Source organism: Populus trichocarpa, chromosome 5 (genome assembly GCF_000002775.5).
Source record: "Populus trichocarpa isolate Nisqually-1 chromosome 5, P.trichocarpa_v4.1, whole genome shotgun sequence".
Classification (NCBI taxonomy): Eukaryota; Viridiplantae; Streptophyta; class Magnoliopsida; order Malpighiales; family Salicaceae; genus Populus; species Populus trichocarpa.
The window spans coordinates 6,729,516-6,801,604 of NC_037289.2; the positions used below are offsets into that span (position 1 = coordinate 6,729,516).

At 32.6% G+C, this 72,089-nt stretch overlaps 6 protein-coding genes across 6 annotated transcripts; 4 read left to right on the plus strand and 2 right to left on the minus strand.

Annotated features, from left to right (window-relative positions):
* Positions 1–895: 895 nt before the first annotated feature.
* On the plus strand, positions 896–4,008 carry LOC7480434 (probable terpene synthase 3). The gene is made up of 7 exons (XM_002306363.4): positions 896–1,081; positions 1,392–1,662; positions 1,890–2,262; positions 2,346–2,564; positions 2,648–2,783; positions 2,893–3,141; positions 3,450–4,008. The coding sequence occupies exons 1-7, from the start codon at positions 977–979 to the stop codon at positions 3,747–3,749; spliced, it is 1,653 nt and encodes a 550-aa protein (XP_002306399.3). The 5' UTR covers positions 896–976; the 3' UTR covers positions 3,750–4,008.
* Positions 4,009–9,989: 5,981 nt separating this feature from the next.
* On the plus strand, positions 9,990–11,542 carry LOC18099089 (probable aspartic proteinase GIP1). The gene has a single exon (XM_006382904.3). The coding sequence runs from the start codon at positions 10,036–10,038 to the stop codon at positions 11,425–11,427; it is 1,392 nt and encodes a 463-aa protein (XP_006382966.2). The 5' UTR covers positions 9,990–10,035; the 3' UTR covers positions 11,428–11,542.
* A 3,627-nt stretch (positions 11,543–15,169) lies between these two features.
* On the minus strand, positions 15,170–17,840 carry LOC7492096 (style cell-cycle inhibitor 1-A-like). The gene is made up of 4 exons (XM_052452754.1): positions 17,673–17,840; positions 17,074–17,199; positions 16,910–16,965; positions 15,170–15,625 (listed from the first exon to the last, which is right to left on the minus strand). The coding sequence occupies exons 1-4, from the start codon at positions 17,737–17,739 to the stop codon at positions 15,395–15,397; spliced, it is 480 nt and encodes a 159-aa protein (XP_052308714.1). The 5' UTR covers positions 17,740–17,840; the 3' UTR covers positions 15,170–15,394.
* Positions 17,841–24,525: 6,685 nt separating this feature from the next.
* On the minus strand, positions 24,526–27,885 carry LOC7480435 (acetylornithine aminotransferase, mitochondrial). The gene is made up of 3 exons (XM_002307153.4): positions 27,308–27,885; positions 25,895–26,329; positions 24,526–25,258 (listed from the first exon to the last, which is right to left on the minus strand). Exons 1-3 carry the CDS (start codon positions 27,737–27,739, stop codon positions 24,719–24,721), a joined length of 1,407 nt encoding a protein of 468 aa, XP_002307189.2. The 5' UTR covers positions 27,740–27,885; the 3' UTR covers positions 24,526–24,718.
* A 13,640-nt stretch (positions 27,886–41,525) lies between these two features.
* Positions 41,526–50,141, plus strand: LOC7480436 (probable potassium transporter 13; the record flags this gene model as incomplete). The annotated part of the gene is made up of 9 exons (XM_052452652.1): positions 41,526–41,778; positions 41,874–42,120; positions 47,678–47,730; positions 47,811–48,071; positions 48,161–48,213; positions 48,298–48,412; positions 48,497–48,751; positions 48,844–49,366; positions 49,499–50,141. Coding segments are annotated over 9 exons (2,154 nt in total), but the record flags the coding sequence as incomplete, so codon positions are not given.
* A 15,843-nt stretch (positions 50,142–65,984) lies between these two features.
* On the plus strand, positions 65,985–66,859 carry LOC7492098 (uncharacterized). The gene has a single exon (XM_002306366.4). The coding sequence runs from the start codon at positions 66,080–66,082 to the stop codon at positions 66,701–66,703; it is 624 nt and encodes a 207-aa protein (XP_002306402.3). The 5' UTR covers positions 65,985–66,079; the 3' UTR covers positions 66,704–66,859.
* The last annotated feature ends 5,230 nt before the right edge of the window (positions 66,860–72,089 follow it).

Sequence of the window (72,089 nt, forward strand, 5' to 3'; positions counted from 1 at the left end):
ATCACAACCACACTTCTAAAAAAAAACCTCTATAACCACCAATATTTTCAAAGAATTTACCGTGGCTGCTTTTACATTTGTGTACAATTCACAAAATTCAACATTTTGATATGCATTGAAAAAATCGAACAATATTCCTTGTTTCACTTATCCTGTTTCATGATATTTGTGCACTGGAGGGAGTAAAATATCGTGAGCGAGCACTTTAGAATGGTCATTCATTTTCAGAAACGTTGGGAAGTCCAAAAGGTTGTCGATAGGAACAGGGGCGGAACTAGGGAAGGCAAGCAGGAGTCCGGACCTGTAAAATATATAGAATAGTATAATATTTTTTATTTTAAATAAATAAGTTTTTTAATAATATATTTTATTATATTATTTTTAATCTCCCCTATCAAATACTACCAGCGCTCTGCCGCGAAAGATTTGACCAGGTAAAGCACCAAAAGGTATTCATCAAAGAGAGTTTAAGATTACACCCTACTTTTCCACAGATACTTGCAAAAGATACTGGAGAGTACGTAAGGCAACATTTAAGAAGCGTGAACTGAAGTGATTTTCTGGAAATTATGACATGGTATTGCACCCTCAAAGACAAAGACAAAGACAAAGACAAAGATGGCTGTTTGCCGACGTGACTTGTTTGATAGAAGGGTTATTGGCGGGATGAAATTAATATATAGTAAAGGAATATATATATATATATTTTTTGCTGTCTTATTCTTAGGCATGTACTCCCTCTTAGTTATGATTTTGACTCGAACTTTTTTCTTAATTGAGGATGAATATTCTACATCACTATTTGAAACCATTGTAAGCATATAATATAAGATATTCATCGAGGAAAAGTTGTGAAGAACTGCGACGCTGGATTGTTCCTATAAATACACTACCTCAACCCATGCTATTTGATCATATCTAGCCTTAAACACCGGACTCAGTTTCTTAAATCTTGTTGCATAGTTTCACCTAAGAGATGGCCCTTCAAGAATCAACCCCAAAAGCTCAATTTCGCCGAACAGCAGAGTTTCATCCTTCTGTATGGGGTGATTACTTCATCAACAAGACTCCTTGTGATGAGGTAAAGCAATTACTTATGCAAGTATAAATTCATATTTATTATGTTTTAATTTGTAGAAATTGTGGATTGGAAGAAATTAAGTGAAATGCTAGACATCCACCTTCCAAAGGTTTCACGAACCATCTTTTTTTATTCTTCTCCTTTTCAATGCATTTTATCCCACCAAACGTTACCATAGCAGTTCAGCTTCTATTAAAATTTTCCATGAAAAATATATATATGCTGCTCAATGTAGATGTAATTAATAGAATACATGCAGGCATTGAGTTATATGCACTCTAATAAGTATTTATTAATTTCATTTCCTCAGATGCTATTCAGCGCTTGGATTAAGGAAGTTGAGGTGCTGAAAGAAGAAGTGAGGACCATGGTTACAAGCGCCACTCTAAAACCATCAGAAAAGCTGAAGTTGATGGACATTGTCCTTCGGCTAGGCATTGGTTACCATTTTGAAGGAGAAATTAATGACATAATAGAGCACGCATACAATACTTATCATGGCAACAACTTCGACGATGACCTCTTTACAGTTGCTCTTCGATTTCGATTACTTAGACAGTATGGATACAATGTTTCAAGTGGTAAGCTGTCCTTCTTTCTTATTAGACGAAAACAGAAATTTTATTACGAGGGGCAACACACAAGAAAACTCATAGAAACAAATAAATCTTATTGATGATGTGGAAGGCTTCCTAAGTTTATATGAAGCTTATTGATGATGTGGAAAAAAATAAGCTTATCGATTTCGATTTATTGTGTGTTCTTATCATCCTGTTCTTGACATTATGTGTTCTTGTTTGTGAAACAGATATTTTCAACGAGTTCAAGGACGGAAAAGGCAACTTCAAGGACAATCTTATTGATGATGTGGAAGGCTTGCTAAGTTTATATGAAGCTTCTTTCCTCGGTGGTCATGGAGAAGATACGCTAGATAAAGCTCTTTCCTTTTGCAAAACTCACCTCGAGTCCGCGGTTGCTCATCTGGTCTCTCCTCTTGCTGACAAAGTAAGTCATGCTTTGAAGCGGCCTCTCCTCAAAGGCGTACCAAAGCATGAGCAATGGCACCACATCCTTATCTACCAGCAAGACGAAGCTTGCACTGGAGCTGTTCTAAAGCTAGCAAAGTTGGATTTCAATGTAGTGCAAAAGTGCTACCAGGACGAGCTGAGGATTATCTCTAGGTAAGTTATTAATTTAAGTAGAATTCCTACGCAGAAATAAGAGTTCAACGAGAGTACTGGACATGTTGGTGCATGTATTGTAGGTGGTGGATAGACTTGGACTTTGCTACAAAGCTACCCTTTGCTCGAGACAGGGTGATTGAGTGCTTTTTTTGGGGACTGGGAGCATTTCTTGAGCCACAATTTGTACTTGCAAGGAGGTTCATAACAAAAGTACTTATATTTTTGTCCATATTGGATGACATATATGATGTGCACGGAACGATTGAAGAACTTGAGCTTTTCACCGAAAAGATTGAAAGGTTTAGTTGTTGGATATACTTGTATGAATTTCTTTGACTGCGAACGCATATTATGAAGTTAGAATAATATTATCGATTTTCAGGTGGGATACTAGCATGGAAGATCTGCCAGATTACATGAAATTGTTTTTTGAGGCATTAATTGGTTTCTTCGATGAAATTGAGCAAGAGACAGGGAAGGAAGGAAGACCATACTGCGTGCACTACTCTAGAGAAATGGTATACATATTTTCTAATTCATTCTATGTTTCGTGAACTGGCATTAGTTCGCATATCTGACAAAGAAAACCAAATTAACTTACTTGGTATATAATGATTTATGCCACAGTTGAAGAATCAAGCAAGGGCCTACCTTATTGAAGCCAGATGGTTCAACCAAGACTGTGTTCCACAACTGGAGGAATACAGGCGTGGTGGTGTGTATACTTCTTGTTATCCTATGGCCGCAGTGGCATGGTTATGTGGGATGGCAGAAACAGGTTCAAAGGAGGTATTTGAGTGGATGTTAAAAAATCCTAAAATCGTGGTTGCCTCATCTGATATCGGTAGGCTCATGGATGACATTACATCCCATGAGGTACGAAAATAGTCATTGACAAGCAACTAAATCTCAAGACATTTCCTTCTTTCTCAGCACAGGAACACTGTTAAAAGTGTTTATTGACAACAATTATCGATCGAACTCGTCGCTGCTTTGATTAGAATAGTTTACTTCTTGCAATATATATGCTTATAGACCCACACTTAGAATTTAATTGTAATTTACACCAGCTTAATTAAATTTGACAAAAGGTGCATGCAACAACACGCATGCTTTAATACTTAAGAATAAGTTAACATAAAAAAAAAAAAACATTGCTAACAGTTGTCTGGTTTGAAATGCAGTTTGAGCAAGAAAGAGGACATGTTGCGTCAGCTGTTGAGTGCTGCATGAAGCAATATGGTGTTTCAAAGAAAGAAGCATATGACATGTTGAACAAGATGGTTGAAAGTGATTGGAAAGACATAAATGAGGAGCTTCTCAAGCCATCTACTGTTCCTAGGCAAGTCTTGATACTTATGCTTAATCTAGCTCGTATCATAGACGTTGTATACAAGGATTATGATGGCTATACAGAGGCCAAGAACGCGACGAAGGAAATGCTGACTGCTTTCCTCGTAGATCCCCTTCCAGTTGTAGCATGATGGTGTTGCCTTATGATAATAAATATACAAATTGGTATAAATAATTGTCCGGTTTGTTTCAAACAAACCTTTAGAAGAAAAATCACGCAGGTGTTAACTCCATTGGAGCTACCAGTTAGATCCCCATGTCGCATGCAGCTGGGAACCTGCGGTGATTGTTTCATTAATTAATTTACGTATTTTCTAATATTGTACTTCCTTTTCCTTGCTTTTGGGTAAATTATAATAAAGTCCCATGATCCATTGGATTTTTCGAAAATGCAATCTACTATTATATGGTGCAAGGACAACTTATTTTGATCAATAAATTACGAGTTAATAAATTGAGTTATATGTAAATAAGAGTACAATGACATGCATATGGAGATCTAAAGAGAATGATTTTAAGAGAAAAAAAACTAGAGAGAAAGCAAAGCCTAAAACAACAACAACAATAACCCAGTTCAACCAAAAAAAAATCACCATAAAAAAAATCTAAGACTATGTATTATTTTCTAAAACTACAAGGACAAAACATGTGGCAACTTATTTGCCCAGTTGCCTTAAATGGTACATAAGCCATGTATAAACTTTTTAAGGGTACGGCGGCATTGTAAAGCAACAGGATTGTAGAGTTTTCCCTTGTTTAAATCTTTGAATTCAGACTTTCTTGAGACTATGTAATTGGGTTTTATAAAAAAAATAATTATTTTTATTTAAAATTAATTTTTTATATTTTTGAATCATTATAATATATTAATGTAAAAAATAATTTTTTTTAAAAAATACACTTTCAAACACCCTTTATCTACAATTGGAACTCTACTAAAGAAACTAATGATTATCATGCAAGCTCAGCCTCCCAAGACTCATAGTTTAGAAGGGAGGCTCGTCACTGCGTCGAATATGATTTCTTAGCAAATTAAATAGTTTTTATTTTTATTTTTTTAATAAATGGAATGATTCCTTAGTGTAATTGGCATGTGCAGTAATTATGTAAGAGAATATAAATTATTTTTTAAAAATATATTAAAATAATATTTTTTTTATTTTTAAAAATTAATTTTAATGATATCAACATATTAAAATAATTTTAAAATATAAAAAAAATTTAATAAAAACATGTTTGGATCGCACCCCAAAATAAACACTGATTTCTTTAAGAGAGCCAGACTTGGAACTTTAAGGTCAACTTTTGGAAAGAAGAGAAATGGATTAATTAGATGGAGTAAAACAGTAGATATATAAGGTGAAAAATCCAGATACATGAACCTATAATTGTCGGTCGTGAAGAATCAATAGGAATCGATGGAATTTATGACCCTCATCCATTTTTCTACTGGTTACTAAATAAATACAGGTAAATTTCAATTTTTTTTATTATCATAATGTTTGTATGAAAGACAATAATTTAAATTTTAAATGAAAAATACATTTTATTATTTTTTTATTCATGTATTTTTTGGTTTGAATAAAATATTTTTTTTATTATCATAATGTTTTTTAAATAAAAGGCAATGTGAATTAAAATAAAGGTTCATAAAAATTTCAATTATTTGAAATAATTAGAGAAAATGTATCTCTTCAATTTAAACTACATTTCCTTACTAGTGCATTTCTTTATTATTTCAACAAAAATATATTTTTTAATCACAAGTGTTATTTATTAAATAAAAAATATTTATCATGATCTCAAAAGCAAGTTTTAATAAAATATATTAAAATAATTTTTTATATGTGATTAAAGGAGGGAATTATTAAAGTGATAAAATCATATAAAAATATATAAAAATAACAAAAAGGAAAATTTTATTTTCATTGAATGTTGATGACAAAATTTTTAATTTTCTTCGTATAAGGTATACAGTACTTAAAAGAATATTTGTTAATATTACTATAAAAACTATAATATTATTTATTAGCAATAGCAAAATTGAATAATAATCTAAATATTATTTATTTATAGTACAATGAATAAAAATATAAGGAAAAAAAACTATTTTTTAAAGAAAAAGGTCAAAAGGCTATAGAAAAAATGAGGTGTCCAGGCTATGATGTTGGACTGCATGTTTGGCTCAAATAGAAAAAAAGTCAAGCATGCATACTGAGCTTTCTTCTTCTTCTTCTTCTTCTTCTTATTATTATTATTATTATTATTATTATTATTATGATGTTGATGGGCGAATAACACATTGTCTACTAAAAAAAACAGATAATGTGTTTTTCATCAACCATTTTTCTCACCTAAGATCATAAAAAACATCAACTTAAACACCTTAATTATCAAACATATTCCTAACATTAAAACACTTTTTAATTAGTCAAAGAAGCCCAAAATTAAATAGAATAAAAATCATTTTGTGTCACAATCTATTTGTTTTAGCAAAATAAAAAGCTAAAATATAAATCAATGGCATTCCTCTTACCAAAATGAAACTAAACCAAATATTTTATACATGTTTTTTGCTACACATAAATATTAATCATAATTTTTATCAAATACGTATCTTATCCAACTAACCACACTTAACCACATTTTTTTAAAACTTACATTTTTTAAACCACAACTACAAAAACTATCTAAAAAACAAACACACTCAAACACAACCGAAATAAATAAAGTTTAGGACCTATACATGAATGAATAAAATTAAAGGGACCAAAAAATGTGTAACTGAAATTTTTGGATGAAAATAAAGTTTTTTGCACAAAAAAATAAAAAAACCTCATTATTATTATTATTATTATTATTTTGGTCCTTCTTCTTTTAATTGTTTTTATAATTAAAATCTAAATCATATTTCATCAAATTAGCCTCTAATTCAATTTTTCAATTCTATCAAAGTCCTTGTATTCCAAGAATATGCAAAGAAAAGAAAATCTCAACACAAAGTATCACCAACATTACTATTCATTGAATAATGATGCCTACGGTGCATTATGAGAGGGAGCACATAATGCACTATAAAAATACATTTTCTTTTAGTTTGTTTGTATAATATTCAAAAAGTGTTGATAATTACCATTTCAACCTTCCAATCATCTAGTTTATATTCAAAAGTTGTGTTTATTCCTAAGGTTGTCGTAAAAATATTAGTAGTAATGGATATGGGTGCTTACCCTATCTTTTAATTATGTCTTCCGTATATTACAAGTATATTTCCATTATTACCACAACCTTGAGATCATATTGCAGACTTTCATGCTCATTTCATCATAAAACAAGTTCATTAAATAAATATATATTTGTATATAGCTTGTAAAATAATATAAACTCTACTTATGTATAGTTATGCTGAATAAATGTAATCAATAAAATAAGTTTAGGTGGGATGCCTAAGGCTACATTGTTGGCAAAACCTAACCCCGCATCTGCATTAATAACCCCGCATTGATGCCTAAATGGAATGGTCCTCCACATTGATGCCGAAATGGATGCCGAAATGGAATGGTCCTCCACATTGATGGCAAAACCTAACCCCGCATCTGCATTAATAATCAAAACGAATCAGAACTATACATATTGTTAAATTGAAAGATTACATTGACATACAATCTGCCTACGCAGAGCTAGTTCTTTAAACTCGTTTTGAATGGAAGAAACCTTCAACCCCACATTTTGAATTCGGCTATACTTGTGATAAGGACTAGATAGAACTTTGAGACTCAAGTGTACAAGTTCTCAAATAAGTGTGCTAACGTTCGACATGAATCCAGTTTAACCTAATTAACCTATCAAATCATTAGTTTTTCATATACATATAAAGAACTTATATGTTTTCAGCTATTATAACTACATCTTCTGATGAGCTTTAAATGATATAATGTTGCTTTGTATTGGTTGCATGGCCGAATGTAGTTTGAGTTGTTATTTTTGCAAGTATTAAAACGGGTTAAAATTTTAGGTAGGATTTTTGTGTTGGGGAAACTTTGCTAATTTGTTCAATTGGATAAATTCATTATTTTTAAATGGAAGATTCCTTATATGTTAGATATGCTTATGTAGTGTACTACGGGTGTTATAAGATGTGTCAAAATCATTCTAAATAAAATATGAAGATAAGGAAATGTTAGCTTAAAAAAATCACCTCATTTTACATGTATAAGATTATTGGAAAAGATGAAGTTGCATTAAAAGTTACAGGGTGTTATAATGTCTTTTATTTTTAATATTGAGAAAGTGTTCAACTCAAGTTTTATAACTTAACTTGTCAAATCTGCAATCCGAATTATATCCCCACTAGGTTTAACAACTTTGTTTTTTTAAAATAATTTTTTTACATAATGATATGATAACAAAAATAAACACATAAAATTCAACACTGATTAGATATTAGAATGTTTGTTTGAGATTGTAATAACCTTATAAAAAACAGACCGAAACAAATTATAAAGACAGTTTCAAAATCAATCAAATATTAAAGGATGAAATTAAAAGAAAAAAAAGGTTAAAAGGATTCAATCAAAAGAAAAAATAAAAGTATTTAATTATTGTGGAATTATTTTTCTTAAACCCTAATTGTGAATTAAAATTATTGTGGAGGGTTGCAAAAGAAAAATGTTGGCTATTAATGCTAAAAATAATAATGTCATCAAATTTCATGAAATAATGCAAAAGGCCGAATGGTATTTAATCAAATAAAAGATGTAGCAATAAAAAAATATATAAAAACAATAATAAAAAAGAGTTGTACAGAAAGAGTGCTTGCTAATATAAAAGAAAGGCTATGATTTCATTGGGGAAAAAAAATGGAATTTCATTGGTATTTCATAAATATTATTTTTTAGTCAATCTATTTGAATGAACTAAAGAGTAAAATAAAAAAAAATAAAAAAAATAGTAAAAAAAACAAAAACAAAACAGGTCAGACGTGCACATAATCCATCCAAAAAAGGCATGGTCTAAGCTAGGCCTTTTTTTTAAAATTGCACAGATGATGCATCATCTGCTAGCCTAGTTTTTGGCAACCTAATGGTTGTCCAGAAGTTGAGACAACTATTGTTTTGCTAAAAAAAATTTATTTATCAATCCATTAATGACTTTAAATAACCCTAAAATCAGTTCAAAAACTCAAAATCAACTCAATTTTAAAATACTTATCGAGATCAAATCTATCATTTTAGGTGATGGAAAGGAAAAGGAACACCTAGGTGAGCATCTCTCACATCAAATGGAACTCATTGACACCAAGTTCGACCTTTCTCGTGGTAAAAATACATGTCAACCAAAACTTTTGCCCCCTTCAATCAAAATCTTGTGACTATCTCTATTGTCTTTTAAACTATGAACTAAAAAAAATAAGAAAAATAAAGTATTGAACAAAAATTGAATTTTCAAAAAACCAAAGAAACTGAAAAGTTGGAAATTGCAAATTATAAGGACCAATTCAAACTTTTGCGCAAATTTCAATGTCACCACCAATTTTCCCCCTTTGTTTCATTTTGACCCTCATTCTTTCAATGTTGTTGTTTATTAAGAAATCAGAAACAATTGGCCATCAATTTGGTCATGAAAGGATTAATTCTCCAAAGAAAAAGTTTAATGACCATAATGAAAAAACAAAATTACTAGTATATCTATAGTAAAAGAGTGGTTATAGTGGCGTGGTGTATAGTATAAACACCACACCTATAATATTTTCTATAATATCTTAGGTTTGTTTGTTTGTCAAAAAATGAATTACATGAGAAATGAATTCCTGAAAAGAAGATAATTTTTCGATGTTTGTTAGTATTATCATGAAAATAAGTTGAAAAACGGTTTTAAATATGTGGTTATGTCTTGAAAAATAAATTGAAAAATAACTTTTTAATACTTTAATTTTGTTTTCAAGTTTATTAAAAGAATAAAAATCAAATTTGATAGATGAAAAAGTTGAAAAATAATGAAATAAAATAAAAAATTCTTTTCAAAGCTAATTTTTTCTTGATAAAAAATGCCTTTTCTCTTGATTAAATTTTTTTAAGAATGCCAAACATTGAAAAGCAGGGAAAGTGGATTAAAAAAAAGTTTTTTTTTTTTAAAAAAACAAACAAGCTTAAAAAGTTACCAGATGTATTCATAGAAAAAAAAAATTAATTGGTGTATCCTAGGAGAATCTTTCCTTGTGTATGCTTGGACAAAGACAAGCCATTAATCCACCGCACATGAATTTATCTCTTTTACCTTTTATAAACAAGAACTCACGTGGACCTGCCACCCATGCATGTGTTTTCGAGGAATCGTAGCCCCAAGGCCAGCAATATAAACAAGCATTTCCCGCATCACTTCTTCATCAGGTTCGTCGACAACCACGCACCAGTCAAGATGGCAATGGCAAAACTAGTTTTAGTTTTAGCCTTCTTCTTTATCCAATCTCTTACAACCTCCCTAACTCTTCCTCTCCAAGCAACAGCAACAAAATCCTTTGTGTCGCCTATTCAAAAGGACCGTTCTACGCTCCAATACATCATCACTGCGTACCTGCAAACCCCTCTCAGGCAAGCCAAATTACTCGTCGACCTCGGCGCTAGTTTTACTTGGGTCAACTGTGACGACAAGTACTTCCATTCCACCACATACAAACACATACCTTGTGATTATCCACTTGCTGATTTGCTAGGTCAACCTGCTTGCCTTGTCAACTGTGTGGATCCGCCAGGTCCAAATTGTGCCAACAATTCTTGCTTGCTCTCTCCTGTAAACCCCATCAAGCCTATCGACTTTACAAGAAGTGACCCCATTGCGACCGCCCTCCTTGACTATTTAGCCTTGCCTGAATTAATAAATGGTTCTTCTCAAGTTGGACCATTGGAAAAAATCCGCAACTTTATCTTCTCCTGTGGTCATACTAGTTATCTCAAAGGCCTGGCTAGAGGTGTTGTTGGCTTAGCAGGTTTTGGCAGATCAAACATCTCCATCCCAGTGCAGATCACTCCGCATTTTTTTGCGATTTGCTTGTCAGGTTCAAAATCTCAGCCTGGTGTGGCCTTCTTTGGTTCTAAAGGCCCTTATTACTTCTCGCCGGGCATTGACCTGTCAAGTTCTCTTACTTATACTCCACTCATTGTGAACCCTGTCGGAAAAGACTCCGGACCTGACAATAAGATCGCTTCACCTGAATATTACATAGAGTTGACTTCTGTAAAAGTAAACAACAAGGTGGTGCAATTCAATCAATCCCTCTTAGCCATTACCAGTGAGAATGGTTTTGGAGGGACCACGATCAGCACTGTTGCTCCATATACGAAGTTAGAGAGTTCTATTTACAAAGCTGTTACTAGAGCATTCTTGAAGGCAGCTGCTTCTTCAACTTACAATCTTACTAAAACAACAACGAAACCCGTTAAGCCATTCGGTGTCTGCTACCCTGCAAGTGACATAAAGATTACAAAGATGGGACCTGTTGTGCCAACCATCGATCTTGTGTTGCATAACAAAGATGTCGTTTGGAAGATCTTTGGATCAAATTCTATGGTTAGGATTGTAAAGAAAGGAGGTGTTGATGTATGGTGCCTGGCTTTTGTGGATGGTGGGGCTAGAACTACCGTACGAGATTCAACTTGGATTGGGAGTCCATCTGTCGTGATTGGTGGTCATCAATTGGAGGATAATATGCTGCAATTCGATTTGGAGTCCAAGAAATTGGGTTTTAGCTCCTCGATTCTGTCAAAGGGAACTACTTGTTCCAATTTCAAGTTTTCTACCAAGAAAATCTAAAAGAATGAACCCCGTTTTGTCTCATTTGAATCTTTCTCTACTTTTTGATTGTAAGCTGAACAAGGCTAAAGGAAAGGCCGGAGATTTTCTTTCAATAAAATGTGACTTGTAGATATATATTTCACAATTTTGTTTCAAAAAGTTTGCAACTTGTGATGCATTAGTCATTCACCATTATGTATGATCAAGAAAATGAAGAGGGGACATTCACCGTCCCTTTCTCCTTTGATCTTTACTTATAATTATAAACCTAGTTGTCATTTCTTGAAAGATGAAAATTAAAAACCAAACCGTTAAGTCCAAAATTGTGTTGAAAAACGAACAGCTGCTGAGTCTTTATTCTCCTAATTAACCTAACCACATATCAATTGTTGAAAGCACATATATTTAACTTCCAAATGTTATGTTTATTGATTGATTAAATTTTAAATCAACACTCTTAAAATTTTGAATATATATTGATCTTTATATTTATAAGCATATTACAACCTCTAACTATTATAATCTAATAAATATTCTAACTAACTAGTTAAACAAAGATTCTAATTATAGTCTAACACAAATATTTTTTTTTAATTTTTTTATCATAATTCTTACTTATACTCGGATTTTAATTAATATCTAACAATCTTTTCTTAAACTGGAGTTCTTAAACACTCACTTTAACAATAAAAAATTCTCTTCGAACGAGGGTTTTTATATAGAATTGTTAGTTTTACAAGATTGGCCATGAATCTAAGTTGCCAAAGCAATAATCAATCTAATTGTATCATACCTTGCAACCAGAGCAAAAATTCTTTGTAATCAACATTGTACTCTTGCTTGTAACCTATAGCTACCAAGTGTGCTTTTATATTTGTCAATTTCACCAATCTACTTTAATTTTGTCTTATATATCCATTTTACACCAACAATCTTTTGTTTTTTTGGAATCCTTGTCAATTCTTAAATTTTGTTTTTCTCAATAACATTAATTTCATCATTCATAAACTTTTTCCACTTTATTTTTTTTAATGGCATCTTCAAAAGTCATAGAATCATGTTATAAGAATAAAGCAAAATGAGTAAGTGGATCATGTAAGCCCTTTTCTAACACGTTGTGATCTTTTACATCAATCTTGATCGGTTTAACTTGTCTAAAAATTAAAGAATTAGATTTGTTAAAATGAAACTTAGTGGTATTGTCCAACTTTATTAGGAAATTGTTAAGAATTGTCTAGACAAGAGATGTAAATCTCCCTATCACTAATTCAATTGAAATGAAAAAACAAATATAGGAGAAGTACCTACCTCAATCTTATAGAAATAACTTTTAGACTAATAGAATAATCTCAGACAAAGAAATAAGTTTGTTAGTAAATACAAAGCACAATTTGATGAGTATGGATGAAATGTGTTATAAGAGAGGATGATGCCACAACTTTAAGTATGTTTTATAGGGGCTTCAATGATGATCTTAGGAGAGAAGTTATACTTTGAGATGTTTCTACTATTAACAAAGCTTATACCTTTGCGAAAGATAATGAGTTACTTATAAAAAGTCAATGGGTGAAACGCTAGGACCTCTATAGTATCCCTGTTAGGCCTCAGTTAGGGAACAATAGTTTCATATTAGATGCTCCACCCCCACAAACCCAACCCTAGTAATGCCAACCATGTAAGGAAGAACAAAATAAGAGTACTTAATGAGGTTCCTAAAATGAGCTCAAGTATTCAGCCAATTATACTACTAAAGCCCAATTCATCAAAGAATAAGAATGTATAAGTGAAGAGAAAAACTATGGTGATCAAGTGTATGAACTTAATCTTGAGGAATTTCAAGATCTAGATGAAATTAATATAAAAGAAGAACTTAACATGACAAGTCCAAATGAGTTTGAGAATTTGGATTAGAAAAAATCTTTTAATTTGTGTCTACTTTAGTTGTAGAGGAAGTTTCAGGAAACTCTCTAGTAAAACCATTAAAGAGGTAAGTATAGTGTTATAAGGGTTTAAATATGTATGTCCTCTTAAAATCCTTAATTTCTTACCCCTTATACTTGACATTCAGCACTTCAAAGACTTTAAGCGACATGTTGAGTTCTCTAATCCTATACCACTTATTCATGATGAGGAAGATGAGGATGATCCCAAGTTAACAAGTTGTGTTCAATCAATATCTACTCAGGATTTGAATAACGTTTATTTCATTTTACACCCTTAGTTATATAGTATTCTTGGTCACAAACCTATGACATCTACAAGTTTTTCTCTCGTCTCCCCACACTAAGATGTCTAACTTAGATGAGTTTTTTTGTATGTAGAGTTCATGATTTGTATATTGAGATCATAAAAGAAATTCAAACAGGTAATGAATAATATAAATTTCAAGCTGATTTACATAAATATCATGTAGCATTTAATATTGGAGATTATTTCATCATACAAATTATACATGAGTGGTATCCTCCTTAAACCAATCAAAAATTAAAGGCAAGGAATTCTAGACCCTTCAAAGTGTTACAAATAGTTGAATAAAATATTTATGTTATTAACCTATAATTAAAATTTGGTATTAGCTCTAATTTTAATATATCTAAATAGCACCAACCTATCCCTAATCCTAATGATCCTTTTGAAACTCTTACCCCATTACCTTTATCATTAATACAAAAGGAATATATTGATATTATTTTGGATGCACAAATTGTTTTTAACAGAGATGATAAGGTTTAATGAATCTCAGTTCGTGGACAGGATGACCTACTTTAGACTGTACTTGAATTATTGGAGATTGGAGATATATTGCAGAACTTTAATCCTATTTTTTGAAAGTATTATTGGAGTTGACTAGAGCTATACTTGATAGAATCAAGTTCTTATAACCTTATGAGAATTGGTAGGGATACTGAACCCGAGATATAGTCCACACTCGTGTTTGATCATATACAATTAATGATAGCCTAACTCTCCACTCTTTGGATGAGAGATTGAACACAATCAAGTCTATGTTATTGGATTTCTATTGAGCTTAATTTATATTGTTTGTTGGATATTTTATTTAGTGTGTTATAAGCCCAATTGTTGGTTGTGTAGGGTTTTGTTATCTATATGTATTCTTTTAACTTTATGGATTCTTTCCGCTCTCCTCTCCCGCTCATTCTATTCTTCTTCCCAGCTCCTTCCTCCTCTTCTTTCTGTCTTTTCTCCTTTTATTTCTTCAAATCTCTCTTGTCCCACTTCACTTTATTTTAATGATGTGCCTGTAATACATGTATGTTGGAATTTTTCATTGGCTTCAGTAAAACTAGTGTGGAAGGGATGGGGTTAGTCGGTTTCACTTCTTTGAGGACATTATACAGGTCCTGAGATGGCTTCGGTCAGCAGAACATTTATACCTTTATGATCATCTACAAATTATGTTCTTGAGTGCAAATTTTGTTTGTTTTGTGGGGTTTTGGAGATTTTAGATACCATGGTCAATTTCTTTCACTGACCTAGGTCTTTTTCTTTTTCTGGAGAAAATTGTTTTCCTTCATTATCTCCTCAATTACTAATACTATTATTTAACGTGTCATGCTCCTCATGATAAGAAAATAACCCAAAATCTTCAATGTGTAGCAATATTACTAAGTTCGGTACCATACGGAGAAGACAGAAAAATACAGGAAGATTGTATATGATGGATGGTAACGGAGGGAAATATTCTAGCGAAAAATAGAAAATTGTTTTCCGGTTTCAAGTTTTTGCAATAGAAACATGGTGATTTAAAGTTGATTAACAACTATTCTTGATGATTAAAATATATCAAACACATCATGCAAGTGTGCCCTACAAGCAATTCATAGAATGGCCCAAAATGCCAACATTCTAGCATGAGCTGATTTAAAATGTCAAGTTCTCCAGTGTCCGTAGAACAGGATAGAAAGACATACAGATACAAAAACAAAAACAAAGCAAGGCGAAACCACTGGCGCTGTCTTCTTCTCTAAAGCTTTAGTGCCCAGTTATGGGCACTTCGAGGCCCACTTGAAATGCCCTCATAGTATCGGGATTCAAGCTTCTGAGCATTCCAGTCCTTGACAAAGACTGAAAACAATTCTCGTGCAGATTCCGATGTAAGGTCAGAGAAAAACACTTTCTTCTTCTCTTTTAGCCAAGTAGCGAACTCATTATTCTTGGAGAAGTAATCGTCATTGGACAGTTGAAACTCAGGTTTCTGGAGGAACAAAAGTTTACAGCAGAAATCAGTGAAATGATCTTTGAACTCTACAAATAAATCTATAAATGCTCACCAACCAAAATCACATTCAAGTTCAAACATATGACACCTGAAATTTCCAAGGTAATTTGTTAACTTTCAACATTTCAAATTTTGACCTGTGTACCTATGATACACTTAGACAGGATGCGCATGACATAAGATTTTCCTAGTTTTGACTGCTCTAATCAACAACTTTCAATCTAAGTGAACTCTGCCGAGCAGGATACTTCATGCATGGTCTGCATCAACGATGGCTAAATTAAATGCAACACTTGTTCCAGCCATTTACAGGAGTTAGAAATTATTTCCACTTCTGGAATAGGATGCTTCATTGTTTGTCCTATTAAAGTACACCACCATTAACAGCATCCAAGTAAAAGATTGAAAATTTTTACACATATCGAGGCCCCAGAATGTCCTAAATTCAAAAGAATTAAAACATTTGCAATTGAAATAGGAAACTGCAGTTAGCTCTTAAATAGGTAGAGCTTAGTGCTTTCCATGCATTACAAGAAACAAAGGGCATTTAGAACTATTTCTACTTTGCTCTGTAGGGCCCAATAAATGATGTGTATATTTAGAATTATGTTCCAGTTTGCAGAGTAGACAGGAAGTTCTTCACCAGTCCAAGGATGATGGCTGAGCAAGAGGTGGATACAATTTGCAAAATCAAGTCTCTAGAGCAGTAATTCTAAACTTTCTCAATGTTACTGAAAGTATCACTGGAACTTGGCCTAATACACTGATTAAATTAAGGGACATTACCAACAAGTATTCTTTGCAATATTACGGACATTACACACATGTGGATTGTTTTCCTGTCACATAGGATTGCATCACCAAAAAGTGTATATAGCATTATTACGACCACCCCCACACATCTGCTGAGAGGATGAACTAGAATCCCCATTTAGATTTGTTTGCACATCAGCTTATGTTATGAATTCTAGGTGCCTTTCATTCAAAAACTCATTGCAAGGCCTTAGGATACTTAGTTCACATTTTATCCAAGCACCTATTCCTGAGAATATCCTACCATAATAAGAACTGAAAATATCCAAAATCACAATCTACAGCTTGATAAATAAAACACACCCTTCCTTTCAGGTTTAGGTGCATGAGTTGGTAAGGCATAACACCAGTAGCAGCAAAATCAAAACCCTAATTTACTTTCACAAATCACAACATAAGAAAATATCAAAGCTTGCTTCAAGATTACCACAGGCTTAACAAACATACCAAGTCGCGATCCCCTTTGTGTCGTTTGGTTTTGTGTTTATCCTTAGACTTCTTCTCTGAGGCAATGAATATTAGCAAGGTCAGAACACAACAACAGCATGAAAAATATGTCATGCTTCATAAACATAAAAAACACAAAGAAACTAGAATAGTATAGAGTATACCTTTATCAGAGTGGTGCCTATGAGACTTCTTGTCCTTTCTCTTCTCTTTCTTATCACTCTTTCTACTTCTCCTTCCGTCTCCTTCTTCCTTGTCACTTCTCTGCCTTTTCCTTCTTCCTCCTTCATCTACACAATTTCAATCAAAGCCAAATTCAAAAACAACATAGCAATCCCATCTTTCGTTGGAAACCTTAAAGACCCTGAAAAACCAAACTTTTTTTTCCTCCTAATTAGACCACTGACATAATTGAGTTGAGTTTCCATTATACCCAGTACCCAGAGAAAAAAGGCAACTATAACAATACCAAGCTCTGTTTGGTTGCTGAGAAAATGCAGGAAAACAAACAAATTTCGTGTTTGAGGTCTCATAGAACATAAAATTACAAACTTGTTGGTTCTCAACAAAACTACACGGAAGAATTGAGGTGGGTTTTTCAATTTATTCAAAACTCATCAAAGAAAACATATTATATCAATTCAAGATCATGCTTTCAATTTTCTTTTTACTTTCACTTTCTCGAGAAAAAAACAGAAAAAATATATCTATATATATATATATATATATATATATATATATATATATATATATATAAGAGAACCTTCAGTCGAAGACAAAGAGGAGCTTCTCTTCCTGCTCTTCTTCTTCTCCTTCCTTTCGTCTCCCATTTTCGGCGAAATATGTTTTATTTTTGTAAGAGAGAAAAGTGTATATATCAGGACTTCAGGAGAGGAGAATGCAACTGAAATTAGAAAGAATTAATTATAAATTAGCTACTCTAGTTTTTCTAGTTTAAAAAATAATTAATTAATATTGATCATATTTAATTTAATTTAATAATTTAAAAAAAAATGTTTTTTTATTATTCTTTTCATATTGTTTTTTATTTCTTAAAAACTATGAAATAAGAAAAATGACTAAGTTATAAATAGATTTTAACATATAAAAACTATTTAATTATTCTTAGAACCAAAGAAAAAAACTACTTAATTTAAATACTACATTTATAATTTACAAATAACAAATTTATAATCCTATTTAAAAAGACAACTAAAGTTAAAAGTGAAGCTCATTATGGACCGAAATGAATTAGAGCCGAAATCCTTATGTTGGACTAAAATTTTGAAAAAACTCAGAACTTCTTATCTAAGCTCTCAAATTTCAAAGCCCAAATGTTGCAGAGAAGAATTTGACTCTTTTATCAATCAAGTAATGTACTTTAAACAATTATACTAAATTTTATATCGTTTATAACTATACTTTATAGTATGCCATTCGTGTTGGCCCGCGCTCCATCATGCGTGGAACAAAAAAAAGTTAAAGCCGAGTACTCTCGTAAATTTATATAGTTTTTAATTTTAAAGTTTATAGGATTAGTCAAGGTACGTGAAATCTGTTTCGAACATTCATATTAATAAAAAAAATTAAAACAAAAAATTGAATAGGAAGACATTTTCAACCCATTTCTTGACATTAAAAAATTAATTATAAATAAAAAAATTGATGTATAGATATAATCAAATAAATTTAGAATTATATATATAAATAAATTAAAAAAATAAGTTGTTAAAAATAACTAAATACTAAATTTGAAAATTAAAAGTCAGATGTAGATAAAAAATAATTTATCTCGCAACATGGGTCATGGATCTAGTTGTGTTCAATAACTTTGTTTTTTTAATCAAATTTTTATTTAATTAAATAATAATGAAAATAAACATGCATAGAAAAGTAATTAAATAAAATTAAATGAAAAAAATATTATGTAGGGTTGCATAAAAAGAAACACCTATTGATATTAGAACAAATACTACCTTATTTAGCTTTAATACCGTTTTAGAAAAAAAAAATAGGGGTAAAAGGTAGGAAGGGGAGGATGATGCAAGAGAATTTTTTTTTTCATATCGTTTTATTCTTATAAGAGAGGAAGTTTCATAGTTTTATAAACTTGGACTTAGATTACAATATACTTAACATAAAATTTTATAATAGTATATGGATAATTCAATAGACTCAAAGGATAACTATATTAATATTTTACATACATGTACCTAGAATAACTAAAAAGATATTTTAAAATTAATTTTAATAGTTTCAAGAGATGAAAAGGAGTGACTTAAAGCCTCATTTAGTGATCTAAATATTCTTATTAATGGAACGTGCAAGTATGGTAAGATTTAATATGCAAATAAACTATTTTTTTGACTGCCTAATGAAGGATTTCAACCTAATATTTATACATACAATCCAGTAATTAGTGGCCTTTGCGAACAAGGACTAATAATTGAAGCAAATACATTTTTGAAAAATGGAACATCATGATTGAATGCTAGGTTATTGCTCTTATCATCTCATGATACAAGAATTTCTCCATCAAATTGATACACCAATAATTAGGTAGCTTGTTAAAGAAATGAACAATTAAGGATCTTCTGCCCTTGCCACTAACAAACACTTCATAGACCTACTTCCTAATGGTAAGAGTTCTGATTCTAAAAATCAACTCGGGCTTTGTGAAGGTCATCAAGGTATGAAGTAGAAGTAAGATCTTAATATTATGTATTACTTTGATTAATAAAAAAATTAATTAAAAAAACCTACACATGCCCACTTAATGAATATAATATGTTCTTAGGTTGTATGTGCCATTTGTAAATTTTATCGAGGAAAGCTTGACATATAGCGTCTTGAATTCCATGAATTTTAGGTGGTAAATGGTTGTCGCAAAAATTCTACAAGATTCTGTGTTATTACAAATTAATTGAAATGAATATAAATTCCCTCATCGATGTAATGATGACATTAGGTTCTTAAATCTATAGATGACGACCATTGTCACCCCTAGAGGGCGAACCCGTATTCAATTTACCTTTTCTTTTCCGCAAGTATCTTATATTTATTAGCTTTGCAAAATTACATGTCTTCTGTTTGAATGAGAAATATAGATTTACCTCTAAATGATAACCCTTACCAAGATGTACAAGAAGCAAATGGGAGATGAAAAGGAAGTTTAGCCTAGGCAAAAGCAGATTAACTTTGTGAGAATGAAGATGGCTTAGTTAACCAATCCAGTAGGATGAACCACTCGTTTTAAAAGGAAGCCTCATACATGAAAGCTAATACTAAGAAGTTCACTATGAATATGCGTCCTTGTCCCTCTACATGCCTTTATTAGAAAAGAGTTTTAAGTGCTTATCTAGTTAATTAAAATTTTTAAATTATTGCTTCCAATGCCTTGAGTTCATCAAAGGCTCATATTGTCCTACCTTAGAATTCTCCGCAAATCGATATCAATCAGATACACTAAACAACTTCGTTTCTTTTTTTAGCTTGGATATCATATCAATCAAAATCCAAACCACAAAAGAAAATGTCAATAGCATTTTTCTCCCTTCCCAATTCACATTAATGAAATCTATCAAAGCCTTATAAATGCTCATAAAAAAGTGTTTCAACCACTTAAACCCATCCAATTACCCTTTCCTAAATGGTACAATGAGAATGCCAAATGCAAGTACCATACATGAACAATGGGTTATTCCATTGATTTTTGTCAAAGCTTCAAGAGAAAGATTGATAATTAAGTTGATTCAATATAGATGGTTATCATTCCATGAGAAAAATGGTATATTCAGTATAACCATAAAAAAATAAAGACTCATATGATCTATTTTTAGATAGGAAAATATGTCATTTGCTAGATGTTGAGAGTCCTAAAAAATCTGAAGCTCCTAAATTTATCAAATATAGAAGGGCTCAAATTTACCTCAAGGTGTATTATGGTAAAATGGCTAAAATCATTTATTATGAGGAGCTTATAATTCATCATTTTCATGAGAGCTTGACTAGAATGGCTCTTAAATGGTATGCAAGTCTAATTGGCTTTGAAATGAAGAAGTGAGAGTATATGGTCGATGCCTTTTTGAAAAAAACAATGCCTTGTGAGAGTATAACCATCATGAATTTGATGGTAAAGTTTGATGTTATGTTAGAGGACAAATCGAAAGAATAATCCTATCTGGGGAATACATATCAAAATCATTTCTTACCTCAGCATCCTATTCAACCATCTTGGACATCACCCATTTTAACATCACTAACTGCTTCAACACCTTTTTTAAAGATTAATATACCTCCACCACTCAAAGATGTTTACTGACATCTTTTAAACGCTGGATATATTAAACGAACTCTATTAGGTCCTATGCAACCATTGTTCCTTAAGCGGTATAATACAAATGAGAGATTTGAATATCATGATCAATTGAAAACCACAAGAATTTCATGTATCAAGTCCATAAGCTAGAGAGCAAATGACAAGTTAATTTTGTGAAAGATAATGTCACCTACCATTTTGTCACTGATCTTCAACATAACAAGTGGTTGGTAAACATTGACAAGAAAAAAATGTTACTAGGGAATCTGACCTAATAAAAGGTGGGGGCATTTGCCAATCCTTTTGTTATGAAACTTTTCCATTCTTCATTTGTTTTAGGATGACATCAATTTTTTTAATGAAATATATCTTTTTTTTAATTTTGAAATCAATAAATGTTTTTGTGAAAGCAATAACTTGACATTTTATTGTTGTCCACGATTGGATAAATATAATGGTAAAAATATTCAAACCCCAAAGTATGCCATGGAAGATGCTAGGAGGTAATTTGTACTCTTTCAAAATTCATTGACCCTCATAAGTGATCCCATGGCTCTGTTCAAAAAAATTGTGACCAAATCAGTTTTGTAAAAACCTATGTGTCAAAATAATCCTGAAGAATTAGAAGGACTTTTTATTTTGAAATTAAATTTGATGTTTGTTCAAAACAACGTTTCAACATTTTTTTCAAAGATGACAAAGAAATTAATCTGACAACTTCCTATCTAAGATGACCAAACAAACTTGAACCAAAGACATGAAAAATGAAAAAAATATGTGCAAAAACTCACATCTCATGTATCTCTAGGTCATCTTTTAGTTGAATGCATGATCACATGTAGTGGATTTGCTAGTCATGGATTTATAAAAACACAATTCTTTGAAAGTCCAAACCATTATTCTAGACGAGGATAAAATTTATCGATTCTAATCGTTTGCGCTTTAAATGATAAAATACCATCTTTTTTTATTATTTTCATGTTCTAAACACATCTTTTGTGGCCTTCATTTAAGCTTGAATAATTTTTTCTTCATAAAGACAACAAATAAGATCACACTTTTGCTGGGAGCAAATGAAAATTTCAAAGATCAAGAGTTGATTCTGACTAGAATTATGCCCCTACACTAAGGGCAAATGGAAATTCAAGAGTTAAGAAAAATGGTGAAATCTAAAAGCAAAAAAGCTCGAGAAATCTAAATGTTAGTAGGTATGCCTAAATGAAAAACAAAAATGACCAAGTCAAGGTCAAAACAAAATGAGAATGCCCTACCAAAGCAATAAAAAAGGGCAAATAAAAAAAATACGACAAAAGAAAAGAAGATTGAAAGACACAATGAGTCAAGTAAATGATAATGATCCTAAGTCTTCTGAACCTTAAAACACTCTTTAAGCCTATGAATTCTTTTCTTTTATAACCAAAAGCCACAACCTGCATTATGTGCCTTTAAAAAGTCATTTCTAATCAAGCAAGCAACTTGGACTGATAAATAGCGTTTTTAAAATACAAAATTTTTTTTTACAATAATCATCACATCACGAAGAAGCTACTCGTTATTATTTCTGTTGATAAAATGAGTGCTAAAAAAATATTTTTTTCTCAAACAAAACCTTGAGCTTTCACTCGAGCATTTTCCATTAAAACCAAAAAGGCAGAGAAAGTCACCTCATCATATACCTTCACTCCTTTAAATATCATTTGTATAAGAGACCAAATCACCATTTGCCTAAAGAAAGATTAAACCCCTTGAAAATTATAATAAATTCAAAACAAAATTATTTTAAGCTTACATCGGGTAAATTTTTTTTTTCAAAATACAAGAGATTCATTTGAGCCATGAATAGCTTAACTTTGATTTAACACTTCTTTCTCATGCTTACCCCATTAATAATCAACCAAATACGCACGAAAGCAACCTTTTAGTGTTGAATGACGTGTCTTAGGGTCACAAAAGCAAAAAATAGACTTAAATTGATACGATCCTTAAAATTCACAATTTGATTCCAAAACAAGAAAATAATTTACAAACACCAAAGGTCATTGACTAAATTTGCAAAGTTCTTGATAAAAGTGAAGTTGACATTTCTTATGAGTCGTTATTGGAAAGTTGAGCATCTAAAGAAAAATAGTATGAACCTTATAAGGGTAATAGATAATATCCAATTCAATTAGGGGCAAGGAGTCCATTGGAAATAACAGTCAAATGATGATTCAACAAAATCCATCAAAGCTATAAATAACATTTGACAATAACGAGTGCCTCTTAATGATAGTCAAATGAGTGAGCATAGCCAGATCGGCTAAGAGCAATGTTGCTAAACAAAAAATAATCTATGGTAGTTGATGAATTGGTGAACTCCATCAGTAGTTAAGAGTAATGTAATGCTTGTGGGGCATCTTCATGGATAAAAGTTGGTTCACTCTTTGAAAGATGACTATAATACTTGATAAAAATGCTATCACATGAGTGTACTTTGATAAAAGTTAAAAGGATGCATACAACCAAACCAAATATATTGAGGGCAATTTGAAACAGTCATTAACAATAAATGATTTAATAAATTTTTTCATAAAATAAGAGTAATAGAGCATCGTTTCTCCATAAAAAAAAAATTGAGTGAGAAATAGTATAGAGAATAACACAATTAAGGGACACTATTTGACCAGGAGACAACATCATAGTTAAGAGAGAGGCAATTTGTCACTTTCCAAGTAAAAATCAACACAGCAAAGCTTTATATTTGTTATGTAAGGTCAGGGTATGCAAGAAAGAGACAATCAGACACATTAATCACACTAGCAAAAATTGAATGAGTGGCAAGCAACCTGCAATTGAAATCTGACCCATGGCTACCTCTGTGTTTCTTTTAGGGATAAGATCGAAGCTTTCCCTTAAGCCTTCAAGTGTCCCATATAAAGATTAATGCAAGTCGAAAGGGTGTCCTGTATTGCTGAAGAACCTATTACTATCATGTTGAAAAAACAATCAAGAAAAGCTTATGTCAAATTTATTATTCTCATTAGAACTTAGCATGTTTCTCCAATACTAGTGAAAAGCAAACAACCTTTTCCCCAAAATTTTAAGTATATTTTAAACTTATCCCAATAATAATAATCTTTTTTTTTTTTTTGTAAGTTTTCTTTTAAATTTACTTGTTAAGCCAACACTCCCAGGCCTCAGAACTTTCACTACTTGTACACTTCTAAAATATACTTGAACCAGCTGCGTTACTTCAGGTCTCAATTAACATGCATTCTACGATCCGCAACAAGACTAGACCATCCCAATCCGAAGCAGCTAAAAAAGAAAAACTTACTATTACAATTTACAACCACAACATAGCCTTTTGATTGTACAAGAGTAATTAAAAAAACAAAAACAAAAACAAAAAAGATTGTACAGGAGTTACAACATCATAATTTAAAGCTACAACAAGAATAAGTCAGTCTGGTCTGCTGCGGAAGGTTGCAGGTTTGCAATTGTTTCTCCCCCTACTCTGAATTATTCTCATCAAGTACAGACATTGCATTTTGTAGAATATCAGATGCAAGACGAAGTTCCTGCTTAGTTACAGTCAATGGAGGCACAAGTCTCACGACATTTCCTTTTCCAGCAGTTAACACAAGAAGGCCAGAATTTCGACAAGCAGAAACTAGTGGTGAGGCTGGGACATCCAACTCAATTCCAATAATAAACCCAAGACCTCGGATTTCTTTCACATGTGAGTTCCTGCCAAGCTTTTGCTGCAAAATTTCTTTTAAGTACAGCCCTTTCTTAGATACACTAGACAAAAATTCTGGTTTTGAGATTTTCTCCAGAACAGTAAGGGCTGCATTGCAAACAAGGGAACCACCAGCAAATGTACTTCCATGGTCACCATAATTTATAGATGAAGCAACTCTTTCAGTCACCAAAGCGGCACCAATAGGTAGACCTCCAGCAAGTGGTTTTGCGAGTGTCATTATATCTGGGAAGATCCCATAAGCTTCATGGGCCCAGAGGTATCCAGTTCTACCTAAACCACATTGCACCTGCAGAACAAGGAAAACATTCGCACAAGATAAGTCATAAGAAATTTCACCAGTACAAGTAATTAGATGGCAAATGCATTCATGGTTGATAATACTAAAAGGCAGTTTGTTATCTATGAGTCAAATAAAAATGAAGGTTCACAATATGAAGGAACAGGAAAAGGGAAAGGCAGCATTTTGATGTTCTAAGCCATCACTGGTCCTCCTACGGTATCATCTAATTAGTTAAGGGTTTTGAAAAATTTGTTCTCCTTGTTTTCTGTCAAGGGAATGATTTTCCGTTTTCTTTCTTTCCATTTTTTTTTCAGGTGCACTTCCATGCAATTCCTGAGTGCTCATATGTGCTGCCAAACTTTAGGTGCTCTATTTTTCCATAATAATTCTATTGATCAGGAGAAAAGGAAGAAGAAACAAGCTAATTCTAACTAGTGGCCATCACTACCTTAGTAAATAATAGAATGGCACTTTAGGTTCCAAGTAATATTGATCTTTAAAATAAAACATTTTGGAAAAGCAAAAGAAAGGACTAAATTGTGTGCGCATGCAGAAGTGCATATACATACTAAAATGCAGTTTTCAGACAATTGACACTGCCCACAAAATTGAACATTTAATTTTTCTTATTCAGTTGATTACCTCATCAAACACCAGGAGTGCCCCAGCATCATCACAAGCAGTTCGCAAGAACTCCAAAAACGCCTTTGTTGCACTATAAATGCCTCCTTCACCTTGGATGGGTTCCACAAAAACTGCAGCAGTTTTCCCACGCCGAATTAATTCTTGTGTAGCCTTTATATTTCCATATTCTACAAAAGTGACTCCAGGCATAACAGGTTCAAAAGGTGTTCTATATTGTTCTTTGCTTGTTAAAGCAAGTGCACCCATTGTCCTGCCATGGAAGCTATTAGTGAAAGATATGAATTCTGTAGCTGGGTCTTTCACGTCAGGGTTTGAGTGTCTTTGGAACTTCCTAGCAAATTTGATAGCTGCTTCATTTGCCTCTGCTCCAGAATTTGTAAAAAACACTCGATCAGCAAACGAGCAATCCACTAGACGCTTAGCAAGCTCTACCTGCAGAAACACCATTACTAATTCTTATTTTTTAAAATAAAGACTTTTACCATACCACTAAAACAAATATATGAATACGTCAAATTCCCACTATTTTCAAATCCAAACCGGATAGGCCGGTGGGATTGGGAAAACCAGGAGCTGGTCCAGTGCAAGCTGTTCCAGTTCAAATATCCTCCTAGATGAATCCAGTGCTTAAGACCCGTTCCCATTTTTAAAATTTATTTCATATACATCTGGGAACTTACGCCCAAAATCCAAACTTGTTTCCATTTACACTACGTTAATTTGTAATTTGGTCTTTAAAAAACGTTAAAAGCAACTCATTTTGACTTTCTTATTAGATTCATCCCTAATCACTTAAACCACATTCACAACAACAATCAACATGGATTTATGTCATGTCCTGGTTCTACCCCTTCAATCCCAATTAAACCTCTAACACCTAAACCCCTGACTTCTCTAGCTTGACCATCAGGCCATCCCAGCAAAACGTTGCATTATCCATTACATTACTCAAGTTTGATAAACTATCCATTTAATTCCATCTTCAATACATCCATTCCATTCTCTTGTGCTAAATATACTGTCCAAATAATACTTTTTAGAGCTCTAATGCCCCATTTCAAGAAGTACGAAACCAATGTGCTTTGCTTGAACTAACTTGAGCCCATTCTTTCAATACTTCATATCTCCTAAAAGCTCCTCAATTCACCATTTTCACAACCTACACACCCGCTTCACACAAGATAAAAAAAAAAAGAAATTTCCAGAATTCAACCTTCCTAACATTTCCCACACTTTCTTAGCATCCAAACAAGAGCCATTTCAAAGAATTCAACTATCTTACACTATCCCAAATTTCCTCAAAATGTGGGATCCCGTAAACATATACACATTTCCCACTCACTGAAATTTCTAAAAAGACCAAAAAAACAAGTGCTGAAAACATGAAAAAAAAAAAAAAAAAAACCTAACCTGAGGAACAGAATAGTAGACATTGCTAACATGAGTCAAAACATGAGCTTGATCAGCAACAGCCTTAACCCAATCAGGATCACAGTGTCCTAAAGCATTAACAGCAATCCCTGAAGTCATGTCCAAATACTCACGCCCTTCAACATCATACAATTTACAACCTTTGCCACTCACCAAAACAACAGGCGCTCTCCCGTAAGTCCCTACCATTACCTTCCCTTCTAGCTCTATCACTTCTTTGCTGTTTTGGGCTGTTACTTTTCTTGAAATATCTGGCGCATTCACGTCTACATTGAGGCATGATGTTGTCAGTGATTTTCTGCCGTTGATTTTGATCACTTGGGGATAGAGTTTGTGTGAAGTGGAGAGCCAACGGTGGTGAGTGAGTGAGTGAGAAACAATGGGATTTGATGAAATGTGAATAGAATTCATTCGTCTTCCTTTTCTGGGTTGTTTTGCTGTGTAATTTACAGGGAGAGAAAATTGTATTGGGCAGTGGCGGCTGCCTCTCTGTGTTTCCTTAACTGAATAAACGAAAAGGAAAGATTTGAAAGAGTGATTACTGATTTGAAGCGTTTTTTATATATATATATAATTGGTGTGGGGGCTTAATTTAGGCCTGTACTAGTAATTATTTAAGTCTCCTCTTCGAATTATTGTAGCCCCTCTCATCCACATCGATTTCTTTTTTATTTTTTTATCCTTCGATATTTTATATTTTGTTTTTTTAGCTTTTATCTTTTAATCTGGTCATTTGATATTGTAAAAATTTAGTGGCAGAGTTCTTTTGTCTATTCTTGCGGTGTCAAAGAAATATTGTTGATGTTTAATTTAATAACATAAAATTTTATTTTATTGGTTTATAGCCATTAAAATTTTTGGAACCACATTTGAAGCTTTGAAAAATATTAAATCCCTTTAATTTCCTCCCATTAGAAAATGAATTGCATGAAAAGGGGAAAAACTCAGTTATTTTTTTTTTTTAATTTGATCCTTTCAGATTTGGTTTTTTTAGGAATTAACTGAATGGTTTATTTTGATTGCCTAGATGTAGAAATCTCTTAATATTGAGGAAAACTTTTGGTGCTTAGTTTGCCAAAATAAAACTAAATTATGTTGATTTAGAGCAATTAAGGATTTATGGACTAAATTTAATACTAAAACAAATAAGGGGGATTGAAGTTAACCCGGTGAAGATTGGTTGACTCGTGCAATACACATGCCAACAAGTTAAGGAAACAACGATGCTCTAGCAGTGCATGCGACTTTTTCTAGTGTCGAAACACTACATTCAACAGTTGCATTGGAAGCGGCGCGACGTGGTCTTTTATTTGGGCATGTTCCCTGATTCTTGATGTTATGTCTTCAGTGACACTTTTTTTCTTCTTTCCCTTTTTTCTTTCTACTCTCCTCGTAATTCGCATTGATCTATCCAAAATTTAGAATTATCCTCTCATTTTATTATCATTTCAAATTCTGACCTTATTCTTTTGACTGCTATTTTTTTTTAGGCGCTGTATGTTGCCGAGGGTGTCAAAACTTGTCGGGGTGGCAAGGTCTGATTTAACCTAAGGTTGTCAACACGGTCCGAGTGAGGAGTTGCACCTGATTGGTGAGTTGTTGAAGGTCTAGTTAGGTAGAAGTGTTCATAGTAATAGGTAGATTTGTCTTGAAAATGTCAAAAACAAGTTTTATAAATTGATGGGTTTTTTATTAGTTTCCCACATATGGTGCCAATTGATGAACCCTATAATCTAGGATGCTTAGGAATAAGGCTGATGTGTTGGATAATTGGTTGATCTCTTGTTTCAAACAATTTGGTTTATTATCCCTAGCAAGGTTGTCAATTCCATTTCGGTAGGTGTTTCGTTTTTTCAATTGGAATGGAATGTTTCAGTTTTGGAGTGTTTCGGCGTGCCATTTCGGGGTTGTACTGTTCATATATATATATATAACAAACATAATTCAAATTCAAGATAAATTAATTATAAATTATGCAATACAAACACAATGCCAAACAAATATAATTTTAAAATTTAAAATATTTCTAAATAGTCAAGATTAAATAGATCTTTAACTTAAAGTAATTCAACTTAAACAAAATATCAAAATATTATGAAAGTAAAATGTTTTAACACAAATATTTTAAATATAAAGTTAGGTCAATGTTATCAAGGCTAATGGAATCTAAAACATCCCTTGTTTTGCTCAAATTTCTATAAAGTATAAACATGAAAAAAAACAACATGAATATAAACCATATATATTAATGATAAATCTAATTTTAAAAAATTAATATCATTGTTAATGAAAATAGTAATAATAATTTTCAATATTATTATTAATATCATTGTTATTGAAAATAGTAATGAAAAAGAGCCTTTTATAATTGAGTGATTTAATTAATTAAATTGAACAAGGTTCAATTTGATTCAATGGCTTTTCAAGAGCGGAACGGAACATGTGGAATGAAACCGGAACGTTCTGGGCGGAATTTAGCCGAAAAATCCAGAACGAACCGAGATTTAAAATGAGATAAAATTTGTTCCGTTTTGTTCCGTTTTTTGAATTGGTATGGAATGTTTCGGCCATTCCGGGCGAAACGGAACGGAATTGACAACCTTGATCCCTAGTCAAGGTGTTTGGTGAGTTGATATGGAAAGCCTAGAGAGCTGATAACTGGTAGCAGGTGATGTCTGGTAAGCCAAGGTAACCGGTACCTACAAAAGATACCCTTTGATGGTCGTAGGGACTATCCGATGGTAAAGTCAGTAACATTGAAGAGAGCGAAATGCAATGACATTTTATTGAGATAAACTCTGAAAATATATATACTGAAAATGTTAAGAATAAAGAGATTGTGAATTTTTAACATGAAAGATTCATAGTGTATTTATAGCCTATGAATCTTGTCCTTCTATGGAGAGGAGGGGTTAAAGTGTAATTTCACTTTTTATGATATTTTGAGTTGTATTATACTCAAAATAATATGCATTGAATCAATAGAAAATACTAAGGGACTCGTGTGGGGTCTCGAAAAAATCTCTGGCGAGTGTTAGGCTCGAGCCCATTAAAGGTGAAAAATGAATCCAGGCACACTATCTGGACCCAAACATATTGGACTCAGGGTGTGCTTTTGAGCCCGAGCATGTTGGGCTTGGGCATGAAAGCCCAAGCCCCCAGGGTGTTGGAGTGCACGCCTAGCCTGTTGGGCATGCCATGCCTACACTGGGTGTAGCCCTCAAGGGGGTTGGGCTCGAGCTACCACACCCAAGCCTACTTTTCATAGGGTCCCTGTTGTACATTGGGCTCGGGCTACCAAGCTTGAGCTTAAATGGTGTTTTTTTTTTTTAGCCTACCTTGGGGGTTTGGGTCTCTTTTTGGGGGTTCTTTTAGGTCCATTTGAGGGAGTTGGGTCCATTTTATCTAGATTCATCATGAACTATCATTGGTTAAAGTACAAGCACAAGTTTCTGTAGAATTTTTAGTCTTTGAGCTTCTTCACATTATCTTGAGCAAGGAACTCTTTTAATGATGCCTGAAAAAAAAAATCATACCATTTGAGCCACAACCCACATGAAGTGAATTGAAATCTATCTCACCTCATGCCCGCAATGGAACACCAAAACCAAAAAAAGAATGTATAACCTAGAACATACTAGGATTTCTTTTTTAACATACTCAGTACCGTTAAAAAAGTATAAATAAGACAAACCTGGTGAGGCCTTGGAAGACCATAAAAAAATGACCTAAGTGGGCCACATACATCATGCGACCACTCACTTTGGCCTTTTTTTATGGTTGTTTGGGCTTTGGTCTAAATGACCACTCTCTTTATATGCTTGTTTGGGCAAAAAACCCAAATGACCTTACATCTTTTGATGGTTGTTTGGGCCATGGCCCAAACAACCATGCACCTTTTTATGGCTGTTTGGGCCAAGCTCAAATACCACTCATTTTTTGCCTGTTTTTTCCTCCCACCTCCTTATAGAACCTTTTCACTTAACCTCCACCTTTCTCTCCACCTTCTTCTCTCTCATATTGTATCTCTTCTCTTCTTCTTTTTCACCACCTCGTTGCCCATTATGCACACAACTGATTATTTTTTCAGTTCTTAAGGAGTCAAAATGCAAGAGTTGCACATTGGTCATCATACACAATATTTTTCATAATTAATTGATATATTTTATTATATATTCTCTACAAGTATATATTTTTATACAAGGTTGGTTCCACCTTTTCTATCCAATGGTTTACAATGCTAACATACACTATATTCAATGCAAGTCATACACCTTCTTTATTGACCAATATTTATTTCTAACTAATGTATCATTGACAATAACTCATTTATCCACCAATGAATAATCAAAGGTGAGCACCAATATTCGTTTTTAACCATCAATTATTAATATTCATTTTTAACAATCAATTATCGTGCAACATTCTATCTTTTGAGGTGAGCTAAGGTGATCAAGGTTTATAAATATCTTGGATCACCAGGTAAATAGACAGATTCTCATAAATCATAATTTTCTTAAACTCAACATCTCATTCTTGTTCTAATATTTTTTTTTTATTTTTCTCCTACATCTACTCTCTTAAGCATAAAAAGATCCCTCTTCAGGAATACTCAGTATAGACAGAAGCTCAAATATAAAGCACAACTCACACATCTTAGCCCAATTTTCATATACTGTGGAAAGTCGAATCTATGTGTGAAGTTTTTTTTTCCAACTTCATCACCATTTTTTTCAATTTTTATATAATATAAAGTTTTTCATTTTTTTTAGTTAAGAATATAACTTTTTCATGATAATTTTTCATTTGAATGAAATAAAATTAATAATTTGTAACTAGATTATCATGAATAATAAATATTAAGATGACTATTATTTATTATAGTTTTGGTTTTTTTTTATGAAAAATATTTATAATCTTGATGTATTTTTTTATGGAAAAATTCATCTTCATTTTTAATAAAGAAACATGCTTTATATTTTTTTATTGAAAAGAAAAATTGAAAAAGGAAAAGAAAACTGGAAATGAAATAGAAAACTAGTTTTTTGTTAGTGAACAAACCTTGAGTACTCTATTAGATTTTTTGAAATAAATATTTTATTGGTGAATAATATATAGAAGAAAAAAATATAGTATAAACTATTTTTTTTCCCAAGAAATTAAATTTGTTGATAGGTGATGAAAAAAATAGATAAATTTGATTATCTTAAATACAAAAAGGAACAATTACTTTTAGCTATATATATTTTCTAGATGTAAATATAAAACTAACATTTAATATGATATTAGAAGTATTTTGGTTTATATAAATAATTAAAACAGATCATGAGTTGGAAATAACAAATTGTAGAGTTGAAATAACATCACCCTGTCCGAATAATATATGTATAAAATAACTTCCTGATATTTCTTCTTTTATAGCTACAAGGAATATTATTTTTTAAAAAACTTATTATATGGAATATAAAATGTTACAGACCTTGAATCATATATAACATGTAGTTTCCTATTATTTTCTTTTCAATTTGTATTTTAGCATTGACTAGTTCTGTATTCGTGCTTCGCCGTGAGACAATTATTTTTATTCATTAAAAAAAATGAATATGCAAGCTCTTATTATTTATTTTTAGATATAAAAGCATTCTCAATCACAAATAAAAATGTTTATAAATGTATCAAATTAATCAAATCAATATTTGATCAAGAAATAACTAAGATTAAAATATTTGATCTTATAACACGGGTCATGTACTTAGTTGTGTTTAACAACTATGTTTCTTAGAATATTATTTTCATTTAGTAAAACATATTTTTCATATCTTAATTATACAACAATAAAGTGCATGATGAATTTTTTGTATGAAATATATTTTTAAAAGTAAACAAACCATGATAAGCACGTGGGGTGATAAGCACGTGGGGCTGAGATAGTAAAGGTAAATCATTGACAACAAATGGTGAAATTATATTCTTCTAGGTTTGAGTAAAAAAATAGATTATCGATAACAAAGGGTGAGATTGTATTTTTTTTCATTAATTCGACGGACAACAAAGGCATTAAAAAAAAACAAAAACAAATAATATCACTAATGTTGTGAACCCATTAAACTTACGACCTGACTAATAGACTCAATTGGATTCAATGATTTGTTTTATCATTTTTTAAACCAAATATAAAATAGAAAAAAAAAACAAAAGGAGCCTAGCTGTGTGGGGCATTAAAAAAAACAGCCCAAGTGCGTGGGTCTTCCGGCCTAGCCCACACATCTGGGTACGCCTTTATTTTTTTCATTTCTTAAAGGGACAGATGACATGTCGCCCATACCATTTATTTTATTCTTTAAAAAAAAGACAGTGCACCATCAACGACATCAAACAACATGTGACTGCTTTCTAAAGAATCTAGCGACCAAGGGTCGTTGGAAAATCAGGGGTTTGTTTTTTATTAAGAACCTATTTTTAAACCCATTATGACATAAAACATCTAGTAAACACTATAAAAACCTTGATAAACATATTCATGGCCTAAAAGAATAAATAAATAAATAAACAACTCAAAGAACTCGAAATTTACCTTAACCTAAAATTCTTTCTGCTAGCAGATCTGTCTCCTCAGACAAGTTGAAGGGAAAAAAAACATCTAGGTTAAACTTCTCTCATCAAATGGAATCCATTGACACTAATGTTGATCATTTTTATGGCCGAAATATTCGAGTACAACTACTTTCTCTGTACATTGGAATCCAGCAAACCTTTCTCTCCTCCCTTATAAAAATAGGACTGAATCATCCAATAACTGAAAAAGATGGGGGGACTAAAATAAACTTTCCATGTAAAATTTAAAGTCGCCACCTATTTTACCTGTCATTTTCACTTTGGTTATCTGTCTTTCAATCCAACTCTTTCCTTAAAAAACAACAATTGAGAGATAATTTGAGTTCAAAATGGTTTAATTGTGCAAAATACGTTCGAGTTCGAGTAACAAACTAAAAATTTAGAAAAAAAATCATTATTTTAATATTTAGTGATGTGTGGGATGATGAACAATAAAAATGCTATAGTGGTTTTCCCACAAGGCTTAGTTTTTACTAGCTATTTGACTCGCGCTTTGCTAGGGAGTCGAATATTTTTTCTTTTTTAAAAAATAGTGTACATGTAGATTTTTACGATATGTTTTTGTATATATAAAAAATCTCAAGTGGAATTTGAAAAGTTCATTCATATATCTAATTAAATAAATTAAGAATTATTTATGAAAAAAAATTATCAATTTTGTTTTCTTTTTATCTTTTTCGTTTGATTAAGAGGACCAACAGGCCTTTGGCAACTCAAGTACCAAATTTGCCTGATTGCTTGTTAACCAGGGGGAAGCAACCCAAAATTGATTCATGAGGAAAAAACTTCTGTCTCCCACCAAAAAAAAAAGAAAAAAAGAAAAATTACTAAAAGAAATGGCATGTTTGAAGCAAGTACAGCCGCATATATATATATATATATATATATATATATATATATATATATATATATATATATATATATAGCTTCAAAGAAAAAACAAAAGCAAAGTGTAATTCAATTACTAGCTAATTATTCAATGAAACTTCTGCGCAGCTCCAGCATTGGAGATCCCAACTAAAATTCTTGTCACCACGCCAAAACATCAATCATCCAGCATTGGAATTGAATTTCGTACGTACTTTACGAGCAAAATTATAGAACATGCCTGATGTTGCCGAAGATAACTAGGGTTGACCTTTTTAAAAAAAAAAAAAAAAAACAGCGTGATATCTTGTGTTTATGCTGCTAATAACTTGCTGAAATTTCTTAATTTATCCATTTAAGATGACTAGCTAGTGACATCTTCTGTATTCTGTTTTTCCTCCTACGACGACTCTATTTCTATTTCTATCTTCTTAGATATTCCAATAAATTACAGATTCCAAGTACGGCTCCCGTACAAGATAGTACCTCCCATCTTGAAAACCCCGTATGCCAAACTGCGAATATCCTGGCTAGCTAAATGGTATTTTTTGTTTATTATTGAGATAATAATTGATTTTTGAAATTTTTTTATTTAAAAATATATTAAAATAATATTTTTTTATATTTTCTTTAATTTATTTTTATATCAGCACATCAATACAATCTAAAAACACTAAAAAAAAAAAAATTTAAAAAAATGTTTTTTCAAAATTTATGAAAAGCAAGGTTAGACCACGTAGACAAACAGTTTGAAAGAGAACAAGACATCGCCACTAATCTGATCTATCCGATACACATCAAATTATTGAGTTTTTTGGGTTTTAGCAAAGTGGAAAAATTTGATAAAGTAACACAACAAATAAAATATTTGGGGATATAACATAGTTTCACGGGTTACAATTGCTTTCTGCAACACACGAGTTGTAGATACTATCTGCGACTTTTATTTCAAAGTTGTCATCTGCAACATGCAAGTTACAAATGATATCTGTAACTTTATTTGAAATTAATACCTAGAGCCCATTTTTTCCCCTTTTTTTTCTCTTTACACCCCCCGCCCCCCGATGTAAGTGGCCTTTCTCTATATCTTCCCATCATGAAACACACTAAAAAAAACCATAAGATCACCTATCTCTCTAGCCTGAGATTGCTGCTCTTCTCTCTACACTACAGGTCAACCGATCCCCGGCCAAAACAACCATCACACCATCACCACCCACATTATATATTTAAAGGTATATTAAATACTTTTCCAATATCAATTTGATGGAATTTATGCTAATGTATGTTATACAATGTTAGGGTTTCGAATTAGGGATGTTTTGTTTTTTGCAAAATTTAGGTATTTTTTTTATATAATTAGGCTAATTAAATATAATTTGAGTTGATAATTAGGTTATTTTATAAAATAATCAATGATTTTGGATTGTTATTGATTGTGAATTAATGAAAATATTTTGTTAGAATCGATGTTGAATTAGACATAAAATAAGATAATTGACTATGAAATACATGAATTTGATTGATGATTCCATTGTGATAGTGAAATTTGATGAAAGTAGGTGTTCACCGATTAATTTTATGAATTTAAGTTTTAACCGATTATGTTACTGTTATGGTTTTATTGATAAATTATGTACTTTAATTAACCCCAAGATATTAATAAATTAGGATTGCATTTTGTTGTGTTGTTTGACAGAATGTTTGGTAATTTAGGAATATTTTGCTTTCATAGTGGTATCATTGTCAATACTGACAATGGTATCACTTATAATGGAGGAAGTCATGAGTTCCTAACTACTACATTAGACATGTCTCTTAACAAGTTATCTAGAATATTATATGATCGACTTGGCTGGAATATGTTTGAAATAAAAGTTGCAATTACTTGGAGGATGTTGCAAATTAGGGGCAATCAAGCTCTTTATATCGGTGTACCAATCTATAGTGATGAAAGTGTGAATTCAATATTTGAGTTTGCAAGGATTAATGGGATTAATATGCTAGAACTCTACTTTATGGCTTGTCATATAAGATGGTGTGAAGCTAGACATTTCACAATAAATCTCACTCACGACTTTTTTGTTATTTGAATGTAAATTATTTAGTTTTTATTTGTTATCAAATATAAATCTTTCCTATGTTCTAATAGGTTATATAAATGTCATATATAGAAGATTTGATACTTTCAGCTTCACTTATATATCACGAGGGATCTGACATTTGGTAAGCACATGTCTCATTGCACTACTTTAACATTGTTGAGATGTATTGCCCAAATCAAGTAATGCGATATTTTGGACTATCTCAGCATATATCAAATTATTTTGATACCGATGATGAGCAACATAGTATTAGTTCTTAGGGTAAACACTATGAGAATTAGTTGTTGATTCATGCATCTTACCTAGATATTTGGGATGTTAGGAGAGAATGTATTTTTGAAGAGCGACATTCGATGATTGATGTGGACATCTACATGAGATGGTATTTGTCTATTACATGTCGTTTTATTACACCTACTTAGTTGCGTTTCCCAAGGTGTCCACATAACCGGATGCATTATGCGCCCTGATATACGAGACAAAATCGATTGGTATGAAATATTGTTTTACATATAATATTTATTAAATATTGTTAATGTTATTATGGATGATGACTACTAATTAGTTTTTAATGTGTGTTTATATATATATTACTTGGTACGGGAGGCTCAGAAAACAGTAACGACTATTCATGAAGGTGTAGATGAGATGGGATGTATTGTGGCCAATACTATGCTTAATTTATGACGTGGTGGACTTCAAGAGGTTAGGAAGCTGAGCGTCTTGAAATGACATTAACGGAACATGAGATTGCATATCATGGGAGTGATAGGGATGCTAGTTCGTGCACAAGCATCCTAGGCCCATCCACAAGCATTCTAGGTCATATTGGTCCTCCTCATACCTATATAAAAGTTACATACCTGTCCTCGAGTTGGACGAGTTGGGGTGATGCTCTAGACCTGTTCTCGAGTGCTTTAGGCCTTTCCACAAGCTAAGGTGATTATTAGATATAGTTACATGCTATTATATGTTATGAATAGATGTATAGTTAGTTAAATTTTAATAAAATATTACGTTATGTTAATCGTCAGTCTAATTTTGTTATTTATAATTGAAGATGTTATGTGAATTGTGCGAATTTTGTTTTTTAAGGTAGGGAGTTAATGGTAGAAGAAATTGTCCTATGATGAGTCTCTTAGTTGAGTTGCAAATAACATCTCCAACTTGAGTGTCGCAATTGGCAATAATAACTCTCGAGTTGCAAATGAAGAATGTGATTATCGAGTCGCAGATGTTATTTGCGATTCTTATGTAACAGATATTATATGCGACTCAATTAAGTATGCTAAATTCCTAAATATTTTTTTTGTTTGTGCTATTTTATCAAAAAAAAAAAATTTACTATGCTATATAAGTCCAAAAATAAAAACTCTCAAATCATCTCTAGTAGTTTTTTTTTTTTTTTAAATAAGGGAGTGATCTTGTTTTTGCACTGGTTTTTGCATACACATGCCAATACCGAGTATTTAATTTATTAGATTTTGGATATAACATTCCTATCTCTTTATGAATAATATATTGGTAAAGTCTTAACTAGCTAGGAATTATTAAAAAGTGATTTAGCTCTGGTAATATTACTGCACTAGCTAGTAGCGCAGACCATATCATTTTTTAAATACAAAATAGAAAAATGGATAAATACTGAGTTATTAACATATTTTTTAATAAAATAAATAAATTATATGAAAGTTAATTTAATATCATCCGGTCAACTTAGAAAGTTTAAAAGCAATTTATATGATAAAAAAAAGAGAACAAGAAAAATAAAAATTCAAAAAATCAAGCATCAATAAAATGATGAGATATTATTTGAGATCATTATAATACAATAGAAGTAAAACAAAACAAATAATGAAAACCAAATCAAATGTTAAAGAATAAAATTAAAAAAAATTAATAATTGTTTTTTTAAAAAAAAACTTTGAATGATTAAATTAAAAAAAATAAAAAAATTACCTAAAAAAACCTAGACACATGGATGTACTATCCTAGGCCATGTGCTTAGGCCTTTATTATTGTTTTTTTTTTTTTAAAGTCATCTAACCTAACTTAGTTTAAAAAGAAAAACAGCAGTAAACTCGTCACTTATTGCGTCCAATTTTTAATGACTTGAGGATCATCGAGAAATCAGAGCAATGCTGTTTTACTTTTAAAAATTCATTTTCAACCAATATTTAGTCTGGTCTCTTGTTTTTTTTAATTTTTTCCTTACTTAACAAATTAGAAACAATTAGCATTTAATTTGGTCACAAAAGAATCACAAAACTATTTAGTAGGTAACCTAGTGGTAAGAGTTTGGGATCAAGAGGTTTACTCCCCATGTGGTTTTAAGTTCAGGCCTTGTGATTGCTAATATGATGGCCACTAGAGGCTTATATGGTCGTTAACTTCAGGGTCCATGGGATTAGTCGAGGTGCGCGTAAGCTGACCCAGACACCCATATTAATAAAAAAAAATCTAATCTAGAAAAAAAAAATTAGGACAGAAAAAAATTTACTTCTTGGATTCACAATCAACTGTGAGAGAATGCATAATAAAAAAGCATACGCCGTTCACCTCTTAATTTCTTTATAATAATTATAATTGAGCAACATCATCTTAATTTGTATGTGATTTAGAAATCTTGATTTAACAGTAAATGGTCATTAATTAAAGAAGATTTTCTCTAATTTCTCTTAGCTTCTTCACCCATTCCATGAGACACAACGAATGCCTACATGCAAATATTGATGCGTTTTAAAGAATTCATAAATGGCTTGTATTATGAAGTGCTCGTTGATACCATGCCAAGCTAAATGGACAAACCTGACTTTAGTAACCACCGTAACATGTAAATCCAAACAATTTAAAATTTTGCTTCAGATTTCTTTGAAAATTTCTATTCAACTGCTTCTCTCAATCTTTTATTTATTTATTTAACTTCCTTCTCATCCCTTATATATATTTTTTCGTGTCTCCCTGTGTTTTCCATCGATGGCCTTATTGACAGTATCTTGTATGCTTTCAACAGAATTAGAATTACTTAAGATAACAGCCTATTAATTCTTTTTCATCTTTGATCGATTGTTTCTTCAATTTCTTTTCATAAACAAAAAGAAACTCACCCTTAAGTTGAAAGAAGTGCTGAGGGAAATGGACCAAGAATCGGGTGCAACACAGGATTCTCGACTGGTAATTGATAATATTTGCATGAGACTGATATGTTTTGGTGAATTTTGTATGCAGTTCTTCGCTTTCCATTTTTTCTTAAGAGCGTGAAAGAGATTGTCTGGCTATGGAGTTCTTGTTGTGGTTTTTCTTATGCAGACTCTGGGATATGCATTTTTCAGTCCAGCAGTGGTTTTTCTATTTTCATATCACTATTCTTTTAATTATTATTCTTATAATTATTTTTTCTTTTTCTGTCTTCCTTTTAGTTTCAATGCCATATTCCCAATTTCTTTTGGTATTCAGTTTTAGGGAAGAGAAGTGGTTTCAGTAGTTCCATTTTTGAGATGACAATGTCGGTTCTAAACAAAGAAAAAGAAGAGGACTTGGGACCAAGAGCTTGGGACCAAGAGGTTTGCTCCCTCTGTAATTTCAGGTTCGAGCCCTGTGGTTGCTCATATGATGGCCACTAGAGGCTTACATGGTCGTTAACTTCAGAGCCTGTGGGATTAGTCGAGGTGCGCGCAAGCTGACCCGAACATCCACGTTAAACTAAAAAATAAACTGGTTTTTTTTTTTAGTTTGGAAATGAAGGTGTGTTCATGTCAAAAAAAAAAAAAATAATAATAATAATGTTAAACAAGTACTCGTGAGTTATGCCAAAAAGCATGCGAAGTGGCAACCTGACTCCAAGGAGACATGTCCCCGACAACTTTTGTGGATAGCTAGTCGTTTCTCCCTGTCTCGATCAAGAGAAATGTGACTCTTAATTTTATTTCCTCAATACTTATGGTTCCCATTTATTTAGTTTAACTTTATGGTCATAAATGTCACTTGAATTCCACTTTAGTGGTTTGATTTTGATTTATGAATGAACTGCTAAATATTTATATAGCTGATGGTCCATTTTCTAAGGTTTTTTTCACCTTTTCCTTTTCTTTTCGAGTAAACAATGTTATTTTGTTCTCATGTTTTCATGAAAATAATTAGTTAATCCTTTAATTTGGCTTTTAAAACCTTAATATTTTTGTATTTGCTTATCAATTAGTTCCCTTTGTAGGAAATTAGTAAAAACACAAAGATTAAATGATACCTGTCGTTTTATTTTCTTTTTTTCGGGTTACAAAAGCAATCATGTGTACTCTGTGGTTACTTTTGATGACCTTGATCATTTCATACCCTTTTTTGTTCAAATTCAAGACGTGCCTTTGGCTTGAATGATCAATAATTTGCTCTCAACTTTCTCTTATAATATAAAGAAAGCTTTCTTTGGCCTTTATAACCTTTTTGGTCCCTAGTCCTTTGTTTTTTCTTTCCCTGAATTTAGATGCTAAAATGTTGAATTATCCAGCTTCATAATTTAGTAATTGAATTTGGATACTTTCCTTTCCGTTGCTTCTATCAATAGATTCAATACCGTGTGACTACTGTAGCATTTGATTAATATTTCAACTTTGTAAATACTTTTGACTTACTGGCAGAAGTTCTACAAAACCACTCTATTACTTGCCTACCAGACTTTTGGTGTTGTTTATGGCGATCTCTGCACATCCCCCATCTATGTCTACAAGAGTTCATTCTCTGGTGAATTACAACTTCATGAGGGGAACCATGAGATTTTTGGGGTACTTTCTTTAGTTTTCTGGACTTTGACAATCATCCCTCTTTGCAAGTATATGATAATTGTGTTAGGAGCAAATGACAATGGAGAAGGTGCTCACAATGATCTATCCATTATATTGTATTAATCATCATATTAATGTAAGTGGTTTGATGCTCATTTCTTGTCAAGAGCCTATCTTTTCCAGGTGGAACCTTCGCATTGTACTCGTTACTCTGCCGACACTCCAGAATGGGCCTTCTGAAGAGTTCTCATCTGGAACATGAGTTTGTAACTTGTTGTGATTCTAATGTATCCATAAAGGAGACAAGAGCTAGCTTGGTTATAAAGGAATTCTTCAACAAGCATCGTAGTTCGCGTGTTGTTTTGCTGCTAGTTGTTCTGCTTGGGACTAGCATGGTCATTGGTGATGGAATCCTGACACCAGCAATGTCTGGTATGTTTCCTGATCCGATTAGAATTGTATTTATTTAATTGCGCTGCCTTTTTGCATTTGCTGATTCTCATGGATTCCTTGTTTTCTTTTGCAGTCCTATCTGTTGGGAAATTTCCAGAACTCAATCACACACAATTTACGTGGTTCGGCAACTTGCCTACTCCACGGAGCTACTGGTTTGTATTAATGAAGCTTACAAACAATACAAACAAAGGAGGAGGAGATAAAACTCTCTCAACTCAACTCTACTCTCTCAAGCTCTCTCTATTCTTCTCTGTTCTCTCTTCTCTCTGTGTTTCTCACGCTGCTCTCTGTGTTCTTCATACACACGCAAAAACATCACAGGAGGGGGGTACATTAATATACAATTAATGGGAGTGAGGGGGAGTCCTCCACCATGTGCTAAGTGGGAGATTAGGTAATCCCACTTGCACATGGTGGGGCTTGCTTGTCTCCAATAATTAACAATCTCCCACTTGGAGACAAACAATGAAATTATCTTTTATCCTTGAAGGCCAACTGAAGTTTTGCACAACTTCAGTTTATCAAGTGTAACTCCTTTGGTTAACATGTCAGCTGGATTCTTGCTTCCACAGACCTTTTCTAGCATTAGTTGCTCGTCATCCAGCAGTTGTCGGATGAAGTGATATTTGATCTGAATATGCTTCGTCCTGGAGTGAAATGCTGGATTCTTGGCAAGGAAGATTGCACTCTGACTGTCGCTATACAAAGTACCTTTTCCATTCAACTTGCCCAATTCCTTCAGGAAACTCTGCAACCATACTATCTCTTTTGCAGATTCTGAGACTGCAACATATTCAGCTTCTGTTGTTGAAAGAGCAACGATCTTTTGCAAGGTAGAACTCCAGGAAACAGCAGTACCTCCTAGAGTATAAACATATCCTGTAGTGCTCTTTCTGCTATCAACATCTCCTGCTAGATCAGCATCTACAAAACCTTCAAGTTTCAAACCACCAGCTGTGAAACTGAGACAAGTTTCCGAGGAACCTTTTAAGTACCTCATGATCCATTTGACCGCCTCCCAATGCTGCTTTCCAGGATTGCTCATATATCGGCTTACAACTCCCACTGCATGGGCAATGTCTGGTCTGGTACAGACCATAGCATACATCAAAGAGCCGATAGCTGAGGCGTATGGAATCTTATCCATGTATCCACTTTCTAGCTCAGTTTTTGGTGACTGATCTTTGCTGAGCTTGAAATGATTCCCCAGTGGTGTACTTACTGGTTTAGTATTATCCATACTAAACCTGCTGAGAACCTTCTTGACATACTCTGTTTGTGAAAGCTTTAGTACGCCTTTGTCTTTATCTCTGAAGATTCTCATGCCAAGTATTTGTTTAGCAGCTCCCAGATCCTTCATTTCAAACTGTTTTGACAACTGCTGTTTCAGCTTATCAATCTCCTTAATGCTGGATCCTGCAATCAACATATCATCTACATATAATAGTAGAATGATGTAGGAGTTGTCAAAATGTTTGACATAGCAACAATGATCAGCTTGGCATCTTGTATACCCGGAACTGCACATGAAGTTGTCAAACTTCTTGTACCACTGTCTTGGAGCTTGCTTCAAACCGTATAGGCTTTTCTGTAGCTTGCAGACTTGATTCTCCTTTCCTTGCATTGCAAACCCTTCTGGCTGTTGCATGTAAATATCTTCCTCCAAGTCACCATGAAGGAATGCTGTTTTTACATCTAACTGTTCAAGATGTAAATTTTCTGCAGCTACTATCCCCAGAACAACTCTGATTGTTGTGAGCTTCACAACTGGAGAAAATATCTCAGAGTAGTCAATGCCTTTCTTTTGTTGAAACCCTTTGACAACAAGTCTTGCCTTGAACCGTTTACTTCCGTCATGCTCAGTCTTCACTCTGTAAACCCACTTGTTTTGTAAAGCCTTCTTTCCTTCAGGCAGTGTGGTTAGCTCCCAAGTCTTGTTCTTCAGCAACGAACTCATCTCATCCTTCATGGCTAACTCCCACTTGCTTGAGTTTCCATCTTGTAAGGATTCTTCATAAGTTAGCGGTTCACCACCATCTGTCAACAAAATATAATTCAGTAAAAGTGTGAACCGTTGCGGGGGCTTTATCGTCCTCGAAGACCTGCGAACAGCTGGTTCAATTTGCTCCGCATCTTCTTGTGTAGTAGCGGGTACAGATATGCTTGAGTCTTCTTGTAAAGACTCTTGATTGTTGTTCTGCTCAGTAACATCGGGAAGGCCTTCTAATCTTATGAATTCAGATCCTTGTGGCCTTGTATCTGAATCAGCCTTATCTGTTTCTGCACTTGATCTGTCTTTGTACAGAACTTTCTCATTGAAGATCACGTTCCTGCTTCTGATAATCTTTCTATTCTGATCATCCCAGAACCGAAAGCCAAATTCTTCATCTCCATAGCCGATGAAGAAACATTTCTTGGATTTGGCATCCAACTTGTTGCGAGCATCAGAATCTATATGAACATAGGAAACACACCCAAAGACCTTTAAATGAGAGAGTTGTACCTCTTTTCCTCTCCATACTTCCTCGGGCAGTCTGAACTCCAAAGGAACTGATGGTCCACGGTTGATCAAGTAAACTGCGGTATGAACTGCGTCGGCCCAGAATGTTTGAGGTAACCCTGAATGCAACCTCATGCTTCTAGCTCGTTCATTGATGGTCCTGTTCATCCGTTCAGCAACGCCATTCTGTTGCGGTGTGCCTGGAACGGTCTTTTCCATTCTGATACCATTGACAGCACAATACTCCTTGAAACCTCCATCAATGTATTCTCCTCCATTATCAGATCTTAAGCATTTCAACTTTAGACCTGATTCAGTCTCAACCATAGCCTTCCATTTCTTGAATGTTTCAAACACATCAGATTTATTTTTCAGAAAGTAAACCCATACCTTCCTGCTGAAATCATCAATGAAAGTCACGTAATACCGAGAACCTCCAAGAGATGCTACTGGAGACGGTCCCCATAAATCTGTGTGTACCAGCTCTAGCTTTCTTGGTCTTAAAGTCCTGCCAACCTTCAAGAAACTGAGCTTTTTCTGTTTTCCAAGAACACAGCTTTCACAAATGTCTAGATCGACATTTTTTAATTCTGCCAGCTTTCCCTTCGACTGAAGTATCTTCATCCCCTTTTGACTCATATGGCCGAGTCTACAGTGCCATAGATGTGCTTGATTTTCTGCTTCAGTAGAGGCAATAATGTCTGCAAATCTTGTGGTCATATACAGGGTGCCGATTTTCTTTCCACGAGCCAAAACCATTGCTCCCTTTGATACCTTCCACATACCTCCAAAAAAAAGGATTGAATGACCACTATCATCAAGTTGTCCGACCGAGATCAGCTTCTTCTTTAGATCAGGAACATGCCTTACATTTTGCAAGGTCCATATAGATCCATTCATTGTCTTGATTTGTACATCTCCTAAACCCACAATATCCAATGGTTGTCCATCGGCCAGATAGACTACACCGTGATCTCCAGCAATATAGTTTTGCATCATTTCATGGTGTGGTGTACAGTGAAATGAAGCACCAGAATCAAGAACCCAATCATCAACAGGACTATGCACAGCAAGAATCAAAGCATCTTGCACCTCATTTGTGGTAGCGTTTGCAGAGTCAGCTTCAAGTTTTTTCGGTTTTGTGCAATTCCTCATGAAATGACCAGGTTTGCCACAATTCCAACATTCAACCTGCTTTCTGGGTCCAAACTTGCTTTTACTTCTATATCTTGATTTTGATCTGCCTCTGGATAAGCCTCTATCATGTCTCCTCCCTCGAGTGTTGATGTTGAGAGCTGATCCTGAGCTTGAACTTTCACCCGAGTCTTTCCTTCGCACTTCTTCAGCCAAAATCAAGTCTCGAATGTCATCATACTTCAGTTTGGATTTTCCAGCTGAATTGCTCACGGCTGTCCTCATGCCTTCCCAACTGCTTGGAAGTGAAGCTAGCAAGATGAGTGCACGAATCTCATCATCAAACTCAATCTCAACAGATGATAATTGATTTGTGATGGTATTAAAGTTATTGAGGTGTTGTGTCACAGAAGTGTTTTCGACCATCTTCAAGTTGAACAACTTTTTCATCAGGTGCACTTTATTATTTGCTGATGGCTTCTCATACATCCCAGACAAGGCTTCCATCAATCTTGCAGTGGATCTTTCTTTCGTAACATTGTGAGCAACTCTTCTTGATAAGGATAACCGGACAATGCCCAGAACTTGTCTATCAAGAAGTAGCCAATCTTCTTCTTGCATATTTTCTGGTTTACTCCCCAACAAGGGAAGATGAAGTTTCTTCCCATATAGATAATCCTCAATTTGCATTTTCCAGTATCCAAAATCTGTCCCGTCAAATTTTTCAATTCCAGCTGCTTTTATTTCATCTGCCATTTTTACTACTTCTCCGATTCGAATTTCCCAAATCTGACCTTACAGATGTGTCCGGAACAGCCGAAAACCTTGGAAATGACACTGAGATCACCCCAATCGGACTTCGGATGGCTCAGATTTTAGCAATCAAAGTTTTGAATTAACTGACGGTGCAGATGCAGCCGCGTGTCAACCAGAGTACCGCCTGCGTCGCACCGGATCAAAACCTAAGTAGCGGTTCTGATGAAGCCACGTGTCAGCAGATTAGGTCCTGCGTCACACCGTATCAAAACTCAGTAACGGTTATGATGTAGCCACGTGTCAGAAGATGATGGCCTGAGTCACACTGGATCAATACTCAATAGTGGTCCTGATTTAACCACGTGTCAACTGATTGGATCCTGCGTCGTACTGGATCAAAACCCCTCAACGGTTATGATGTAGCCACGTGTCAGAATATCAGCTTCTGCGACACAGCGGAACAAAACTCAGCGATGACGTGGCAGGTGACGCGGACGTTGACCGTACGGCTTTGCTGACGTGGCGGGTCAGCCCGACCCGTTTTGCAGAAGCCGGGCGAAGATGGAGCGTGGCGCGCGTACGGCGCGTGGGCAGTCTGGGCGTCGGCGCGTGTGGGCGCGTGCGGGCATGCAGGACGTCGGTTCTTCGCCGGGTTTGCAACAGTGGATTCGTCCGGTTGTCCTCTACACGATGGTATGTTCAAAAACACATTTGGAGAACTTTGATTTTTGAGTTTGGATCAAACACCCTCTTTGTCAAGAACAAGCTCTGATACCAGTTGTTGGGAAATTTCCAGAACTCAATCACACACAATTTACGTGGTTCGGCAACTTGCCTACTCCACGGAGCTACTGGTTTGTATTAATGAAGCTTACAAACAATACAAACAAAGGAGGAGGAGATAAAACTCTCTCAACTCAACTCTACTCTCTCAAGCTCTCTCTATTCTTCTCTGTTCTCTCTTCTCTCTGTGTTTCTCACGCTGCTCTCTGTGTTCTTCATACACACGCAAAAACATCACAGGAGGGGGGTACATTAATATACAATTAATGGGAGTGAGGGGGAGTCCTCCACCATGTGCTAAGTGGGAGATTAGGTAATCCCACTTGCACATGGTGGGGCTTGCTTGTCTCCAATAATTAACACTATCTGCAGTCTATGGAATCCAAATTATGGCTCCAGATTTACATGAGAGTAAGTTATGATCCTAATTCGATTGATAAAAGATCACGGCAAAATCTTTAGCCAGTTTCTGACGTGTTCGTATGTGCCAGATTATACTGTTGCCATTGCCTGCGTGATCTTAGTTGGCGTTTTTGCACTTCAGCATTGTGGAACACATAGAATTGGGTTTCTTTTTTCACCAATTTTGATTGCTTGGTTGCTGTGCATCAGTGGGGTTGGCATTTACAACATATTCCATTGGAACCCTGATGTTGTCAAAGCTCTATCACCATACTATATCTACAACTTTTTTATAAAAACTGGGACAGCTGGTTGGAGTTCATTAGGAGGCATTGTTCTCTGTGCTACAGGTTGGTCCTAAAGGAGAAAATATTCAATTTTTTTTTTATGTTGCTGTGTTGGATTTCTCTTTTGGTGATCCAATTTATTAATCTATCAGGTGCAGAAGCTATGTTTGCTGATCTTGGACATTTCTCAGAGCTTTCTGTTAGGGTAATTGTTCTTTGATTTCCTGATATTATAAGCTATTGAAGGGGTTGACATGAAAATTGACTTATTCATGCATCTTTCAAACAGATTGCATTTACAGGACTCGTATACCCTTGCTTGGTTCTGGCTTATATGGGTGAAGCCGCTTACCTCTCCAAGAACAGAGGTGATCTTCAGAGTAGTTTCTACAAGGCAGTCCCTGGTAACTCTTAATAAAACATCTTCCCTTTTTAAAAAATAAATAAATAAATTTTATTTTAATCGGTCTTATCTCCTATGCTTTCAGATGCCATATTTTTGCCAGTATTTATCATCGCCACTCTTGCAACGGTGGTGGGAAGCCAAGCAATAATATCAGCCACTTTCTCCATTATTAGTCAGTGTAGGGCACTCAATTGCTTTCCACGAGTAAAGATAGTGCACACATCAAATAATATTCATGGACAGATCTACATACCAGAGGTGAATTGGGTATTAATGATTCTATGCCTTGCTGTTGTTGTTGGATTTAGAGACACCGCTACTATCGGCAATGCATACGGTTTGTGTTACCTCACTCTGTTGCCTTTCTGTTTGTGTTCATATGTGTATATATTGTAAATGAGATATTTAATGTTGTTATTGTGTCTGCAGGTCTGGCAGTAATCACAGTGATGCTTGTCACAACCTTGTTGATGTTTCTGATCATTAGTACCGTGTGGAATAAACATGTTTTTCTAGCATTCCTTTTCGTAGTGATTTTTGGATTTGTGGAATTGTCCTATTTCGATGCTTGCCTCGCTAAATTACACAAAGGAGGCTGGTTTCCCCTTGTTGTTTCTGCAGTAGTTTTGTCTCTGATGTCGATATGGCATTATGGGACTATCAAAAAACAGGCATTTGAGCTGGAGAACAAGGTCAGCTTGGACTGCCTCTTGAGGCTTGGACCATGCATGGGAATAGCAAGGGTTCCTGGAGTTTGCCTAGTTTACTCTCATGTTACCTCTGGTGTCCCGCCAATGTTCGCACATTTTGTCACCAACTTTCCTGCATTCCATCAGATTCTTATCTTTGTATCCATTCAGTCTTTGATTGTTCCAAAAGTTCCAGTCAGTGATCGTTTCCATGTTTCTAGGATTGGCCCACCAGAGCTCCCTCTATTCCGGTGCGTTGTGAGGTAGACTGTCTAAATCCTTCTACTCCCCCCCCCCCCAACTCATTAATTGTTATTGCTGTTTTCAACTCATCATCAAAGCTCGTGACTCATTGATAGCGAGTCCTTGACTCTTCTCTCTCTCACTACTGCTAGGTATGGATACAAGGACATCAGGGACAGCTATGCCTTTGAAACCCAACTGATTGAAAAGATATCAGAGTTCTTGAAACGTGATTTGAGTAGCGAACAAATGGTAGTGATAGAGCAGTCTTTGCATGGCGCAAAAACACGGAGAAGTAGAGAATTGCGGTTCCAATGTCAAGAATCAAGTGAAGATGTAAATGAACTCATGGAGGCAGAGGAAGCTGGTGTGGTTTACATGATAGGACATACTTGTGTCATTTCCAACGAGGCATCATGTATACTGAAGAAGTTTGTCATTAACGTTGTGTACGGATTCCTTAGACGCAATAGCCGGAGCCCTGCAGCTTCACTTGGGATCCCACACGCTGCATTGATTGAAGTTGGTAGGGTTTATCGTGTATAAATGATGATAATGAACTAATTGAGAGCGTTCAAGCAGGTCTGAAAATTGTAAACATAATTTTTACCAACTGTATCTTGTGTATAAGGTGTTAGGCCAATTTTACAGGGTGGAGGTTGTCACAAATGTTATATATAGAAGAAGCTTGAACAATGAAAAAAGCTGTGGCAGTAAAGACTTGTATATATGTGCAGAAAAAGAAAAGAATGGCTTGTATAAGAATAAAAATTGAGTTCTTGTTTGCAGAGAAAATTCTGCACATTCAAGAGTTGGTCAAAACCAACACGCTTATGACTTGCCTCACATTAACGTTGAAAACTCGAACCTCTAGGATATTTCAGAAGCTCTAGAAGTAATCGAGAAAGTGAGAGAATAGTCTGATAATTAAGAGGTGTGTTATTACAGTTCCAATTGTAAGCTGCCTGTGAGAAATGAAATTCTCATTAATCCTCGTATCCCTGGATGCACAGCTTGATTTCAACTGCACTAGAGAGATGGACAGTCTCCATGACGAAACATGATCCAAGGATACCATCTAGCCATGAAAAGGAACAGGAAAGGTACTAGAGGCAGAACCTATCTGCTGAAGACAGTTGCTGGAAAATAATTTTTTTGTTCTTTTTCAACGTCAGCTTTACTAAAAACATAAGCTTATCATCAGAAGGTTTAGTGGCCATGTTCATCAAGACGATATTAAATCCAACTACTGTAGAAACTTTGTTGCAGCATAAATCCATCAACAGACATGAAGGTCATGCATTAGAGAACCACCTTTCAACAATTTCCAGCAGCATTTTGTTTTGCACCAAACCCCTCTTCTATATGATTCAGTAATGATAGGACCAACAATCCATCATTATTCATTCATATAGCTCATCCAATCCTTCTCCAGGCTTACATAACATTTGGATAAAGTGTTCAACCATTTAGGTGGTGGCCCAGTGGTAAAAGCTTGGGACCAAGAGGTTTGCTCCCTCTGTGGTCTCAGGTTCGAGCCCTGTGGTTGCTCATATGATGGCCACTGGAGTCTTACATGGTCGTTAACTTCGGGGCCCGTGGGATTAGTCGAGGTATGCGCAAGCTGGCCCGGACACCAACGTTAAACTAAAAAAAAAATTGATTTCATTTCGTATTCGACAAACTGTCAGAATAATATGGTGGACTTCGTGCTGGCCTTGACTGATTAAACAGCAAGCTAGGTGGTTAATCTTTTATTTTATTTTATTTAACATTCAAAGTATTTTCAGACCAACTTTTTGTGCAATGAGATCAATCTCTTTTCTGTTAACACTTTATCCATGTTTTTATGAGAAATGTTTTTTCCATAGTCTTCCTTGGATTTCAAATCCCAATGAAAAGCTAACGTGGAAAGCAAAATTTAATACTCCAACTAACACCCACGAGACAAGGTGGTGGATATCTTTCAACCAATTTCTATCCAAACATTTTAAATCATTAATAGAACAACCTAGTTTTTTACCCGTACGTTATGGATCGTTTTTTTTTTTTCAATTTAAAAAAAAAACTGTAAAGACATTAGAAAGAAAAAAACGTGATGCATGCTAGCCAAAATATTATTAAAATATTTAAATAGTAACACATTGAACGGTATATTTTTGTAGAAAATAAAAAAATAAAGACATATCAGATTGAACTGAGCCAACTATTGTTAACTTACAAGACCCGTGATCTGAGATATAAGATCATGATAAAATCATGGAACCTATACCTAAACAAATTAGAAAACTTAATTATAATGAACCAAATATTTAAGGCCAAAATAGTTTTCAAAAATTCTAAAAAAATCAGGGACTATTTTTAAATTATTTGTTGATCCCTTGCGTGTTTTTTCAGCAATTTCATTTAATATTAAGCTGTAGATTTATGTTGTAAGATACAAATTAACCCGATATTAAAAATATCTGGTTTTCTTTGAAGTTTAAAAAAAATCAAAAAATATGTTTTATTTGTGTGCATATAGCTAAATTCTAAAATTTTCATGCATGTTTCTTATGAAAAATAAAAATTGCATTTTTATCATATTTTGAAGAATATAAAAATCAGTCAATGGGTATTATAATCAGTTTATGATTATCCATTAGAACTTGACTTATATTTCAAAAACATAAAAAAAAACTTATTTTGTTTCTATTAATATCCGGGATTATAAAACTTTTATATAAGATATATTCCTGATATTAAATAAAAAGATAGTTTCTTTTACTTTTATGTTTTGCCATTAGAACAATTAGACTTTCACTTGATAAGATAAGGATCTTTTTACTGAGGAGGACTTTTCTTAAACCTTAAATAAATCAACAATTAGAAAACACAACAATACCTTAGTTTATTTCAGACAAACAAACAATGTAGCTTATCTTAGGTAAGGTGTACTGGAGGTGATACGTTCTTCCTATATACAACAGTCCCTTTATTTAGACTCAGAGATCAAGTAGAGTTCCTAGTAACCAAAATATTAGGTGACGACTCCATCTCCTTTTTAACTAATAAGAAACAAGAATTTCGTATTCTTTCCCTATCACCAGAAAGATCCGACCCTGGAGGACAATCGTCGTGACATCACACACGTGCGACATAATAACGACTCTACTAGGAAAACATGTGGACAAAGCTTTATTTTCTTATCTGAGTGTTTTGTTTTACATTATCTGATCTGTATTTATTTTCAACATGCCATTTGTAAAAATTTGTTTATACGCTTTAATTTTTGTACAAATTGTTCATGCATTGTATAATTAATTCCTTCATGCATCACTTGTTTTGAGAGCACACACAAGCTTCTAGGTTAGGTGAGGGGTTAGCAGTTTGCCCTATGACTATTGATCAAAGTTCAGATACGCGAAACACTCTACTCATATCTGAGTGTCTGTTTGGCTAAGATGGGTATACGTGATTTAACCATTCTTTGCAGCGCCTCCATGTTGTCTTTACAAAGAACATCACTAGAAAGATCTAAGATCCTTTTTTAGATCAAGTAGAAAACATATTCATATTTACTTAATGACTAGAACCTGTCTATAGGTGAATACTCCTAAATGTTTGATTCGCTCAAAAGGGCTAATCTATACCCGATATACATTATCATAAGCATTGATATGCAAACATGTTTTTAGTTTTAATTGTCATCATCACAGGAGTGAAATACAGTTCCTCATTTAAAGCAAATTTATAACATTAGATTCAAAAAGAAGCTAATGGAGAACGAATAACGTGCACACTTGGAAGCTGAACATTAGAAGCAAATGGAGAGCCTTGAGGGAGACGTGACAAGGCTAACTAGCCTACTTGAGCGAGCAATAAGGACAAGGTTTGTGGAAGCTCCAGTTACCCCAACAGTAGTAACCCCTTATCCAACAACTATGACTTCCTTTCAATAAAATTTGGGCCTCAATGGAACAGTTACGAAAAACTAGTTCACGGGCCTCTCATGCATCCCACATGTTTTCCCCATCAGGCTACCGCCTATGGTAGGTTTAACTAGAGAAGAAGCTCTGAAAGAGAATCTTATAGACAAAGCTTATGAAAAATGGACAAAATTAGAAGAAAAAATAATGGTAATTGACTAATCTATATGACCCAGTGAAAACAACGAGAATGTGCTTAGTGCCGAATATTTAGGATGTTTGTTCAGGTTTGCTTAGTTCTTACAGATGTTTTCAATTTCACCTCCTATGATTTTTTTTAATCTTTAAAATTTAGTCATTGTTCTTTTAATTGATATTTATTTTATATAGTAAATTGCAACCTCATTGGGTTTTTTCTATCAAATTCTATCTTTATTTTTTTAGCAGGTTTTTTATTAATATTTTTTTATCAATCTCATCCTTTGAAATTAAATTGATTGAAAATTATGCTTATTGATTGAATTCAGGTAAAATATGTCACGGGATGTGACTTTTAGAGATTAGACCAGGTTTAAAAGGTTTATCGGTTTCCTGTTTTTTCCTTTTCTCTATATTAATGTTTTCTTATTTTTTTCAGTTTGATTATATTAAGTTAGCCCTCATTGGGATTTTTCCTGTCAGATTTTAACCCTTTTATTTTTTTGTTGTTTGTCTCTTTTGCAAGTTTTTTTATTAATTTTTTTTCAACGATTACATCCTTCAAAATTAAATTGTATGATATTTAAGTTTCTTAATTGAATTAGGATCCATGATTAGCAACTTGTAAGTTTCTTAGATTAGACTAAGTTTAGGAGGTTCGTCTGGTTTGCTTAAATCCCCCCCCCTTTTAAGCCGATGTTTTCTATTATTATTTTTTGAAGTTTTTTTATGGTTTTTCTTCAGTTAGATTAGCATTGAGTAGTTTGATAATCCGAATAGACTCAGATATAGAGTTTTTTTCGTTGGTTTTTTTTTGTCAATTTATTTATTGTTATTGTTATTTTTTTATATTGTTTAAATTATCAATTTAATTAATAACTTGAGATTAAAATTTTTTTAACCTATCATTTTTTTAATTAAAAAAATTAAATTTGTTGTACCCGCGACGACACGTTCGCGAGGTATCTAAGTGACAAGTATTACAATACTATTGGAAACTGGCCCTCTATAAATTATATGATATCCAGAGATAGAGAAATTTCTTGAATTGGAATTCAGCATTAATTGGAAACTGCTAAAGGGATAGAAAACTTGATTGTGGCTTCATAATTGTGAATTCTATTTCAACCCTCAACTGTGCCCGATATGACACTGATGTTTGTAATCTCTTTCTTCAACATTAATTGCCTCCATTAAATATCTATCCAGCATGGTGGCATGTATCAGTTTACTTCAAGATTTATTGAATTGAACTTAATATCTTTTGGCCATTATTTAGATTTTTTAATGCACAGGCCACAGGTCACAATTAATGATTTCTGTCGGCTATATATAGTGTTTTGTTTGGCATTCTGATAGTTTGTGCTTTAGGTGATTTTTACTTTTAAAAAATATTATTTTAATATTTTTTAATTAAAAAATATTTTTTAAAAAATATTATGCAATACATTAACAAACACATAAATAGATCTGCCAATTTCTTATAGGAGCACTAAACTTGAAATATCATATAATAGCTATTTTACCTGCACCGTAGCGGGTTGTAAAAATTTCTTTTAAAAAAACTCTAGCTATGCAGGCTATTTTCTAAGAAAATTCAAAGTATAATTCAAAAGGCCCATGCAAGTATATAATCAAATAAATTGATAATAATTTATGTAAATAAAAAAAATCATTAACAATAACAAAAAAAAATTAGAAAAATTGAGAAATATATGTAGGTCAAAGTATTTAATTTCGCAATATGGATCATTTACTTGGTTGTGTATAATGAATTTATTTATAAAAATTAATCTGTAACAGAAATCAACACACCCATTTTGAACTTCCCTCATCATATAGAACCGTTTGATACAAACATCAACTATTTTGATGGCCAGAATTGTTTTGGAGTTGGTTGAGTATGTGCCATTTGATCAAAGGACCCAATCGTGACTTGGTTGCCCAATTCAAAACTTGATTTGGTTAAGGAAAAATCATGTTGGAGTTGATTGATTATATGTCATTATCGTTTCAACCCATATCTAACTCAATCAGGCTCAAATATGAAATAACAAAATATCAAAGGAAAAAATTGCAAAATAATAATAATTAGGGAGCGAAACAAAACAACAACACCATATTACATTGTCCCCCACCATCCTAGTTTAACTTGTTAAATACACGAGCAGAGTCATGACATGATCATAATGAGCTAACCTAATTTGGCTAGTTGTTTTTTCCATTATCTTTCCTTTCTCTTTAATTTGGCCTTTATAGTACTTGGGTGGGATGAAATTTAAGATCAATGAACATAGCCATAAAAGAATCGGGACCCAATAAAAATTCCAAGAGTTATTAGAAAAAGACCAAATTAAAAAAAAAATCTTTTTCATTTCATTTCCCCTTTTCTTCATAGTCGTCATTGGGATGGAAGGAGATGAAGCTAGGGACCAAACTAAAGAGTTATAAAAGAGTTGGATATCGAATTAAAAAAAATTGAATAGTTATAAAAAATATAATTAAATCAATCAAAGAACCAGTGACTAAATAAAAATAATAATAAGAGGCTGAATTAAAAAAAAAAAAGTTGGCACATTTAAAACACATGCCAACATGTGAGGAAATTAATTTTTTAGATTAATTTGGGTATTTAAATTAATTTATATATATCTTAATTAATTTTATGAGTTTTAAAATTAATAATTATATAAGTAATTATAATTATAAGATTACTTGAACTCGTTAGAAAAATCTTCTTATTTGGATGACGTGTAGGTTTTTTTTACCTGAGATCGCCCTTCTAGTATTGTTGGAATTGTTTCATCAATCCCTCCATTACACGACAATGTTGTTAGAGAAGACATGGCGCTACAACAACCTTTTTCTTTTTTCTCTTGTTTTCCCTGCTCCCTCTTTTTGTGTGTTTAGTATTGCGGTTGTTGTTGTGGTTGTGGTTTTAAAAAAGTTGTTTTATAAAAAGTACTTTTAGTTGAGGTTGGTTTGGAAAAATATATGTTTGGTTAAAACTGTGGTTGAAATTGATGTTGAATAAAAAGTTGTTTAATGTGTTTGGTTAAAAAAATACTTTTTAAATTTAGGTTATAAAATAATTTAAAAATAATTTTAATTTAAATATTGTAGATTTAACTACTATTATTACATCATAAAATAAATAATATTGATATCAAATATTTTTTATTATTCAATTAAACTATATGCAATGTCATCACATACGAAATCTACCCAACAATGACTATATTTTTCATGTTTTCTTAAGCACGCAACAACAAAAACTGAATTTTCTGTTACGTCATCAAGCGATATTCTTCTAATTTTTTGAATAAAACACAATTAAAATAAAAATAAAAACTGAATTTTTTTTAACTGAGTCGGACCCGGCAAGAACATAATTAGAATTGCGATCAAACTGCAAAAATGCTACGTCATTATGCGATATCCTTCTAATTTATGTAGTGTTATTAAATAATATTAAATACTAGTTTTTCGAGTAAAACTCAATTTTTTTAAAAAAAATTTCCAATATCATTACGTACAAAATTCATTCGACAAGAACTATAGTTTTCATATTTTTTGAGCATGCAATAAAATTAGGTAAAATATTATCAGGAATAAAATTGGAATTACAGTACGAGTAAATTTAATTCATCTTAAACTATTTTTTTAACAAAAAAAAATATTATTCATGTTCACATAAATAGTGTGAGTGAAATCAATTAATTGGAATGATTTTTTTTTTAAAAAAAAACCTAAACTTTTAACAGTGTAGCACACTGGTTTTTCAAAAAAAAAAAAAAAAAAAAAAAAAAAAAACGCTGCTTCTCACTTTATAGTGAACAGCTACAGTGGAGCCATGCTCCACTGTTAGATGAGAAGCAGCAAAATGCTGCTTCTCATGAAACTCCGGTTTCATGTGGGTCCTACCCACCAAAAACAACTTTTTTTGGGTTACCAAACGTTAATTAACATGGCTGCGGGTGAACCTCGCCCGCAGCCACGTTCCCAAACAGCCACTTTATCTTCCTTGCTTTTCATGTAAAACAAAAATAGTGGCGAGAGTGACTCACAATGATATATCTGCCAAAATTAGTTTTTTTTTTTTTTTTAATTGTTGCGAGTGGCGAGACCAATAAATTTTAGGGACTGGACATAAACCAAACTGAATTTAAAGTGGGAACCCAAAATAAATGCAAAGGCTTTTGTGGAGCCATTTCTAGCAGAAAAGAAGTAAATAAAAAGGCACTGGTGGGTCTGTGGTCTGACCACACACACCACTTACATCCACATGAATCGTGGCCCTAGAGATTATATCACCTGAACATCCACCACTATAAACGAACATGACGAAAGACACATTTTTCATTCATTTCAGCAGTCGAATTCTTCTCATATTTTTCTCTTTCTCTTGAAGCAATGTATTATCTAACATTGGTGGCTTATTACATATATTTCAATTCATCCAAGGTTTTTTATTTTCTTTCTCTACTTGTCTTGGCTTTGTTTTACATGTTTGTACTCAAGCAAAGTGTGGGAGATACACAAAAATTTGCGGCTTGGGTTTGTATGCAAGAGGCCAGGGATCTGTTTTGTTTGCAATTTGAAGAGAGTTCTACTATTTCTGCTGCTCGTCATCACTCAAATGTGTCCTGTTATAGGGTTTCAGTGCTGTCTGGGCTTATTGCATGATTCCAGTCATCTTTTGCCTCTCAAATTTCTGGCTGCTTGCTGTAGTTTCATTGCCCTGTAATAACTAATCCTAGGCAAGCGAGCAAATTTTATATTTCATGTTCTAATCCAACTTATATTGAATAGTCTGTTGTAATATATTATTAAAATAGTATGTTAGACTCAGCTATCAAGGGAAATTGAGCTGAGAAAGATTGCAGGGATACATTACAGGGATTTCATGTGATTGGGAAAGATGGTAGGGACCACATGTACATTATTTAGAAGATACTAGTTACATGACCCGCGTGATGCCGCAGGTCAATTTGTTTTGCATAAAAAATATCAAAAACAATTAAGATTTAAAAATGTTAGGTCTTTCTACAAAGCTATACCCAAGAGTCTTGGGTTTGGCTGCAACGTCGACCTAAGAATAATATTTATAATATTAATAATAACATTAAACTTGCATGACCTAAGTTTAAGTGGGTTTGGCTGCAATACCAGACCCAATAGCATTGGATGTAGGTCTGGCTGCAAGGTTGTGTCATAAAAGTGTGATAATTAAATAGATTAATTAAAAAGAAAAAAATAAAGAAAAAAAACCAACAGAAAAAAAAAACTAATGAGACAAAAGAAAAAAAATCTGAATCAATTGGGTTAACTCGCCAAATCAGGTTAACCCGTCAAACCTGGGATTCGTGTCATGAAAGTGTGATAACTAAATAGAAAAAAAAAATTAATATTAATGAACTAAATTTTTTAAAAAAAGATTAATTAAAAAGGAAAAAGTAAAGAGAAAAATACCTACATGAAGGGAAAAACTAATGAAGAAAAAGAAAAAAAAATCTGAATCAACTGGGTTAAACCATCAAATCTAGGATCCGTGTCATGAAAGCCTGATAATTAAACAGAAAAAATTTAATATTAAGAAACTATAGAAAAAAAAACTAAAGATATAAGTTTTTTCACTGTGGATTGCACCGTGCTATTCAAAGTAAAAGGCTTAAAAAGGAAAAAAAAAGGGAAAAAAATAAAGGCATACGCCACGGGTTAATTTTTTTTTCTTGCATAAAAAATATCAAAAAATACTAAGATCTAAGAGTGTTAGGTCTTTCTGCAAAGATATACCCAAAAACTTTGGGTCTAGCTGCAACGCTTGACCCAAGATACTATTTATAATATTAATAATAACATTAAACTTACATGACTTAAGTTTAAATGAGCCTGGCTGCAACACCTGACCCTAGAGCATTGGATGTGGGTCTGGTTATAAGGTCGTGTCATAAAAGTGTGATAATTAAATAGATTAATTAAAAAGAAAAAAACAAAGGAAAAAAACCAATAGGAAGAAAAAAACTAATAAAGAAAAAGAAAAAAATCTGAATTAACTGAGTTAACCCTTCAAACCAGGTTAACCCGTCAAACCTGGAATTCATGTGATGAAAGTTTGATAACTAAATAGAAAAAAATAATTGATGGGTTTACCCAAAATTAACTGGGTTAACCTGTCAAACCAAGTTAACCCGTCAAGTCCGGGATACGTGTCATAAAAATCTGATAATTAAATATAAAGAAATTTAACATTAATCAACTAAACTAAATGAAAAAAATTAATAAAAAAAAATCCGGGTTAACTCGTCAAACCAAACTAACTCATCAAACCCGAGATCAAATAAAAAAATTCATTAAAAAACAATTAAAAAAACAATTTAGCGTTTCATTTAACTTTTAGTATATAATATAATAATTATAATAATTATAATACATTAAAAATAAAAAAATTACAGTTAGGCCTAGTACAGGAATTTTTCCACGCCTTTTAGAATATTACTTAATTAGATAGAAGGCCACTCTATGGTGCTATCTTTTTTTTTTTTCAACATAAAAAAATATATCAAAATGATTTAAATATTTTTTTAAAAAAAATCTTAGATTCTAGTCATTATTTAAATGAGTTTAATAAACTCAGTTAATTTAATAGTATGATTAAAAAAAAAAGATATCGACAATAAGTAAAGCAGAAAAACAACAACGATCGATTCATGCAAAAGATGAATGTTTGTAATATTATGAAAATATATCTTTACAATATTCCTAAAACGTTTTAATGATCTTATTTGTTAACAAAGTAAAAATTAAATTAGAATGAAATGATTGCATAGAAAAAAAATATATGAATCTCAATTACCAGCAAATAAAAATGGCGAACGACAAAATTATAAAAATTATAAAAAAAAAGATAAATTAAAAAAATATGAATCTCAATTCCCTGCAAATAAAAATGACGAATGAAAAAATAAAAAAAAATTACAAAAACAAAAAATAAATTGACTGAGTGTGTGAGTTTGTCTAGGCTATCACATAGGTGAATATAATTTTTTATGATCTAACTTTAGCAAAAATCAAACCAAATCTATAACCTAGTCATTGGACTGAGATAACTCCGTAGAAAACAGACTAAATACAATCACGAAACTCAATTCTCAAACCAACCTAATATTAAAAAGCCAAATTTAAAAGTAAAGAAAAAATATAGGTATGAGTCAAATCTGGTGAACCTGCTGAATCCATGACTTGAGGCATGATATTGGAATAACTCTATAAAAAAAGGTAAAAAAACAAAGAATATCAATTTCTAACGAACTCAATGATGATGAAAGAAATTAAAAAAAAAAACTAAAATGACCAAAGTTAATCCGGTCCAACCTTTTAAACTTGTGATAAGGATCATGCGGCTGAATCATAGCATAAAAGGCAAACAAAAAAAAAATGTAAAATTCCCAACCAACCAAAATAATTAGGGATAAATCTGAAAAAACAAATTAAAAAAGGGATAGAAGAGAAAAAAAAATGTAGATTTGAAAATAATGAGAACCAAATTTCACATAAAAAAATTATAAGGGATGAAATAGAAAAATAATTTCAATTAAGAAAACGATAAGAAAACTAAAAATAATAATCAAAAGAATGATGATCAAATTTGATATAAATATCAAATGTCAAAGGATGGTATTAAAAAAATATATAAATACATTACAGTTAAAATAATAAGGACCAAATCTGATATAAAAATCAAATGTGAATGGATGAAATTAAAAAGAAAATTAACTCAATAAATGACTTAAGACCAATACATTGCAATGAAAAAAAATGAGGATCTAATTTGTATAAACAAAAAAATAACCAGATTTCTTTGCTTTTTTTTTTTTTTTTGCAATGACCAACATGTTATTTCTAGGAGGGGAGAAAGGAAAGAGGTAGGGAAGAAAAAACACGTTGTTTGAGCTCAACCGCCAGTCTGATCACTGCACACTCCTCATTACCTTGTCTCACCACCGTGACAGGGGCAATGAGATGCATTGAAAGTCGTTTTTAACGCTGACTTTTAGAGTTTTTTTGGGGCCACAAACGCCACTCGAAAGGCGCAGGCGACACCTGCTAGCTACCACGACAGCCACTTTTGAATTTAAATATATTTTTATATATTTTAAAAGACCTAATTCGCCTGACTGCACATGAGAATAAGAAAAAAAATCATAACAAAATAACTAAAGTGTCATTGCATTCAAAGCTAAGAAAGATTATTTTTTAGGGGCATTTAAGTTATTTCATTTGACAAAAATAAATTTGAAAAACCCGAAAAGCCCCTTGATCCAAAGAACAAGTTTTTTTTTTTCATTTAACGGTGATTAAGTAATTACAATATGAAAAAAAGATGTCAGAATACTGATTAACCCCCTCGTTTTCTATAATGACTAATGAATTATATAGAAATGACTTTCCTACCCCTAAACCCAAGCTTTGTGAGCTTGTCAATCAAGAGTAAAACAATAATTTTATTGTAAGAATCCATTACAAAATATGAATGTGAGTATGTGAACATAAGATCTCTTTTAGTTTTTTTTTTATATAATTTGTAAACCATAATCTCATAATACTAGCTTAAGAATCACTCCATAATAGCAAAGATGCTACTCTGTAACCCTACATCTACTATTCTTCTGTATCAATGAAAATTACAAACCAAAAAAATACAATATTTTCTCATAGTAAGACTTTTATTGGTAGATTTTTTTTTCATTTCTTCAAGAATTATAAATGATGTTTTGCTATTGTCGATTCTAAAAGAAACAAAAACTAAGCAAAAAAAGTCTTGATATCCTTGAATATCAAAAGCATGAAGTCTTTGAATTGTGAAACACTTAAAAATATTTTAAAGATAGATCAAAGGATATCTTTTGTTAAAAAAATTATATAAATCATATTTTAGGATCTTACCTAATAACTTAAACTTCTGGGTTGAGATGATTTTTTGATATGGTATTAAAATCTTAATGATTAAACAATCACGAGTTCGAATCTCAACACCTCTATTCTCTTAAATAATTGTATAAAATAGCGTGAACATGTACAAGTTTCAAGTCTAAAATGCTTTCACTTAAGAGAGTATGTTAGAGAATTATATAAATCATATCGTGACCTCTTGATCAACAAGACTCTGATACCATGTCAAAGAATCATATTAACCTAATAACTTAAGCTGTTAGGTGAAGTCTCAAGATACGATTTATATTATTCTCTAACATATTTAACATTTTATTTTATTTTTTATTAGTGATTGTTTTTTGTACGTTAAATAGATTGTTTATATATATAAAAAAAAACAACCACACATCATCACATCTTATCCTAGACACCCTCTAAATCTTCTCTCAAAGCATTTTAAAAGAAACACCTTTTATATCAGCCTAGTAAAGAATACTCGTAAGTGTTGACATCGAAGTCTAAATCTATAAAATAAAGAAAAATAACATTTCTACTTAAACACCAGACCAATCTTTTGAGGTTAATTAAGAGTGTTTTGAGTAGAAGCTTGAAGTAGTCTTACTATTGTTCTTTTTATCCTTTCAAAACTAATAAAGCACCTTTTCGGCATGTTTTCATGCATAGATGAAGTCTATAATATTGCTTTATGTGCATTATTGACTTAAGGTGATTTAACCTAATCTCACAACTTTCACTTGATCAGAGTTAAAATGATGTATAAATTCAAATTAATCAAAATAACAAATAACATATGAAATCGAGGCTTCATGCATGCTTTAGTTCATTAAGTACAGAGGAATATGAAAGAGAAAAGTTTAGACTTATATTCATTGCATTGAAATAGACATGGTTCTGCATCATCTTTAATGTTCCAAAAGGTAACTAAGAAGAATAAAGAAGTAACTCTTAGCTTACTAATTGTTTATAAGTTCAAGTCTACATCCTATAAAATAGTTACTACCTGCAAACCACAACCTACGTTTCCGTAGCGCCTATAAACTTAGTTTATACTTCACATTCTTGTCAAAAACGAAACATATCTTCTCAAATGAAAACTTTTTGAACTTAAAACTTGCATAGGCACACATTATCTTGTATTTAATTTTTATCAAATAAATAGGGATGGTGATATTCAAACTCGTGACCGTTTGGTCATCAAGGCTCTGATACTATATCAAAGAACCAATTCAACTCAAAAGATTAAGCTATTAGGTGAAATCTTAAAATATTATTTATATTATTCTCTAACAATTTTACGATAAGATTTCAATATGTTTGAAATTTGAGAGGGTTACACTGAATGCAATTGTAATTTACCAGTTTGAGTTATTGATTGTTTGTTGTTGACGACTCTATTTTCATTTTCCTCGTAGCCTTTATATTCTCATGCTTTAAAAAAAATTATTTTTTTATTTGAAATTTATTTTTTTAATGTTTTTGAATCATTTTAATTTTAAAAATAAATTTTATAAAATAAATTTTAATAAAAAAATATTTTAAAAAATAACCATTAATTTCAAACAGTCTTGTGTTGTGTTCTCTTACCCATGTACACGATGAATCTTCGGGTGGACATGTTCTCTCCCAATCGTGCACTTTCCAAAGTCCAAGCAGGAGCTACTTCTCGTTAAATATGTGAGCTGGGCCCTTTTATTTTTATTTTTGGTCGACAGTAAATTAATTCCCAGTGGGCTGGGTCTAATATCTTGAACTAATTTACAACTGGGTCAATCGATTAACCAAGTCAGTGTACAACGGTGTAATATATTATTTATTTCGAGGCTCTCGTGGCAAAGTTCATGCTTCCGAAACTACAACAAAATTCTCAAATAGGTCCCTCAACAAAAATAATTCCTAATCAGGTACTCAAATAATCTCCGCTGTTAATTTATTTCACAAATATAACGTGATTTCAAGATAAATAGGGCTTCGGCTCTTGTGATCTTAGAAGCAAAATATTTAAAAGTGGCATTAATTGGGTAATGATTATTAATAGATCGGGGACTCGAATGGGAAAGGTTTTTATATGGAGACTCTATTGACATCTTGTTGATAGCTCAGGGAGCAAATTCATGTATTGCCCTTTTCAAAATTAAGTTTTAATTCAAAGAGTTGTCTATGATTATAAACAAGATTCCAATTAAAAAAATAAAAAATACTAAGATTTGCTAATCAGATTTAATTTTTAATTCAAAGAGTTGTCTATGATACTAAACAAGATTCCAATAAAAAAAAATTAATAAAAAAATAAGATTTGCTATTCACGTTTAATTTTTAATTAACCCTTTTCTTAGACGGAGCTAGGAAATGCACAAACCTCAAATTATGATGAGATTAGTCTATGCGCTCTTGCTCTTACTTTCAATTCATCAAATATTACATATTAATCACTAGTGAGCTGTGAGAAGAATGATGTATAAATCCATTTACTCTTTTTAAGTTTAACCTAATCTTCTTTTTTAGTTAGATGTAGTTTGGAATTACGTTTCAAATCACATTTCATGAAAAAATATTTTTTTATTTAAAATTATTTTTATATATTTTTGGATTGTTTAACGTGCTGATAATAAAAATAATTTTTTAAAGATAAAATAAAAATTGTTATGATGTATTTTCATACGAAAAATATTTTAAAAATTAATTATTATTAGACTCTCCTCTTTAATCATTGTTTTTGTCAAAGTTTTATCTTCATGTTTTTCCATCCTAAAAAACAAAAAGGTTGGAAAGCAAATCTTTGTGCTGATTGAATGATAGGGAACTGTGTTTTCTCTTTAGACAAGAACATTTATTCTTATGTTCATGCATTTGAGATTGATTTAATTTTCTTTTAAAAGACACAAAAATGCTTTGTTTTTAAAAAATGTGCTTTCCGTAATTTTCTTGCTTTAGGACTTTAATCCTTTCTTCCAATACAAAATAAAAATAAATAAGAGTATTATATTCACTCCTCCCACTATTATTGCCACTCCATGATTTATTAAAATGGTTAAATCAGTTTTTTATTTAAATAAATCAACTTAACACAATTATTTGGTAAAGTTTATGTTTTTTTTTTAACGCGGGTGTCCGGACCAGTTTATGTATATCTCGACTAATCTCATGAGGTTCTGAAGTTAATGACCATATAAACCTCCAAAAACCCTGAGATTTGTGATATTTAAACTGATAATTTTTAAAAAATAAATTTAAAATCTGACTAATTGAACTAAACTAGTTATAAAGGTTATATTTCTTTCTTTTCTTCTTCGTGGAGTAAAGAGTATATTTCCCAGCAAAACGGATTAATAGAAAAGAAAAAAATATATAAAAAAAAGAAGAAGAATATCTCACATTTTAGAAGACCGTTACAAGTCTCGTAAAACGAATCCATCATCCCTCGCAATGCTCTAACACTCACATCTTAAAATTAACCGTTGCAAAACCTTGCCAGTTGCCACGCTCCTATTCTTAAATCACCGACCAAGGGCATTCTTGTCAATAACAGACTTATTCAAAAACTTTCCCAATTCGACCGTTGCGTTGAAATACTTCAAAGGCCTACCGTTTCAAAATCAAAGTCACCATTACTGTATCTCTCTCTCCAAAACCTCAAATCTCTCGCTCTCTCTCTCTCTCTACAAATACATATCCATGGCAGATCAAAGCGCAAACCCGTCGTCAATAATGGAGCCAAAGCAACAACACCCACTTCACCAAATTGCAGAAACACCGACGCACAAGCTTCTTTTAAAACAATGGTTAAAAGAAGAAGAACTGATCTTCAACAGAATCTCTCTCAAAGAAACACAAATCGACTCAGTCTGTAAAGAAATCACTCAACTTTACATATTCTTCTTCCTTTTCCACTCCATTTCTTTGCTTCTTCTCTTCAACGCATCCTCGAAAGACCCTTTTGGAGCTAAAGGGTCAGAATCTTGCAAGAGATCATGGATCCCTTCATTGTGCTCTCTTCTGTGTTCTTTAGGGATTATTTGGGCTGTTAGATATAAAACTGATGTTGAATGCCATTTAGAGAAGCTGTTAGAGAGAGAGAAAGAAGATGGTCAGTTGCTGGCTAAGTGTGTTGAGGAGTTGAAGAAGAAAGGAGGGGAGTTTGATCTCTTGAAAGAAGTTGATGCACTTCGAAGAGCTAAGAGTTTGAGAGTTGAAACAAAGGTTGTAAGGAAATGGTCTACTAGGGATTTTGTTACTTTGTTTTTCTTTAGTGTGTCTTGTCTTGTTCTGGGGTTGACAAGGATTATTTTGTGTAATTGATCGGATTGGATTCAAAATGGGGTTTTTTTTATGTAATTTGGTTTTTCATGGCAGAAGACTCTTTGTTTCTGTCATTGAATTGGATGGGGAGCTATGAAACTAATTTGTTTCTGTAATTTGGGAAAATTTTATTTGAAAGAATTAATGTTGAAACAAGTACGAATCTCTTGCTCTTTGATGATTCTAATTTGTGATTTGTTTAATGAATTTTGGCAAATGAAATAGTGAAGTTTGAATTGCAGAGCCCATCTGTTTTCTTTTGTTCTTCTTTATTTTTAAGGCTTAATGCAGCTGCTGTTTACCTAGCTGGGAGTATCGGTAGATTATAGATAAAAACGGTTCCATCTGTTTTATTCATGAAATTAAGAATACTAATTGAAACTGTTTTTTTCCTTTCCCTTTTCTCTAGTTTGAGACACAGCCACACCGAATAAGTCAATAACAGTGACCAGAATGGATAGCTGCAAAGGCTTAGATGCAAATCAGCTCTCTTCTCTTCATGGGTGAAGAAAGGTATAGATATCCACCGCATGAAGAGTTTTCAAATACTTCAGTCGACACCACCTCTTATTTGCTAGGGCTTCTTTATGGATTTCATGTTACGTTCCATGAGGGACAATGGTTTTCCTCTACACAATAGCAGCAGAAACAGAGTCCGGTTTCATAGTACATGCAGTTAAAACATCCTACCAAAATTCAGAAAAATTTCAACTTCCTTGCCCATTTACCATTCCAGACAGAATTATTATTCTTTAGCCTAGATGGCATTCAACATCAAAAGGAAACATAGAGATCAACTATGCTAATGACAATAGTATCTTGCACATCTCCTAAACACATCTCATAAAACTGAAGAAATCAGAATCAAATCACTCCTTTAGGAACTTGCTGGATCTGGACGGGCTGAAAAATACGTGTAGCTAAAATAAGGATCGCCGCCTCCTCTTTACATATCAATGATAATGTTATAGCTGTTTCAAGAAATTCCATTTCACCAGTAACAAGATTTAAGACTCCAACCTATCTTTACATGCATCAAGAAAAAACAGTAAAAATACAAAAAGGAAAACTCATTTTAAACAGTGGTCGTTGTGTGTCTTGTAATTATGTACATGATTGCACAAATCCATTAATAGAACAGGTATGTGAACTTTCAGAACAAGCCTTAAAGAAAAAAAAATGTACTGGCACTGATACAAGAAAATCGTCATCTGCCCTGTCCGATAATGTTATTGAGCATGGGATCGGTGGTGTTTGGTGTGAAATTCTGTGTTGTTCTCAATGCTGGTGCTTGTAGATGAATTGTAGTGGCTAGTATCAGATGTTCTCGTTGCACCATCATTCATAAAGCTGCTTGTATCATCAAATTTCCAGTAATTCAAGTATATCCAGTTTTTGACGTTACACTACTCAGTTCGATATCACCAGATAGCATAGCAACGACACACGACATTGATGGCCGTAGCATAGGTGAAGTTTGAGTACATAAAATGCTTTGAGTAAATAAAAAGCAACTGCTATCAAACGTTTTACTTCTTCCTCATTAGATTCAGATAATCTGGAGTCTACTAGCTCAACTTCACAGTTGTTTTCATGTAGGTGCCAGGCCTGAAAAGAAAGTAACCACTTATATTGATGAAAAGCAATTGATTTGATATAAACTGGCCAGAGTGAAATGTGGCAAAACTTTTGCAGTAAGTGGGTTACAAGTGTCATATAACATACCCATTCAAGAAGGTATATCCTTTCCATTTCCAAGCTCGAGTCCGAACTTGGCCTTCTGCTTATGATTTCCAGAGCCACAACACCAAATTCAAATACATCAGCTTTTCTGTCAGGTGTCCATGCATCGCATGCTCCGGAGCAAGAGATCCACTAAATTAGTACTGACAGGGTCAATAACACTAGTACATACGGTTGCACAGTCAATGCTTCTAGACATGATTTGAGTAGAAGGATGATTGCTTAAATTTAAAGAAATTTAAGGGTTTTGCAGTTCAAGATCTCACATTGTTCCTGCAACACGGGTGCTTATACGGGTCTTCTTATCATTGTAAAGTTTGGCTAAACCAAAATCTGAAGTTTTTGGAATGAGATCAGAATCAAGCAGATATTACTGGCCTTCATATCTCTATGAACAATTCGAATCCTTGACTCCTCATGCAGATAAGCTAGACTTCTTGCTACTTGCAAGCATATATCATAGCCTGTTGGCCAGTCAAGATTCAAACTTCCTTCTCCTGCATTGTGCAAGTATACCAAATACTAACTTCCTTCTCCCAAGCATATATAATATTTATGTTTCCGCTGCATTCTCTATAACAGTGGATGCGTATCTAGCAAATAACGTACCAAAGAGTGCAATTCACCCACATCCACATCTTCTATAGCCTCAAAGTTTCTTGTTTATGCTTAATATATTACAAAAGAGTTTGAGTGTGTTTTTAATTTGTTTTTTTTTAGAGTTTTTACAACTTTATAAAAAATCATTTCTAATTAGTAACATACCAAAAAGTGCAACTCACCCGAATATTTTATAGCCTCAAAGTTTGTTGTCTCTTCTTAATATATTACCAAAGAGTTCTAGTATGTTATTGATATCTTTTTTGAGAGTTTTTACAACTTTTTAAAAAATTATTTCTAATTAGTAAAATTTAGTAGTTAAAAACTGGAATTCATTTTGAGAGTTAAGAAGTTTTTATAGTTTGGTTTTAAACATTTTAATATACTAAAATTAATTGATATTTATATAGAATATGAATACGTTGAAGGTGTTTTAATTATAAAGAACTCATGGTGAATAGTGATCTCTGTCTATGAATAATGAATTTGCCTTGTGTTTTAGCTTTTTTAAAAAAACAATTAATTAATTAATTACAGTAGTAGTATTGTTATTTCAAATCTTTTAGTTAGATAATATATACTAGCATTGGTGTGTGCACTTCACCGTTGGGCAGGGCTATATTCTTTTTGTACAAAAAATGATGTTTAGAATAAGAAACCTGATTATGAAAAACATGTAACCCGATCAATGCAACTGGGACATCCAGGCAAACTCGTTATTCTAAACATAAGATTCGAATATTTTAATAAAAAAATAAAAAGTACTATAAAGTTTTTTTTTTAAAAAATCATGTTAACGTTTTAAACTTATGAACCGAGTCATTAGATCCAAAACATTTAATTCAGAAAAACATTCAGAAAAACCATGAAGTTTAATTACCAGTTAATTAAATATTGAAAGATAAAATTGAAAAAAAATATCTTAATTATACAAAAGGATTTAAAAATACAAATAAAAAGAATAAGGATCAAAATTAAAATATAAAATAAATCTAATTTTTAATTGATGGGTGAAATTGAGAAAACCATCAATTTCATCAAAGGATAATTTTTTTAAAAAGAATACGGATCAAAATTAACATAAAAATAAAAACAATGTTTAATTAAAGAGTGAAATAGAAAAGAGTAATAAGTTTTACAAAAGGGCCAATAAAGAAATTAGAAATAAAAATAATAAGGATCAAATTGGAAAACATAATACCATTAATTTGAATTGAAAGATTAAATTAAAAACCACTAAAACTTTTAAAAAAGAGCCAACAAAAAAATTCGAAATCTAAAGAATGAGTACCACATAGAAGAATATAATTTTTGATAAATTGAGATTGAATGATGAAATCGAAAACCGATAAAATTTCTACGAAAGGGTCGAGACCAAAAAATAAAAATTAAAAAAGCAAGGACTGAAGTTGAACCAAACTGTAATTTTTTAAGGGAGGGAGAGAGAAGAAGAGGAAAAAAAAAGCTCACCGGTGCAAAATCAGACCACCAATGAAGACACTTGTGACTCCATCAAGAAAAGAACATAACAACGCTTCCAACGACACGATGAAAAGACACTTTTGGATTCTACAAAGCATAGCACACACCGTTTGAAAGACACAAGCGCCTCCCATCCACCCACGAGTGTTGTACATGTGCACCCATTTTTTTTAAAAAAAAATAACTAAATACAGAATTTCCATTGAGTTGAATTTGTAGTTATAAAAAAACCAATGTGAAAAGCCAACAAAAACCCCTTGATCTCATGCTTATTTTTTTTTAAGGGCATTTTTGTAATTTCATTGTTCATTTTAATTATTTATTACTTTTTGTATTTGTGCAAATACCAAAATGCATCTTAGCTTAAATTATAATAGTTAAAAAAACCATTTTGTACAAAAATACACCTTGATGTCAAGTTTAATTTTTTCTTCCAAAAATATTTGAGTCATTTCATTGTGCAATTAAAAAGAAAAAATATTTATTTGTCCCGACTATATTTGATAATGACAAATAGACCACATCAAAAGACTTCAATGCACTTAAAAACCCTTGTTAAATTTCTTGGGTGAAAGAAAAAAAAAACATGAGATTATTCCAATGAACACTCATAGAAATACTCTCAATTCCTTTCCTTTTTTCATTCTACCAACTTAGAAAAATATGTTTGCTAATAGAGAAAACAAGAGGAATTGGGATGATTTTTATGATTTTCTTTTTCAATTTTCCAGGACAACCCTAATAAAGGGAGGCATTGAAAAAACATGATGTTTAGGGTGCAAAATAAGAGTTTTTTAGTTTAGAAAAGTATTTGTTTTTTTTTTCCACTTAAATGCAATGGGGTTCTTACAATTTGGCCCAAGAAATAAGTAGCTCAACCATTATCAGAGATTTGAGTTGTAAAGGATGGACTATTAGCCAATGAGAATGGGATTATTATTGAGTAAGGCAAGTCTTTGGAGTTGCATAAACATTTAAAATTAATAAAATTTCCTCTCTTAAATATTACAAACAGCATAAAGATCGCAAATACTTCCGAAACTGATATTGATCGCAACATCACCAATAACCTTCACTCTAAATTTAATTTGTTGTGAGTTGTCAATCAGTATTACATATGAAAATGGTGTTTATATATATATATATATATATGGATACAGTATGCACGAGCAATGCCCTAAAGCGTCAATGCGTTCGAAACCTGCAATTAATTTATGTGAGAAGATATATAGCAACTAGATTTGTTCACGCAATTAGTTAAAATTTTGAGAAAAAAATATTTTAAAATGAAATAATTAATCTGGCTTATGATTAGAATACCGAACAAAATTATTCTTACCCTTTTAAAAATGATGTGAGAATATCCGGATTAGAAAAAAAAAATTATGATCAGAAGGGGAAAAAAAACGAGATTAAACGTCTTAAGGATCAGCTGATCAGCCGGCCATATATTACATATCTTTGATTAATGATGCCATTAATAAGTATTTCTTTAGTGCTTATTAAAACCCACAATTCCAAAAGATATTATTGGACCACAAATATTTCCAAGCCAGCTAAA

Bases quoted from the DNA above. Each gene is read 5' to 3' on its own strand.
- LOC18099089 (XM_006382904.3), top strand. From the start codon at position 10,036: ATGGCAATGGCAAAACTAGTTTTAGTTTTAGCCTTCTTCTTTATCCAA.
- LOC7492098 (XM_002306366.4), top strand. From the start codon at position 66,080: ATGGCAGATCAAAGCGCAAACCCGTCGTCAATAATGGAGCCAAAGCAA.
- LOC7480435 (XM_002307153.4), bottom strand. From the start codon at position 27,739: ATGAATTCTATTCACATTTCATCAAATCCCATTGTTTCTCACTCACTC. The intron at 26,330-27,307 runs GTTAGGTTTTTT...GTGTTTCTGCAG, and splicing joins TCTACTATTCTGTTCCTCAG to GTAGAGCTTGCTAAGCGTCT. The intron at 25,259-25,894 runs GTAATCAACTGA...CTTGTTCTGCAG, and splicing joins CACTCCTGGTGTTTGATGAG to GTGCAATGTGGTTTAGGTAG.
- LOC7480434 (XM_002306363.4), top strand. From the start codon at position 977: ATGGCCCTTCAAGAATCAACCCCAAAAGCTCAATTTCGCCGAACAGCA. The intron at 2,263-2,345 runs GTAAGTTATTAA...CATGTATTGTAG, and splicing joins GAGCTGAGGATTATCTCTAG to GTGGTGGATAGACTTGGACT. The intron at 3,142-3,449 runs GTACGAAAATAG...TTTGAAATGCAG, and splicing joins ATGACATTACATCCCATGAG to TTTGAGCAAGAAAGAGGACA.
- LOC7492096 (XM_052452754.1), bottom strand. From the start codon at position 17,739: ATGGGAGACGAAAGGAAGGAGAAGAAGAAGAGCAGGAAGAGAAGCTCC. The intron at 16,966-17,073 runs GTATACTCTATA...TCATTGCCTCAG, and splicing joins TAGGCACCACTCTGATAAAG to AGAAGAAGTCTAAGGATAAA. The intron at 15,626-16,909 runs GTATGTTTGTTA...TTGTTCCTCCAG, and splicing joins ACAAAGGGGATCGCGACTTG to AAACCTGAGTTTCAACTGTC.